This window comes from Physeter macrocephalus, chromosome 1 (genome assembly GCF_002837175.3).
Source record: "Physeter macrocephalus isolate SW-GA chromosome 1, ASM283717v5, whole genome shotgun sequence".
NCBI lineage: Eukaryota > Metazoa > Chordata > Mammalia > Artiodactyla > Physeteridae > Physeter > Physeter macrocephalus.
The window spans coordinates 76,479,433-76,537,584 of NC_041214.2; the positions used below are offsets into that span (position 1 = coordinate 76,479,433).

The following is a 58,152-nucleotide window of genomic DNA, read 5'->3' on the forward strand; positions in this document are numbered from 1 at the left end:
TGGAGCACAGGCTCCGGACGCGCAGGCTCAGCGGCCATGGCTCACGGGCCCAGCTGCTCCGCGGCGTGTGGGATCTTCCCGGACCGGGGCACGAACCCGTGTTCCCTGCATCGGCAGGCGGACTCTCAACCACTGCGCCACCAGGGAAGCCCTGTTCCACTTTTTTTTTTCCCTAAAGATCTTTGGATGTAAGGTAGCTAAAGACTTTGTTAGACTCTGTTGGACTGCCTCTACTTATAAAAACAATTTGTATATTCACAGACTAACCTTTTTCCTAACAGACAGCATGAAATATAGAGGTGAAGTAAGTAAGCTGATATAGATTGAGGGGGTTCTCAGATGTAAAACCAAGGCTTCAGATCTTTTCTTATTGCCAGTTACTACATTTAAAACACCTATAGATTTTAATTCATAAACTGTGGAAAAATAATCTCTATGCCTTAATAAGGGAAGGAATAGTATTAAACGTGTTTTACTGTGAATAAGCAAAAATTGGCTATTGTGAGAAATATTATAGTAAAGAATCTTTTAAATATTTTTCTAACAAAGCTAACTTTTTTGGTGTGTGTGATAAAAAACACATAACATAAAATTTACCATCCTAACCATTTTTAAGTGTACTGTTTAATAGTGTTAAATATATTCACATTGTGTGAAACCGATGTTTATTTTCCCACACCATCTCCACTTTTTCTATAAATTTACTATTAGCGTAGCTCTCAAACCACGTTTTTGGCATTGATTTTGATTATCATTGTTTTGGCATGTGATTAAAATTCAGCATATTGTGAGATAGCATGTTTTTAATTAAAATTCAGCATATTGTGAGATAACATGTCTTTAAAATCTACACTAGTTTGGATATAGCAATATTTAATCTGTTTCTTCATATGTAAAATGAAAATTATGATAAATGGTGCTTACTTCACAGGTTTTACCATTGAAACTATTAAATGCAGTAATCCTTAAGCTTCTCAGCATAGGAAGTGCTTTAAAAATTATTGGCCATTATTATTTATATAGTGTAGTGTTGGTCTGACCCACTTTAAGAAAACTCCCAGTACTTGACAGTCTGAACTTCTTTTATAAATTGGATACAATATTGAGTAACTATTATTACAAAAATTAACGTAATATTTCTTCATATTAGGGCTAGAGTGCAGTTTCTCTTCAAAGTCAGGTGACTTTAGTTAAAAGTAATTGTTTTATAAGAAAGAAATATAAGGACTTCCCTGGTGGCACAGTGGTTAAGAATCTGCCTGCCAATGCAGGGGACACGGGTTTGACTCCTGGTCTGGGAAGAACCCACATGCTGCGGAGCGACTAAACCCATGAGCCACAACTACTGAGCCTGTGCTCTAGAGCCCGCGAGCCACAACTACTGAGCCCGTGCACCACAACTACTGAAGCCCGCACACCTAGAGCCTGTGCTCCGCAACGAAGAGTAGCCCCTGTTTGCCTCAATTAGAGAAAGCCCGCACGCAGCAACGAAGACCCAGTGCAGCCAAAAAAAATAAAATAAATTTTAAAAAAAGAAATATAAAATACTTTACTCCTAGTCTTTTAACAAAGAACAAAAACTGCAGTTTTATTCAATAAAATATACTGATTTTTTTTTAAGTTCTTCCATTTAGGACTGTTAAGAGACTTCGGCTGAGCCTAAGAATGTGAAAGACCAAGGTTCTTAAATGTATTAATTAAGAAAGCTAAACAGCTTTGGGGCTGTTCCAGAACTTTTCTGGGCAAACAGTGTCTTTCCAAGGGGAGAATCATATATTTTTACAAACAGAATCCCCTGTGGTAGACAGAATGGTTTTGGGTCAAATAGAGTTAATAATATCTATCCCCCATATCTTCCATCTGCATAGGATTAGAATAGAGACCAAGGAATATATGTTGTAGAATCAAAAGTCATTTATATTAAAAAGTCATTATATATTATTTATATATTTATTATATATTTATTATAAAGACATGACCAGAATGAAATCAGAGTGCAGCCTATAGGTAATTAGGCTTACATTATAACTAGAGAATTTTCTGATTTTCTTAGTTATTTGATTTACAAAAATACAATTTTACATCCAATTTTTAAGGGAACCAATCCATTTCATACAGTGAAACATCTATATAAGATTATGATATCACTTTTCTTTAGGAGGCCAGTAGGAAAAAAAAATCAAACTATAGTTTTATTGAATTTGCAGACTATTGTAAATATAATAGCAGATATATTTTATGTAAATTTTATATTTTATGTATTATGTGAGGAAGCTGGAAGAATCCTTTATTTTACAACTCTGCCATCACCTTCTGTCCTTTATATTCTGTCTTCCACTTATCTGTTACTGCATGTTAGTACTAATCGCTAGGAATTTCCTTATCTGAACAATATGTATTATTTATACAGGTTCTCATCTTTCTGAGAAGCTACAAACTTTGTAAGAGGAGTGATGTCTCCACTTCTTCAACTGCAGCTCACTCCTCTGACTTCTGCTCCAGTCAGTCTACTGAAACTCCTCTCAATCAGGTCATCAGTGACCTTCTATTTGTTATTTGTTAGCCTCTTTTCAGTCTTTATTCACCTTGATCTCTGTTTAGGATCTGACATTTTTAATTGCTTTAATCTGTCTTGAAAATCTCTTCCATTAGCTTCAGGAGTACAATTTCCCTCATGGTCCTCTTCTCCAGCTACTCATTTTCAATTTGATAGCTCTTTTTCTAGTGTTTGAAATGTTATTCCCTTGGTTAACCTCTCTTCGTCTTGCCTTGATACTTTCCTAGATGATCTCATCTATTCTCATGGTTTTGATTACCATGCTTGCTATTGACTATCACAACTATATCTCCAGCCCAGACTTTTTCATTCGTTCAATCATTCAGCCAATGTTTTTTAAAAAAAATTATATATATATAGTTATACATATATAAAATATATATATTTACTTGAAGATGCATCTTTAAAACAATAACATAGGCAAAATTAACCTCAAAGTTACGAATAATTCTTTCATATTATTTAATATCCAATCCATATTCATATTTCCCCAGTCTTTTCCAAACTGTCCTTTAATGAACCTGGATCCAGTCCAGGACTACTCATTGCATCTGTTTATTTCCATGAAGTCTTTTATTTCAAAACAGTTTCTTTTTCATGATTCTGACTTGTTCATGGTCAAGTTGTCCAGAAAAATATTCCACCTTCTGTATTAGTCTGATTGCTTCCTTATGGTGTCACTTAGCTGCATTTAGCTGTTTCCTGGAAACTGGAAGTTAGCTTCAGCTCGATGGAGACAAGTTAAATATTTTTTATTAGAATTCATCCTAGGTAATGTATATATCACATTGTATCACATTGGGACACACAGCACATCTGGTTGTTCCACCATTAGTGATGGCAAAGATCAGCTCTGGATTAGGGCAGTGACAGTCCCATCCCACCACTGTGCAGTTAGGTTATACTCTTCACATCATCCAATATTTCTTTAGTGTTTATTGTGTGCCACGTATTTTCCAGAGCTCAAGCCATACTGGATAGTCTACCTATATATACCCATGTGTCTCTTAAATGACAGAAAAAACCCCAAGATACATTATATTAGAAATGGAGTGTGATGGCAGGTTTCTAGGAAGAGGATATGGAACATAAGACCATGAAAACCTTGATAATTGGTACTGCCAGTTGTAAACCTTGGGTATGTAAAGAAGAAATAGTGGAGACCAATCACAGAAGGAGTAAAGCTTAGGAATAGTTGTTTTTACTAATATATGTTATACAACTTTAAATATCTGTACTAATGTATAATACTGTTTTTAATAAACACATAGTGCAAGCCCCACGATGTGTCAAGAGTACTGGCTTCAGAATCAGATAGACCTCTGGACTAGAACCTAGCTCTAATAACTAGTTAATTCTGTGATGCTGGGCAAACACTTTAACTTCTCTATGTGTCAGTTTCCTCATCTGTAAAATAAGCATAATACCATCTACCTTGTAAGATTGTTGAGAGGATTAGAACTGTCATATGAAAAATGCATAACCTAGTATTTGACAGAAAAATGCTTAACAAAACTTATTGCTGGTTTCATGAATAATCAAAATACATTTTAAATTTGTGCTATACTTTTATAGAATAGGAAATGTGGTTTAAGAGACAGAAATGCTTGCTATCAAATGGTTTATTTTAAGTATAAATTGTTCATACCTATGGAAAAATATCTGCCACATCCGTTAAACAATAGAGATAGCTAAGATTTAATAAGTTCATCACTTTGAGTTTGGAATTGGTTAATTAAGTACTTGTCTCTTCTAATACTTTCTACTACCTCTTGTCTGATAATCAGTTACTATATAATGAAAATAGGAACCTGATTGCCATAATGAGGACAAGGTTCAAGTTCTTATTGAGTAAATCAGTGAGAAGACTAAGGTTAAGATTTTTTTTAAAGAAATAATATTTTAGAACTCAGTGTTCTGAATTTTTGTTCCAGTCCCTCTTAAAAGAGTGATAATCTACTATATCATCGGATACATGGTTTACCATTTTTATACATGTTAGTTCATTGTTATTTTGAATTCATTTTTACATAAAAGTACTGTATACATGCCTAAGTCTCCCTCTACCTGACCCTTGGTATATCAGTTCTCATCCCAAAGGATATCTCCGTTACCAGTTTTTTTTAACCCTTTTTAGAAATATTCTTTGCATATAGAAGTGTGTGTGTGTGTGTGTGTGTACACATACGTCTCTACTGTTTTTTATGCAGACGGTAGTGTATTTCTCTCACAGTTCCTGCACCTTGTTTTTATCACATAAAAATATCTTGGAGGTTGTTCTATATTAGCACTTATAGGTCTTCATTCTTTTTTTTTTTTTTATTCTTCATTATGGAAAATTTCAAATTCATTCTTTTTAAAGAGATGTATAGTAGTATCACATTTTTGGATACCATAATTTATTTAATCCATCTCTTGGTGATGGACATTTAGGTTGTTTCTAGATTTTTTTCATCGCAAACAGTGCTCAGTGAATATTCTTATACATATGTCTGATAATTTATAGCATAAATTACTAGAAGTGGAATTGCTCAGTCAGAGGATATGTACATTTTAAATTTTGGTAGATATCATAAAAATTGACTTCCAATTTATACTTCATCTAAAAATATGAAAGTCCCTATTTCTTCACTCCTTTCACAGCACAGTGTATTATTAGTTTTTGTAAATCTTTGCTGCTCTGGAAAGTGAAAATTTATATCCCATAATTTTGATTTGCATTTCTTTAATGTGGAACATTGAGCATCTTTTCCTGAGTTTGAAAACCATTTGTAGGTTGTTTTTTTCTGCAGTTCATTGAACTCTAGTGTATCAGAATTCTGATTGCAAGTAATTGAAACCAGCTCACCAGCCTAAGCATTAGAAGGCAGATAGATGTATTTAAAGGGTACAGGAAGTTGTTGTCTTGTAGAACCTAAGGGCAGAAATTCAGCAGGACTTCCAAGAAGACTAGAACAGGCTATGGAAAAGCCATCAGAAACCAAGCTGTGCCCTCTTTAACGCTTGCGTCTGCTTTTCTCTGCATATCTGCATCATTCTCTCTCACTAGTCTGGTTGAATATGACCACTCATGGGATTTGGTTTCTATATTACAAGTTCAGTCACTCAGAGAGACTGAATCTCTCCATCTCATGTGGAGAGATAATCTCTGATTCAGCTAGACAGCCTTCTTTGAACAGTTACCTGTGGCCTTGGGAGCAGTATCATGTAGCAGAAAAGTGATAGCAGAAATGCTTGTCCCATATGTAAGAGCAGACAACCCAGTAGTGGCTATTAATAGTAAGGTATGGGTTTTCTCCTTTGTTCTTTCTTAACTTGAGGCAAAAAGAGGGGGTGGAGTAATTTATGTTAATTGAAGGTAACAAAAAATAATATCCATATTCCCATCTCCGAGAGGTAGCACTGTGGCATTTGGCTTTATTCTTCCCTTTTATTCTCTAGGAATTTATTATTTCTTTTACAAAGTTGTAATCTATTTCATAGTCTGCTGTTATTATTTAATAAATGGTAAACATGTTTTCATGACATGAAATCTACAGTGAACCAGAGTCATCCCACCCACATTTGAACTCTTCCTGATTTTTTACCAGTAAGTGAGATGAACATCTTTGTGGCTATATAAGCACATCTGTGATCAGCCCCTGATAATAAATTCTTATATAATTGCTTATTTTTAAGAGTAAACATTTCGAATCTTTCACTCAGTACAACCATTTCTTTATAGAACCCATTCTGTCTATTCCAGTTTCAGGTGGAAAGCCTTACCACACAAGCTGAAACTGTCCTTACCAAGTTTAGAAAGCCATAAGGTGTATGGCTGGCATAAGCCTCTTAAGGGGTCATTTATATTCGTTTATATTGATGAACCATAATCCAGTGATTCCTCTAGGCTTAGAAACTTTTTTTTTTTTTGATACAGTAAGATCAGACTGTTAGGGGCAGATTTAATGTTAATTATGAGAGACTGATTAAACTCATTTATCTTTTAATTTATATACATGTGTTAGCAATAAGAAGTGGAACTGTCAAACAGACTAGATATTTTAAGTCAGGCTTTCCAGCATATTCTCTTACTATGTGCAGGTTACCAGTTGGGAAGCCAAAGTTTTCAAAAAGGTTTAGAATCCAAACAAAGGGATCTAGTAGATCTTTAGAAGCAGAGTCTTCTCAGCTAGTATGGCTTGAGAAAGTCTCACCCACCATAAAATATTCTTACCAAAAACCCAGTGATGTTCTAGTTAGCTTAGCTAAGGTTTCTCTTTTCCTTTAGACAGTAACTTGAATGGGCACAGAAAATGTTTGCCTCTGTGATTATTATTTACTCTTTCATTCATTTGTTCATTCATTTACTTATTGCTTCTAGGACTGACCAGTCCCCTCTTTTGATATATATTAACTATGTATCAAAAGTTATATATATAACTATATATATATAAAACTATATATAACTATATATATATAACTATATATCTAGTCCTGCAGACTAGAGAGCCATTCGCTCTCTTTATGGCTTAAAGTATCATATCTCTATTTAAGTTCATTTTTTGGTGTGATGACTTGGTTTTCAGGTATTTTTGAGTCGTGGAATGGTAAATAGACTATGTCACTAACACCTCCCCCTTCTCCCTTCCAACTTCCCACTATATGGAAACATTTCCTTTTGTGTTTTTTAAATATATTGTTATTTTTCTTATTAGCCAGGATCACCTTTTGACCCCTTTTTGTTGATGAAAGTTAGTTTGGCAGTTCATCTGTCTCTGGCATGTTTGCATTGATAATAAGTAGGTCTGTTATTTCAGCCAGCAAGTCCTTTATTTCACCTTTTGAGATTTTTAACTGAACCTGGTAATTACTATCCATTTTACTGATTTGGTTTAGAATATTCTGTGGATTTATAATTATTTTATCTTTCATATAAATCAAAGAATGTGACCTTTTAATTTGATCTTTTCTCAAGTTTATGATAAAAGAGTGTGATGACTTTTTAAAAAATATTTACCAATGTAGAAAAAAGATAATTTGCTTGTCACACTTTCCTAGGAACAAATGGTGAGACATAATACTAAAGCAGCAAATATTTGTTAGTTTGTCACAGCAGAAAATCAGAATTTTCATTTTAAAGGGTTAATAAAGTAATATTCACTCTAAAAAATAGATTGCATGGGTATCCAGAATTTTATTCATCCTATACTATCATCTTGGCCGCTTTTTTATTCTAGTCACCGTTATCAGCTGCAGCAACTCATTTCCTTTAAGGCAATCATCTTCCTGCCTGAGATAAATATTTTTCTGAGCTCAAGAAATAAAAATAACTATTTTATTGAGTTAACAGTCTCTAATGAGAACACCAGACTTGTCTCTAATTAAGTTAAAAGCCATTTGGTTGCAAATAAGACCTTCAGTCAAGCAAAACTACTAGTTTGCTGATCCTTTCAGATAATTACACAGACACTAAAATAAGCCCTTATTTAGTGAGACTAAATGTTTTAGCCATTAGCTTTTTGTGCTGTTTTCTCTTCTTGTTCCAAGGTACAAAACAGACAATATATGTTTACTGGGCTAAGAAGTCTTGAAAAAGCAAGCAAGTTAAAGCAAAGGGAAAGTATAAAACAAGTAAAATGCTATAAGGAAAGTATAAAACAAAATTCTGTCAAAATTCTATATAATAATTAACTTGATTTTGTATTAAAACTATTAGGAGTGACTGAACCCCAGTGACAGTATTTAGCAATTTTTGTTTGCTCAATCAGTAAATAAGACTGAGGAATATCACGTGGGTTTGTCTTAGAAGTATTTTAAGTAAGATTTTAGGAAATAATACTTCTATGGAAAGAAAGATAAATTAGTAGTTATACTACTAAGTGTCTGGTGCTATCCACTATTTACTTTTAATATTTTCATTTGGGGATTATTTGGAAAATAGTAAATATTATTGATAGTATTTGAGTCCTTCTGATAATATTTTACTATATTCTAGGTTAGGGTAATATAATTTGCTGGGTTCCTAAAAGTAATTTTTATTGCATCTGTGAACAAAATTCTTTTCTACAATATATATTTCTGATTTTATAATGGAAAAAGTATGCCTGGCATGGACTAGGTGAATGATTGTTAGTTGAAATAGCTGTAAGTGTAGCTAGAATATAGCAGCTCTGTTGAAGGGACATACCGATGTTGCTGTACTTTGTTTTTTTCTAGTGTAATTGTAAAACATCACTCTAAAACTACAAATAAGTGTTCTGATGTCCTTTTCCCCTCCACATTTAAGTAAGAGAAGAGGCATTGTTAGCATTTTTCTTTGTGAGACTTAATATGGTAGCAGTCATAAAATGCAATTACAAGACTTTTTCGTTTCCATGAGCCTTATGAACAAAAAGAAGAGGCTTGGGTAAGCTTTTAGTTTTTCCAGTCAGTATCTTTTTAAACTACAAAGTAAAAGAAGCCAGTAATTAACATAAACTTTGGATTCCCTTAGTGCTCTTAAAAGTTGTCTTTTCTACTCTAAAAGTAGCCCATGCTCATTATCGTTTTGAAAATTTGTGTTGATATAAAGGAGGAAGCCACACAATCCAGAGAAAACCCATCATTAGCACTTTGGTATGCTCTCTCCAGACACATTTACATAATATTGATCAGACCTCTGTACAATTTTTCATCTTGCTTTTTTCCTTTAACATTCTTTGTTATAAACTCTGTTAACATCTTTAGTGACCACCCAACACTTTGAATTGGATTACCTTAATTTACTTGACTTTAGAAAAATTACTTTTAGGGAATTCCCTGGCGGTGCAGTGGTTAGGACTCTGCGCTTTCACTGCCTAGGGCTCAGGTTCAATCCCTCATAGGGGAACTAAGATCCCGCAAGCCATGAGGCACAGCCCAAAAAAAAGTTTATTTTTAAAAATAGTGCCTGAACAAGTACATATACTTCTGTAAAGGGTACTTAGATTGTACTGTGAATGTTTTTTTCGAACTAGCAATCTGATGCAAAAGCTCCATTTTCCTACACTTAGAAGAAGTGCATTATCTTCCCTTGTGTGGTTATACATATCTGAATTGCTGCAAGACTGCATTTGAAAGTCATCCTTGATATTACCAGGGTTCCAATTGAATTAGGTAGGATCTTTGGACCATTTTATAACTTTTAAGGTAAAACTAATAGAAAAAAAATACCCATAGAAATTTTCTGTGGAAAGATGATATCACTGAATCCCTTGTAAATGTTCTCAAAGTAAGTAATTAGTAGGCTGTATTAGTTGGCATATACTGAGAGAATAAACTTAACAGTTTACTTTATAATAGTGTTCTACTTTCTTTATGACAATGCTATGCTTTTAGGGTTTTAAACAATCTTGAGGGTATTTTAATTTATTATTTTTGCATTCTTATAATAATTATTATAGGTCAACTGGCTATTCTGAGGTGATAGTTGTCGTTGGAGGCTGTGAACGAGTTGGAGGATTTAATCTTCCATACACTGAGTGCTATGATCCTGTGACAGGAGAGTGGAAGTCTTTGGCTAAGCTTCCAGAATTTACCAAATCAGAGTATGCAGTCTGTGCTCTAAGGAATGACATTCTTGTTTCAGGTAAATAAAGAATAATTACAGTAGCTACTTTTAATTTAATCACAGCTTGGCCATTTTAAACCATAACAGTAACAGTGTCTCAAAAGAAAACAGTGAAAATAGATATGCCCACCTTAGGCAGATCATATTATACAACAAATAAACTGAAAATGACTTTTTGCTCTTAAAAACAGGCACAAGATGATGCAGAATGATTTACGAAAGATTCTCCAGAAAATGCCTTCAACTATATCATATTTTTAAAATTTATTTTATTGATTTACAATGTTGTGTTAATATCTACTGTATAACAAAGTGATTCAGTTATCATATATAAATTCTTTTTCATATTCTTTTCCATTTTGGTTTATCACAGGATATTGACTGTGTTCCCTGCACTAAACGATAGGCCATATCATATTTTAAATGCTGTCAAATGCATATAGAATATGGTACAATTTTTAAAACTTTTACCTGTTTTCTTTGTTTTAAGGAACACAGTAACGTATGCAAAATGAAAAGTACTCAGTTAATCATCTCTAATCCACCCATGTTTTCTGAAATTCTCCCCAAAGTTTATGAAATAGGATTTTCCTTAAAATTCTTAACTTGAACTTTTATTATAATATGTGATATGTTACGTTTAAAATCAAACAGACAATAAAGTGACAGACTTATATACACAGTATAACTACAGGATCTATAATCTGAAGTTTAATTAAGTTTGTTAATTAATTTGTTAGTTAAATAATTTTACCACCTTTGCAGGTTACTATATTACTACACATTGAACAATATAACAACGCATACTTTATTTTGTACAATGGTATGCTTTTTAAAAAATGGGTGATTTTTAAAAATCTTTCTAGAATAATTCTTTTGTCTGGGTGCTTCTGTTGTCTCACTCTTAAATGAACAGTCTTACACATTTGGTAAATTCACATTCTACATTTTATTATTTGGGGCATATAGTTATTATTTCTCAGGATAACAACTGACAAAGTTAAATCTGCTCTGTAGAACCATTTCCATTTTAAGTTTTAAGAGAGTCCTTGTTTCATTTATTGAACTGAATACTCAAATTCTCGGACTGGATGAATAACTCAATGTTTTCATTATCTATGCATTTGGCAAAGATCACTTGGTGATATACATGTTAGTGTGTGCGCATTGTTTTGCATTTAAAGGTGGAAGAATCAATGGCCGTGATGTCTGGATTTATAACTCACAGTTAAATATTTGGATCAGAGTTGCTTCTCTAAATAAAGGCAGATGGCGTCATAAAATGGCTGTCCTCCTTGGTAAAGTAAGAGAAACCACTTTTTATTATTATTGCTGTTAAATTTCCAGAATAAATACCACAGATGAATCCTTCATTTTACTCACCCTCTGGGTATTTTGGACTCAGATTGTATTTCCTTCCATTTTTAACCTCAATACATAAACTGAAGATATAAACAGTTTGACACTGTACTTTTGAATGGATATTTTGTTCTCCCAACTAGGAATTTGTAGCAGTGCAGCACATTTCTCTTCTCAGGCACCAATGCAGTCTAAATGACTGAGAAGCATTGGAAAATAAAGGAGTTACATCAAGTACAAAAACAAGCCAATGTCTAATCCAAGCATTCTTTTTCCTTTTACTGACTTTGGCATTCAGGCCAAGATATATTTATGTAGAGTGATATTATTTTATCTTTTTTATTTGTACAAATAGAGACAAAACAAATAAGTGTTAAGATAAACTCACCATCATATTTTAAAGCAAACTTATTATTGGCTGCAGCTAATAAATATGAAAAACAAATAATTTGATTCTGTACCATTCACTGTCCTTAGGAACTTGAACTTGAGAATCACTTGTAGACTAGTGGTTTTTTTTTTTTTTTTTTTTTTTGGCGGTACGCGGGCCTCTCACTGTTGTGGCCCCTCCCGTTGCGGAGCACAGGCTCCGGACATGCAGGCCCAGCAGCCATGGCTCACGGGCCTAGCCACTCCGCGGCATGTGGGATCTTCTCGGACCGGGGCACGAACCCGTATCCCCTGTATCGGCAGGTGGACTCTCAACCACTGCGCCACCAGGGAAGCCCCCCGACTAGTGATTTTTGAATCACTAGTAGACTAGTAACTTTTTTGAAGTTAAATCTAATATAAAAAGCTATTACATAAAGGAGATAAAAATACGGCTGTGTATCAAGGGCTAACTTGGACTCTTTAGCCCTTCCCTGCGTCTGTCTCTATCAGCTCCTCCAAAGCCACTTCAGATTAATGAGCAATCTAAATAGAAGCAGCATACTTGCTCGCACTTTTTTTTTGAAGTATAGATGATTTACAATATTGTGTTCAAGTGTACAGCATAGTGATTCGTGTTTTAGGGGTATTGTTTGTTTGCAGCTTATATTCCATTTTAGGTTATCATAAGATACTGAATATACTGCACTTATATTTTTGTCTGGTCCCCTAGTACTCTCTTCTAAAAAGATTGCTGCCTCTTAAGCCCTCTCTTGAAGACATTTTAGAGCCACCAGTGAGAAAGCAGAACTGCTCTAGTTGGAACAGAGATAATTTATGCCAGGAACCCTTTTTACTCAGCCACCCATCAGTTCTCATTCCCTCCCCCTATCTCCCCACAGAAGCGTCTTGAAATTTCTATACTATAGAATACTAGAGCTTCTCAAAGTGCAGTTTGAAAGCTATTGTTAATTCCTAAGGGTATTGATCTACTGTGTTGCTGCTGTCTATAAGACCAGTGAAATAATGAGGACTTTGAGGTAGATGTAATGGAAATAAAATTCTAATAGAGTATTTTCTAAAACCACTGGTTTATTAGTACCTACTATATTATATACAGTTTTGGTAGCTATACCTCAAGGATGACAAAATATTACTGGAAAGGGGCAGCTAAAATAATTACAGGGTTGAAAAGAGATGAGGTCTGACTAAAAACATTATAATTATTTAGTCTGAACATACAGAGGCATATGAAAAAGATTGATGTCTCAAATATCATATATGGATTGATGAACACAAATTTATTTGACAAATATTAGTATATTTGACTGGAAGGTGCCCAAAACTTGGAAGCACTAAATCAAGAAATAAAAGGAATCCTTCCTACCTTATACAGCAAGTATTCAATTCATGGAAAACATTTATCCCAAAAATTACAATATAGGCTGAATTCAAACACAGAAAGTTATTTAAAGTTGTAAATGCACTCTGTTAAGGAAACCTAGGATGATTTGGAATATAGAACCTTAGAGCAAGAAGGCATCTTAGAGAATATTTAATGTAACTTCTTTAGTTTACAAAGAAACTGAATCCAGAGAGATTGAGTCATTTGCCCAAGGTTGCACAGAAAGTGATAAAGCAGGGGCAAAAGCTCAGATTTTCCTAATCTAGAGGCCTTTTTAAAAAATTTTTATTTATTTATTTTTTATTTTTGGCTGTGTTGGGTCTTCGTTTCTGTGCAAGGGCTTTTCTCTAGTTGCGGCAAGTGGGGGCCACTCTTCATCGCAGCGCGCGGGCCTCTCACTATTGCGGCCTCTCGTTGTGGAGCACAGACTCCAGACGTGCAGGCTCAGTAGTTGTGGCTCACGGGCCTAGTTGCTCCGCGGCATGTGGGATCTTCCCAGACCAGGGCTCGAACCCGTGTCCCCTGCATTGGCAGGCAGATTCTCAACCACTGCGCCACTAGGGAAGCCCGAGGCCTTTTATCTTAAGGCGCACAGCATATATTTTTAGTTTATGCAGGTAGGGGAATAGTAATAAAGTTTAATCTTAAAAATTATATTATGTGATAGGTACTATTATTGTCTACATTTTTAAATTGAGGAAATTAAGATGGAGTCTCAGAGAGGATAGGTAAATTTCCCAAGCAAGGTCTTACTTGCAGTGGCAGAGCTAAATGTGGACCTGCCTCTCCTGATTTCAAAGCCCGTACCTTTAAGTACTACATTGTGCCACAGTTTCCATACCCCTTCTAGCTGCATGACCTTGAATAAGTTACTTAACCTCTCTAGGCTGCCTGGTGTTGGGAGAACAAACCCACCAACAGATAATTTTAACATAATGTGAGAAATGCAAGATTGAAATAGCATTGGCTGCTGAGGAAATTTGGAAGAGTACAGAAAGGTAGATTTGTGGACACACTTGAATGACAATGTATAAAGTTTGGCCTTGACCCTTAGGCCCATTGTTAAACTAGTAAAAGGAGTTGATGAGGTGTTTTAGGAGGATTAATCTGTGGTTTAGAGAGTACAAGAGTGAAGACCAGGAGAGTGAGAGGTATGAAATGATATGGACCCCGAGGATGGTGGCAGTGGGAAACAAAAGGAAGGGACAGATGTGAGAGATGCTGTGAAAGAACGCTCGATAGAACTTAATAGTTAATTAGATATGGATGCAGAAAAGAGTTGATGACTGCTCATTAAAAGAATTATAGATGTTAAACAGGAGAGCTTTTTTTTTTCTTTTTTAGGAGATCTTCTATAGGTTAAAAGTTTCTTGTATATCTCGTGATGCTTAATGGATTATTCTGCATGTAACTGATTTAATTAATGGCTTGTTGATTAGTTCATCTGCCCTACCTTCCTCATATTTGTGAAAAGAAAATGTACATGAAAGCCCTTTGAAATACACATTCTAGAGTTCATAATGTATCTGGTACTTTTCTAGGTACTGCAGGGACTAAATTAAAGAACAAGATAGGCCCTGCTTTCAAAGATCTCACAGTCTAGTAATCCTTATTAATACTTGAGTTTCATAGCTTTTATTACTTTATAATATTCACATATTTTCACCATCCATGAGTATGAGCATTTATGCTAAATCCTGTAATTCTCAATGCAAGCAGTATTGCTCCTAAGGGGATGAAGATTGGTTCTTGGGCGGGTGAAAAAAATCATACTGTTTTGTGTATAAAGTACAGATACAATATATAAACAGATATACAATATATCTGTGGTATTAAAAATTTCGTTGGAGGGGGCTACTATGAAAAAAATGTCTAAAAAGGCTCCTTGGTGGTGGTGAGAGAATGATAATTTTTTTTAAAGGTCCAGAAACTGAGCTAAATATATTGCAATTACAGTTACCAAGGGCTTTTAAAGGGGAGAGATCCCTTAATTCTTTAGCCAACTAGTTAAAAATTCAAACTTTTGAAAATTAAGATTTCTCCATGTATTTTACATATAGGTATATGTTGTTGGAGGCTATGATGGGCAAAACAGACTTAGCAGCGTAGAATGTTATGATTCCTTTTCAAATCGATGGACTGAAGTTGCCCCCCTTAAGGAAGCAGTGAGTTCTCCTGCCGTGACTAGCTGTATAGGCAAATTGTTTGTGATTGGTGGAGGACCTGATGATAATACTTGTTCTGATAAGGTAAGCCATGCTTTCTCTCTCTTTTTTTTTTTAATAGAAATTACCAATGATATACACAAGAAGAGAAATATGGAAGGCCTATCAAGTAGGTAGGTTGGTCCCTTAGTGTGAGGGGGCTTTTAAAAATTGTCTGGTACTTTATACTTTGGGAGGAAAACATTGAATTTCAAGTTACTAAAGTGAGATCATAATATATCCCACAATTTTCTGTTAAAAGTGTGATCCAGTCTTTTTGAGATGAGACTGATCTCAGCATTATACTATAAACCATTTTAAAACTTTTTACTGGTATAGTTTACAAAATCAAAAAATTATTCACATAAAACAGTTGAGAAGTGAATTAGCAAAGGGTAAGACACTGCACTGCTTCCAACTGGGTCATTTTCTGCATACTTTGAAAATATTCTTAGAACAAAGAAAAGAAAACCTCTCTAATGTAAATATAGGATGGCTCAAAGCTGCTGCAGTTCATTTAATTCCTGAGACAAAAGAACATGTGCCGTCCTGACATCTCAGAAAATACCCCGTTTATTCTGCAAACAAGTTTCTAATGCCTAATTCATTTAGCAATAGTTTACTGAACTTTGTCAATCAATATTCCTTTTCTAAATTAAATTTTAATATAATGTCAAATGTTACATATTTAGAATTCATTAATTCAGAATTTGTGATAATTCAAAGTATACTGAATTGAGGTTCGCTGGTGTTCTTCTGAGGAAAGGACTCCCTAAACATGTAAAGAAATTATATTCAAATTGAGGCATACTTATCCTGTATAACAGAATTTTGTTAAAATCTAAGACTGTTAATTTTAATGGAAAAAAAAGCAAACCTGCTAGCCATTCATCTTGGAAACGGTCTGTGTTTGTTTGTTACTCTATTCTGCTTGATGTAATAAATTTGTATTTCTTTTGAGAATTTCATAATTCAGATATTTTACTCTCAAGCCAACCTCCCTTAATTCTGTGAATTAATGGGATTTTATTTTTAATCATGTTTCTGTATATTGGCAGACTTTTTATTACATAAATTTGCATTTTTGTTGAGAAATTTTAATTAAGTACTTCTATATATTATTAGGTTCAATCTTATGATCCAGAAACCAATTCTTGGCTACTTCGTGCAGCTATCCCAATTGCCAAGAGGTGTATAACAGCCGTATCCTTAAACAACCTGATATATGTTGCTGGTGGACTGACCAAGGCAATATACTGTTATGATCCAGTTGAAGATTACTGGATGCATGTACAGAATACATTCAGCCGACAGGTAATAACATAAAACAATCCAAAAGAAAAATCAATGTAGGAGAGACCAAGTATAGGACCAGTATGAATATACAGTAACTTCACTATTTATGTGTTTCATGTATGCTTGGATTATTTCCAAAAAAAATTTTTTTTTTTTTAATAAATAAATTTATTTATTTATTTTTGTCTGCATCGGGTCTTCGTTGCTGCCCACAGGCTTTCCCTAGTGCGGACAGCGGGGGCTACTCTTCGTTGCAGTGCGCGGGCTTCTCATTGCGGTGGCTTCTCTTGTTGTGGAGCGCGGGCTCTAGGCGCGCAGGCTTTAGTAGTCGTGGCTCGCGGGCTCCAGAGTGCAGGCTTAGTAGTCGTGGCGTATGGGCTTAGTTGCTTTGCGTCACATGCGATCTTCCTGGACCAGGGCTCAAACCCATGTCCCCTGCATTGGCAGACGGTTTCTTAACCACTGAGCCACCAGGGAAGTCCCACTTCCCTGAAAAATTGTTTAAACTCCACATAAAGCATATGGTATTCTTGTTTTGAACTCCTTCCAGGGAATTTATTGAAATAACTTACTTTTGTTTTTAATTTTTAAATTAATTTTTATTGGAGTATGGTTGGTTTGCAATGCTGTGTTAGCCTCCACTGCACAACAGAATGAATCAGCCATACACATACAGGTATCCCCTCCCTTTTGGACTTCCCTCCCTGAAATAACTTACTTTTTACCATCCCATGGTAAAGTAGGTATTGCTCTTGGGCTGTTGGGTTTTTTTCCCCTTGACCTTTTTGAGACTCCTACTCCAGTTCTTATCCCTCTCTCTAGCACATTTTCAAAAGAGAAGAAATTCTCTCAAACTGGTTTCTTTCCTTCTGCAGTTAGAAGCTAGGTAATTTGTTGTTTTTGTTATAAAGAAAATGGCTGTACTTGGGTCTCTTTCATCCACACTGCATTTGTACCCTTATATGGCCTCTACCCCTGCCCCATAAAGGCCTTCCCTTGGCCTTTTGTTTCATGGCTCTACCCTCTTTCCTTCCACCATCAAAATGCTTGATGGCTCTGATGCTGGAAATCTGGCTCTACCTATAACACTCTAGAGATATTGTACTCCCAAAGGTCATTAATAATCTCCTGAGTCTCATTGATGTTCTCTTGTTTTTTTTCTACCCAACCCTTAAATATGGGTATTCCTTGAGCCTCTTTTCCCTGCCCTTTTTCCAGTTTATACTCCATTCCTGAGTGATCACATTTACTGCTCAGTACTGATGACTTCAAATCTTATTCTCCATTAAAGCCTCTCTCCTGTGCTCCAGACTCAAATTTCCAACTGCCTATTTGATGTTTTCTGTGGCGTTCCAAGACTTCAGACTTAAAACAGAATTCACCTTCTTCCCCAAGTTTACTTTTTCTGTTTCCAAACAACCTAGTGAATGGAAAAACTCTGTTTCTCCCTGACAACACTTCTGACACCAGATATGTGGGTTTATTCCCACACCAACCAATCTCTGTCTTCAGCTGGTGTCTTACAATTCAATTCAGTTCTGACATGACCTGAAATTTGCTTCAGGTTCCACAGGTTAAGGACTCAGTCCCACAAGACTGCCACCACTTCACATGCCAGTCACAAGTCTCAGGTTTTTACCAGTACTTCTGACAAATCAGCTATAAATCAAGGTTTCCACAGCCCCCTCCTTGGGTTCAGTAATTTGCTCAGGAAAACACTTACTTATGTTTACAAGTTTGTTATATGATAAAGTATATTACAAAGGACATAGGTGAACAGCCAGATAAAGAAGTACCTAAGGTCATGTCTGGAGGGGTCCTAAGCAGAGAACCTTCTGTCCTCATGGATTTGAGGTGCACCACCCTCCTGTGAAACGGATGTGTTTACCAACCTAGAAGCTCTCCAAATCCTGTACTTTTGGGATTCTTATGGAGGCTTTATCATATAGACATGATCAGCTATAATTCAGTTTCCAGCCCTGCTCGCCTCTCCAGAGAAGGGAGGGTGGGGTGAAACTTACAAGCTTCTAATTATGGCTTGGTTTCTCTGGTGACCAACCCCCATCTAGGAGCCCAGCAACAGTCCATCCTTAGAACAAAAGACACTCTCATCAACCAGGAAATTGCAAGGGATTTAGGAGCTCTGTGTCAGGAACTGGGGGCAGAGGCCGATATGCATTTTCTATTATTTCACACCTAGAAACTTAATTTTTAAAATTTTTCTTGCTTTCTCTTAAATTGAATCAATCCATCATATCAGTTCTGTGTCCTCAAGAGTTTCTCCTATTCTTTTCCATTCCTGTGGTTCCTGCTTTTGTTCAGGTTCTCATCAGTTCTTACCTAAACTAAAACAGTATTTTCTAAGTAGTGTTCCTTCCTCTAACGTCTTGCTTTTCTAACCCATTTTACCACCAGTTATTTTTCAGCAAATCTAATTATGTCTCTTCTCTGGAAATGTACTGAATAAAATCTAAAAGTTTTCCACTTCATTCTAGGTCTTCTGTTGTCTGACCTCTCCTTGCCTTTTCAGCTTCACTTTCTTCACCTTTACCCAAATTACATTAAGTATCTGTTGCTTGCATTTGCTATCCAGATGGTATGTGTTCTTGCTTTGATTCATGTTGTCCTCTTAGCCTTTAATGCCTTTTCTACCTTCTCTATTTGTAATTCTACTCATCTTTCAAGTACCACTTCACAGTTACAACAAACTGAGGTTGCCCTGTTCAGAATTAATCTCGTTTTTCTGATCTGTCACTACACTTACACCTCTATTATGCAAGTGATAAATTTCCTTATAGTTATAAATGTTCATTTCTATACTGGAATTCAGTCTTCTTAAGGATACTGTGTTTTCTAACTCATCTCATGTATCTTGCATTGATTGGTGCTCGGTAAATTTTTTTTTTTTTTTTTTTTTTTTTTTTTGGCTGCATTGGGTCTTCATTGCTGTGCTCGGGCTTTCTCTAGTTGTGGAGAGCAGGGGCCAGTCTTCGTTGTGGTGTGCGGGCTTCTCATTGTGGTGGCTTCTCCTGTTGCAGAGCACAGGCTCTAGGCACGTGGGCTTTAGTAGTTGTGGCATGTGGGCTCAGTAGTTGTGGCTCATAGGCTCTAGAGCACAGGCTCAGTAGTTGTGGCGCACGGGCTTAGTTGCTCTCCGGCATGTGAGATCTTCCCGGACCAGGGCTTGAACCCATGTCCCCTGCAATGGCAGGCGGATTCTTAACCACTGCGCCACCAGGGAAGCCCAGGATGTTGTTTTTTATTGTGTTCAGAACTTTCAGAATTTATAGAAAGAGCTCATTGTGCTTTAGATGGAAAATGTTATAGTCTGGCACATAATTGGTACAATTCATGGGTGGTATTCTACATAAAAGTTTGTCATTCACTGATGGTAATGGGCCCCAAGTCAATATGGGTGTATATAAACTCTAATGTAGGCATTTTAAAATACTCACTAATTCTTCTAGACCCAAAGATACTATCCTCTATTACAGAAATCCACCAAGATTTAATTTTTTCTACAAGAGTGAAATTTATGTATAGCAAATCTGATCAAGTAAAAATGTTTATTGTACTCACTGGTAGAACCCATCTCGTTGGTTATGTGGAAACAGGATAATAATATGCAATAACTTTCTGAATTACAGTGACATAAATGGAAGAATAATTGACCTGCAGCATAACCAGATTCATGCAATAGTGAGACAATTTTAGTGTAATTTCTTTCTTTGAAGAATCACTCTTATCCTTGCAAGAGTATTTGTTTTATATAGTAACTGTATTATTTACAGAGAAGAGTAAAATTTAGCTAAGAGTCTCATTGCATGGAAAGTTAACTATAAAATGTTATCTGGGGAGTTTCTGTGCCCCATCCAAGGCCCCTAATAACAGTGCTTCTTTAATTTGGTTATAACTCATTCATTCATTCAACTTGTGGGTAATCCGATATAATAAATAATGTTCCTACCCCTTGATCATGTAATAGCCACTTTCTATAATAAAGGACCTTCCTGTAATAGGAGAAGCAACTCTTCAAGGATGTTTTTGTTCAACTACCATTAAGTTAACTAAAACCCTTCTCTCAGTCCACCCCCCACCACTTCACCTCCCATATCTTGACCCTAATTAGTGACATATATTCTATCTTAACACTCCCTTCACCCATGCAAATTTACCTAGTATTCACACATAGAGCAGGAGTTGGGCAAAAGGGAGCTTATTATTTCATGTCTCCTTTTTTGACTGTGTTAAAGCATGTCTTATTTTACTTTTCAGTTTGCTACCAAATCCCTTACTGTCAACAGTTAACTTTTTTTTTTTTAATTTGGTTGAACAGGAAAACTGTGGTATGTCTGTATGTAATGGTAAAATATATATCCTGGGTGGAAGACGGGAAAATGGAGAAGCCACAGACACTATTCTCTGTTACGATCCTGCAACAAGTATCATCACAGGGGTAGCTGCAATGCCCAGGCCAGTGTCCTATCATGGATGTGTGACTATTCATAGATACAATGAGAAATGCTTTAAGCTCTAAAACCAGGATACCTCACCCAAGAAGCCACAGCAATCCAAGATGAGAGGTTTTAAAAACTCCAGAGTGGGAACTTGACATATCTCCTTTTTGCAATATGCACAGAAAAGTAAAAATAATAATTGTCGTGACTTTCTACCCAAAATATCAATCTTTCAAACTGTAATAAAGCCTTTTCTGTAATTGGGGAAAAAAATTCGTTGTTGTTGAAGGTAATAGTGGTCTTTGCTTGGGCTTTGAGAGTGTACCTTTGTGAGTATTTGTAAGAAACCTATGTGGAGTAGGAAATAATGTCTGTCTGCATACCTTTTAGGAATTTGTGAATGGTCTCTTCATTTTTGTATGTTTATCCGTAAGACTGTATATTCCTTATTTTGTCACATATGTGTGTGTGTGTGTATATATATATATATATACACACACATATATATATAAAATTGCATGGCAAGTTTTCATTCAGTTTGACTCATATAATGCTTAGAATACTTAGAATCATTCTAAGGTGGAAAAACCAGTTTTAAAAATCTGTCACTAAAAAAGTACATCCAAATTGATTAATTTTCTTGTGGGTTTTTTTTTCTGTAATTGATAAAAACGTAATGACGACAATCTGAGTATCATAAAATACTGAATTGAATTATTATGACTTCATTCTTAGAATTATTTTCTTATATTAAAGGTATTTTGGGGGGAGGAGATACAAAAGCAAGTGCCCCTAAAAAGGAGATTAAAATTACATGTTAGTTCCTAAGAAAAAATCATCTAAGACCATTGAAGGGAAAATGACCCCCTGTGGCTTTCAAAAGTATTTATATATCATCTCTAAATCCTCTAAGGGATGCGCCTTTTCTTGAACATGGCAGAAGAGTTGAAATCCACTTTGCAATATTATCTTGTGAAAAACAGGGACATATTTTCTCCTTAGCCCAGTAGGGTTTGACCTCATTACTATGGTGCTTTGGGTGAGGACCTCTTCCTGGTTATCCTACTTTCTTGTGAACAGCTAAAAATCCTGGGAGTCTCTAATGTTAAGCTGCCCTTAAAGGATAAAGCAGGGACCACCTGTCTCAGTGGGTCCATATTTCTTTTAAAATGAGCTATTTGAAGAAACTAACAGCAGTAGTTGCAGTCTTCTAAGATAAATCTTTCATTTGGTACCCATTGTGTAAAATATTGATCAATATTCTCAAGCTTCTCTATATCAAATTGCCTTTGTCTAGATGTTTCAACTCCAGTTTATAAAGCTTACTGGTTTTCAGAGAAGAGTGTAAAACTTTTTCTAAGGCAAATGGAATGGCAGGAACTATAGCGTAAGTGATTATTGATATTCCTGGGTGGACAGATATAATTTAAAACATTTTAGGGATGTTCTGGTAGCCTGCTGTATTTCAACTTCCCCAGGCACTATTGTTGTCTCACATCATAATTATATACTTGCCATAGGAGAAATGATGCAAATATGTGATTATAGTGTCACCAGATTTCTGTTAAAACCAAGGTAGTAATCAAAAACCTAACATTGATAAACTACTCTTTCTTCCTCATTTTAGAATGATGCAAAGATTTCAAATAAACCTATACAGCATCAACTTTTAATGCCTAGCTGGAATCTGAATTCTGAGGAAAACTCTAAAAAACTTAACAAATCTTTAAGGAATTTTAATTTTTCAGATCATAATTTGAAATGATGTATACCTTTTTGTGATAATTATCAAAGCAATTCAGAAACCAGTTTTCTACCATTTTAGTTGAAAGACAATAGTAGATACAATTGGGATACTTGTTTTAATTTTAGAGTAAACTTCTACTTCTGCATCATACCTTTTGTAGATAATGGAACCTATGTAGTTCAGAAATTCTTTGTGGTATGTGAGAAAAGTGTTTTGTAAATGCTGAGAATTATACAAATGATACTTGTTATTTTCATGTGTATTTGTGAGATCATGCCCATCCATAAATAGACACTTCACATAAAGAAGACTTTCTCACCATAACCTGTATTTTAGTACTTTCATCTATTATAAAAGTATTAACTATTTACTTGTATTTTGTTATACATTTATTTTTAATGTTCAGGTGTCTGTTGTAGTAAATTTGAAATGAAATCCTATAAAACAGAATTTGTATAAACATGGACCTCATGCCAATATTGTTTAATTTTTTTCTCTACATAATTTAAAACTACATAAAGTAGGCCACCAAGAACTTAGCTTGAATCCTATGAAATTAAAGTAATTTAAAGTTACCCAACTGATAATTTAATTTTCTTTAATTATTTATCTTCCTTTACTGATTTTTGATAAATAATGATGTTAGCATTGATAAAGTAATAAAGAATTTTAGGGTATAATTAGTATATCAAAAAGGACTTAGCGACCAAAATGGTGTCAGATTATATTCATATTGTCATCACATAGTTGACAGATTTTCTTTTGGTGGGTGATGCTCGTATAAGCCTTTGGGTTAGTATGTATGTATATATTCAATACATGTGTGTATATATGTAGATAGATGGTATGTTCATCTACACACATACATACAGACATCAAGAATTTTATCAGTTTCTGATCAGAAAAAGGCACATAAAGTAAAAATTAGTTGACCTTATTAAATTCAACTCCAGAAGTATATTTTTTTAATTTGGGCATTTCTAGAATACTTTGCTACATATGAAAGTACATGATGAATATTAGTATGATGACTCATATACAGTCAGAATCTGTATAATGCATACAGTTTTACAAGATCAGAAAACAAATTGACGGGAGATACAAGTTTGCTAAACCTAGCCATTGATATACCTCAGTGGGGAAGGAATTCAAAAGTATTTTTTGTGGGTCAACAGAAATGTTCAGTTTTTTTTTTCTCCAGGAACTTTAATCATTTTTCATGTGTTCCTATATGTGAGTGAGCTATAAAGTGGTCTTAATTTTTACAACAAAAGGCCTTCTTCCTTTTCTACTCTAATCTTCCCACTGACTTTACTGCATAGGTATGAAATGGTAGCCTATTGTATCTTCAGTAATCTTTTTTTTCCCTAGATGACTGAAATATAGATATTTACTCCATTTAAACCAGGTGTTAACAAGAAAATGATGTAAATACTCAGGGAGGGTATTAACTTGTCATTTTTGCCTAATTGGATTGTTTAAAGTGCCATATCCAAGTAACTTTCAGTTTATGATTCTAGAGTAAATTCAGTTTGGTAAAGGGGCTTCACACGTGGTGGTTAAACATTCATTTTTTTATATTTAGAAAGATGAAAATGTTTTGTGGACTGATACATTTTCTCTTAGTGAATATGAATTGTTTATGTATCTCTACTGTCATACCCTTTTTGAAATGAAACTCAGGAAAATTCAGAGGTTCAATTATACTACTTTTGTCAGTGTACAAACCAGGTGTGTTTTGTTTTGTTTTTTTCCTGTTGTCTGGATATGGCAATAGATTTTTTTTAAAAAGAAATGCTGTGAGAACCCATACATGAAAAGAGAGGGTTGAATCATCAGTGTGTGCCTTTTGTTTCTTGATATTTGTATGGGGAAAAGACATCTTCTACTCCAGACTGTATTTTCAAAGAGAGGAGATTGCTGTTTATGTGGTGCCAAGTGATAAGATAACGTCTCTTAAAGGCTTCCTGTGGACTGCCTTTATTTTCCTAAACTCAAGACACCAGTTAACCTCAACATAATTTTGGCCTTTCTTAGAATTTCTTGTGCATTATATTGAAAACCAGGTTTACATCACCTCACCCCATTATTCCTTTTAGTTAAATAAATTCACCATACCAAGAAACCAGAATGGGGCAATTTGGTTGGCCTTTAAGGCAGTAGGTTTGACTAGCTAGCTATACTTACTGTCACATCTAATGCTAGTCATCGGAAGCCGCTTGAGCCAGGAGTGTGAATTGATAATTCCAGAGACAGTTTCAACATACTTCAGACTTTTTAAAAATGTTTTTTATGAATGTTTTACATTTGTGTGATTGCCTTAGATATTAAATTTTTGTAGTGCTAAAGATCATCATTAAAAAATGTTTTGAATACCAGTAGTTATAACTTATTTTATATATTGTCCCAAAGAAAAGAATTTGTTATTTTTTTAAGAATTCGTTTTAATGTTTTCAAAATAACTGCATCTGAATTTGTTTATGTGCCTTAAGTTCTCTAGTGCTATTTCAACTTTTTTTTCAATCTAAATAAAGCTTACCTTAGATAAGTTTCTTACTTGTTTCCTATAGAGTAAATTTCCCTTCTTGAATTTTTTAATGAGCACCAGCCTTGTGGTTGCTTGGCAGAAAGAAAATGTTAAGAAAGGTTGTTGGGTGTTTGGAGTTTTATTATATTGGGGGACTTTTTTGTTTGATGCCAAGGTGCTTTTTAAGATATTAAGAAAAACATCTATCTATCTTACGTCGATTAAACCCTTGTAAACATCATTTGCAATATCTGCATCTAAAGTCAAAATAGTAAATCTACTTATTTTTGTTTCATTCTTGTGTACTGGTTTGTTTGTTTTGTTTTTTCCTCTACAGGCTCTTTCATTTATCTTTCCTGAAAAAGTTCTTAGTCTTTCTTTCCCCAACACCCCTCCCCATGGTTTCTTAATTTAAATTTTGTTGAGTTTCTGGAGCTATCGAAGACAACACAATTATAGAGTTGAACAAAAGCATAATGTGCTTTACAGCTTGTACAGACCTGTGGCAGCCAAGTGTCTTTTGCTTTCAGATGCTCCAGAGTCTTCACAGTGGGGAAAAAAAAAAAAAAAAAGCTTTGTATTTCTTTGTTTTCAATTTAGTTGCAGCACACTAATACTTATATGTCTTGTTTAAATATACTTTGTGCATAGTTGTCTTTAATTTTTAAAAAGTTGTATCTAATAAAAAATGTCTTTTAACCATTATTACTTGACTATGGTTGTATTAAATTTTATTTACCAAAAACTCATTGTTTTGTCTTACCTTAAATATATTCAAGTGGTTGTTTGGAAAAGCAGTGGGGGAAATTACAATTTAATATACGTATTTACTAGTGTGTTCACAAAGTAACTAGAAGGCTAAACAAAAAACTAAAAACATTGGTGTATATGAGGAAATGGTGGCTTAGGGACAAGTAAAAAGGCAACTTCACTGCATACTCCTATAGAATTGTGTGTAATTATATATAAATATGCATATAATCAATTTTTTAGTGTGAACCACATGTGTTACTATTCAGAATTTTTTTATTATTATTTTAATTTTTAATTATGAAAGTGATCCATAACATTTGCACTGTAGTGTTCTTTTGATTTGGCTCTCAAAAATACCCTTATAGTAATATCAAGAGTAAAGAACTTAAGAAATTTTATTGCAGGTGTCAAAGAGGGCACATTGTTTACTGCAGAGGCAATGTCTGATTTTACATTAGCAAAAGTAAAATCTTGAAAAGAGATGTTACAGAAGCGCAAGCAATGCTTAGCTTGTTATGCTTAGTTTTTATATTGTGCCATCAAAATAAAATGGCAAGTTAGAGTGTGTCTTAAATAATAAATGTTAAAGCTGTTTTCATTTCACTTAATTCCTCTGTAGCCACACCTGGAAAGTGGATAGGCTTCATCGGATCTGATTCCAACCTGTGCTCTGCCATAAAGCCATTTAACCTCTCTGAGCCATACTTTCCCTATTCTAGGAAAAGCAGTCATAATAGTCACTTTACAGGCTTGTTGGATAATGGGATGTATGTTGAAGAGTGAACAGAGTTCTGGCACAGAAGAGGAGAATATAAATGTTGATTCCTTTTCTATACATTTGTCTTCAGGACAAAAATGCCGTATGCAAAGTCAGGGAAGGAGTTGAAAGAATTAAAAGCATTTGTTAGCTTATATTTGGAAAACCATGGGCAATGGGTAGAGAATAGAAGCCTCTCATAATTTAAATTTTCTCTTCAAAAAATAACCTGTACTCTTAACAGAATGAGGTGGAAAAATGGGCTAAACTTGCCTTTTGCCTCTCTGCTATTCATTAACTGTTAATGGAGACAGAAAATCAAAAGGCATGATTTCCTCCTAATTATGTTGGGGTCTTTTATATTTTTTATATGATGTTTTGACATCTTTCCTTGCTGGCTGGGGAGAGACTGCTCCTCCCAGGACTGGCTAATTCCTAGAGGCAGTAAACAGCTTGTCAGTGAGCCCAGCTTTCATTTATAAACCAACCAATCTCCTATCCAAAACTCCAGCCGCCTCCTTTAACTCTCACACACCAGACCAACATTTCCCATGCCCTAAATCACCCTAGGGCCAGGTACCAGACTGCTAAGAACCACCCCTTGTGTCACCAAACCAGCTGGGATTATTCAAACTAGCCAACCCTAAACTGTTTAGCCTGCTATGCCTTGACTTAACCCATGGAAACCCCAGTAAAGGCTCTGTCCTATGCTTCCCCCTCATTTCTTTCTGCCTCCTGACCGACACGTGCTTCCCCTGTGGCCCTGTGTGACACACTGTGCCTCTTGTTTCTAGGAGAACTGTGAGTAAGTAATACTAAACTTTTCTTTCAATGGCACTGACTGCTCCATGTTATCACCCAGTCACCTTTATAAATTAAGACTCATAAGTCACATGTTCATTTTTATGTTTGAATAGCATGTTCAGCACAGAGGTGCTTAATGTTTTAGTGAATAAAACCACCAATTCTGTTTTTTATACAAGAGCCTGTATATACCTTAAAACAGGAATTTTGAGTCACAGTTTGATAAACATAATAATACATATGTAGTACAACCAAAGTGCCCATCAGTCCAAAGAGTCAAGGCTTTGAATACTCATATCTTTTTATTTAGAGAAAAAATGTTGTGTGATAAAGGAGGAAAGAATTTTTAAAAGATCATATTTACTTAACACACTCCTGCTGAGATGTGGTGGATGATACCAAAGATAGTAAGGCTTTATAGGAATTCAGTGTCTGCAGGTGAGTAAACAGAGGAGGTGAAACAAAACAGAAAGCAATACTCCAAGAAGCTTTCTAGCATGGTGTGACGGCTATGGAAATGGGCCTGACTAGCCTCCAACCACAGGGAGCATAACTGACCAAATGATGCCCCAGCTGCTGGCTTTGAAATCCATCTTGCATTTGTGCTGAGCCCACACCTCCTACCAGCTGCTTTCAGCCAGTGACTTGTAACAGGGATACTAAGGCACTCATGTTCCTTCTGATGGTGGATTTGGGCTCCAGGAGTCCCCTTCTGCTTTGTCCAACCTTCATTAGACTACATGGCAATGTAAGATGCTTCTATCCAACCTTCTTTCCCTCTCTCCTTCACTTGCTTCTGGGGTCTAATGGCTCTCCCAGCCTTCTCTCTCTGTCTCCCTCCCTCCCTCCACGTTTTCCCTCACAGGGCATTTTCTTGCATGTTTTAATTAAAATCCTTGCACATTTGATCTCATCTTAGCATCTGCTTCTCACAGGACTAGCATACGTGGCAAGTGGAAGAAAAATCCCTTGGGAATCATTGCCTTAATGATAAAATTAGCACTGTGGAGGGATCCACTAAACCTGGTTTTCTGATAAGTCCTAGTTGTTACACTTAGACTAGCCTTGGTGGCAACATAATGTGAAAATAGGCTTTGAAGTCAGAGCTGTATTCAAATGCCAGCTTTAACATTTACTGCTTGTGTGTCTTTGGGTAAGATGCTCAAACTTTCTGGGGCTGCAGTTTCCCCTCTTCCTACTTAGGCTTGTTGTGAGGATTAAATTAGAATATAAAAGCAAGTAATGTCTCAGCAAGCAGCCCTTCCCTGATTGCTATGTATTTCCTCACTTGACAGAAAGCTTCTGGAGGGCAGGGCCTGTTTTATTAGATTAATTCCACAGCATCTTACCCAGTGCTTAGCATCAGCGGGAAAGAAGAAACCAAAGCCCCGTACTTGGCAGTGGTGCTTAATCAGGAATGGTAGTTCTTAACAGCTGAGAGATTCATTCGTTTATGTATTCATTTATTTATTTGACAAACACTGGCATCCTTAATGTGGATCAGACAGAATGTTTCCTCTGGGATTACAGTAATGAATGTGACAGTCCTGTTCTCAAAGTTTATAGAATGATGGGAGAAGCAGACATGAATAGATCAATTCTATATATAGTATGATAGAGGAACTTATAGGATTCCAGGGACTGAGAGCTCTGTAAATGGGAATAAAGAATCAGCACTTTCTAGAGTAAAGAGATTGTATGGTCTCTTCTTTCCAATTGCTGCCAAGAACTGGGTAAGGTGCTGTGGGATTAATAAGACAGGCCCTGCCCTCCAGAGCTTTCTGTCAAGTGAGGAAATACATAGCAATCAGGGAAGGGCTGCTTACTGAGACATGGAAATAACATTACACTAATGTCCTAGTTTGTTGCATTTTCGGCTTCTCAACTTGTGGTTTCCATACACCTACCATTCATGAAATTGTTTGTTAGCAAATTTTGACCTCTGACTCATAGCCTTACTGTTTAATTTTGATTTCTGCCATTATCCTGGGTCATTTAAGCATATAGGACCCATCCCTTTGCTCTAGCCTCACATTGTTTTGACATCTAGTCAACAGACCTTCACTCCCACTCACTCCAAGTAACACAGAAGGCCATTCCTCGGATCATTTCATCACCCAGAATTATTCAATTATTCTTCTGATGAAACAAACTCCAAAGCCTTTTTGTCTTTTGCCACAGTTCCTTTCCTTCCATCTCTCTCATTCTGTGATTTTCCTTGTGAGCTTATCTAGATCTCCAGTCTTCTAACACCTCTTCATGCAGGCCCCTGGGTTACCCATTATCCCTTCCCAGCCTGCATTCCATCATCACAGTGTCATTCCAACACTCACCAGCACTCAAAATTTGCTCACCCTTTTGATTTCCCATTCCACTTATTCTCCTACTGCCTCCATATGTATCATTCCAGTGGCTGGCCTCCTCTGCTCCTACTCCCAAGCTATTGAACACAGGTAGAGAAAATCAGCTAATTTATACCTCTAAAATTGTGTGATCTCCAACTTCAATTGGGCAAGATACTCTTGGCAAGGCTTCAACTCACTCGCCACTCTCCTGGCGTACTCCACTCTCTACTCAGCAGTTGATCTTGCTTTCTCCTTCAGAGACTTAAAGGACATGAAGTAGAATCTCTCCTCCTATACTTCTTTCCTATCCTCCTCTCTCTTCTTCAGGATTTAGGTGTTCCTCCTCCACCTGAGCTCTCAATCCCACTCAACCAGCATCTTAGGGACTTCCCCCTACATCCTTCTCTGACTTTCAACCTCTCTATGAGCCCTTTCCCATAGCATTTAAACATACTCTAGCCTCTCCCATCTTTAAAACCCTTTCTGCAGCCCCAAGTTCCTTTCTGACTCTACTCTCTTTTTTTTTTTTTTTTTTTTTTTTTGCGGTACGCGGGCCTCTCACTGTTGTGGCCTCTCCCTTTGCGGAGCACAGGCTCCGGACTCGCAGGCCCAGCGGCCATGGCTCACGGGCCCAGCCGCTCCGCGGCACGTGGGATCTTCCCGGACCGGGGCACGAACCCGCGCCTCCTGCATCGGCAGGCGGACTCTCAACCACTGCGCCACTAGGGAAGCCCTACTCTCTTTTTTAAAAGTCTCTCCTTTGCCTCACTTCTTCATACACCGCAATCTGGCTCACATACTCACACCACTACAGAAATCACATTTGCCAAGAGCTCCAATTACATCTTTGTTGTTAAATTCTAAGTCCCTGTCTTAATTAACAAATTGGTGCTCCTGATGACATTTTCCTGTCTTGTCTATAGCCATACTTTTCCTTTTCCTTCTCTTTCATGGGCTCTTCCTCTGCCTCTGCCCTAAATCCTCCATCATCAGGCTTTCTCTTACCTTGCAGATAATTATCCTGGGTAATTTTATCCACCACTATGGCCCCAGTTATGACTATATTTGATGGATCCTAAATCTAAATGTTCAGACAAGATACTTATATCCAAATGTCTTCTAGAAATTTCTGTATGAGTCCTTAATATGGGACTGCTAGAACCTGAAACTCAAAAGCAGCTCTCTCCAAAAAGATTCATCTTGTATTTTCCTTTCTGGTTAATAGCAACAAAATTGACTGAAACCTAAGAGTAATTTTTCCTATGATTCAATCATGCATTCAAATATTGAGTACATACCTTGTGCCAGGAACTCTTCCTCTTTATATCTAAATCAATCTATCTATCTATCCATCCATCTAACTTTCCATCCTCCCTACCAATGCCTTAGTTCAGGCCTTCATTATCTCTATGGAAGAGGCTTCTAAGTGGTTTGCCTAAGATCAAAATTCCTTGTTGGCATGTGACTGAAACAACACTATCTGAATAGGAAATTTATTGGAAGGTAGCAGAGGCTCACAGAGTTGATGAGGCAGCCAAGTATCCTACCTAGAAAATAGGCATAAACTGGGGCAGCTCTAGAGAGCTATGAAGCAGGACACGCACAATTATCTTTAAGCAAAAATAATCTGGATAGAACATCCCTACCCATCTACCATGCTAATAAATTTATCTTTACCTCACTGACTCCTTGACTGAAATCTGTGGTGGAAACACTCAGCTGACACCAGTTCATGTACCTGACTGGCTGCTAAGGGCTAGTGGAGAGAGAGAGGGAGAAAGATCTGAATTCCTTAGGGAGAGGGAAGCTTTGTTTCTTGTCAAAATCAATACAATATGGAATTCCCCAAATCTTGGGTGGGGTGGGGGAGAGAGGAGGAACGCTTCCTGGGCTTACCCATCTCTGTGCCTTGGTTTCCTTCTCCTGGAATGCTTGGCCTCCAGCTATCTCCCCTACATTCTCTGAAAGAGCTAGGATTCATTTCCTCAGGGGAGCTTCCTTGATCACCCTCTTCCCATCCTGTAACCAAGCAGAGCCCTATGGGGCCTTCCCAGAACAGGATCCCCTCCCTCATATCCTTCGCCTGACTTTTGTCTATAGATAAACTTTAGTCAAAGAATAAATTTAATCAGAGAAGTGAGAAAATGCAGAAAGGAAAACAGTCAAGCAAGACAAAATAATAGTTTAGCCGTTAAACAAAGTCAAGGACCTTTGGTTCCTTCTCAAGGGCTAAGGATAATATTCTGAGCCATGTCCTCTGAGCTGTTTTGCAGATCCTGAAACCCCCACCAGGTGGAAGAAGTTAACTGTATGCTGCCCACAACACGTAGACCCTAGACCGGTGGGAACCGGGTTGATGATGTTGACTTCTGATCATCACCACCAACCAATCAGAAGAACGTCCACGAGCTGATCACACACCTCACCCTATCTTTAAAAACCTTTTCCTGAAACCATTTGGGGAATTCTGGTCTTTCAAGCACTGGCTTCCCTGGACTCCTTGCTTGGCCCTGCAATGAACGCTGTACTACTATCCTTCACCACCATCAGGTGTCAGTAGAGTGGCTTTACTGCATGCAGGCAAGTGGACCCAAGTTTGGTTTGTCAATAAGCCCAGTCTGAGTTAGATGGGCTCTTGTGTGCCCCCATTACCTCCTTGATATACCTCTGTGAGAGTACTGTTTACTTGACTCTTTACCTCCCTCTCCCAGATTATGGACTCTTCAAAATTAGAAACCATCTCTTATTTGGTGAGGTCCAACAATCTAGCCAAGGATCCAGACCAGAGGAGAGGACCAGCTGGGGTAAGATGCCTTAGTAGGTAGTTTTGGAAAGCCCAAGGTCACTTGAAAGTGAAAGGAGAAAGTGGCTAGAATGTAGAGTGCCAATGACAAATGGCCTGTTTTGAATTTGCCTAGAACTGAAAATTTTCATCAATATGTGTTAAATCGTATTTTTAATGATTTCCTGGCATCTTACATAACAGTGACTTTCCCTGATCTTATCATTAGCTTTTGTGTTTCTGTCTAAATCTAGGTTCAGCAATAACTCTCTCCTTGCTTCTGAGTCCAGATCAAATGCTACCTCATCTACGATGCCTTTCCTGATTCCCCAAACGGATTTATTTTTCACTCCTTGAGGGCAAGGACCAAGTCTGTCTTGTTAACCTAACTCTATCCCTAGGACCAGGCAAAGTGCCAGGCACAGAGTAGGTGATGAATATTTATTTGACTGATTATCATTGTGGGAGGCAGAAGGGATATATTGAAAAATAGAGGAATGGGGAAGTTATAAAGCCTCCAAATTTCTTTAGTGATTCCTGGTTTTGTTCACACCTACTGCTTCTCTCTTGTTCGCTAACTGGAAGTCCTGATGGGTTGTTACCCAATCAATCTTTTATTCCTGACTTACTCTGCTACTGCTATCCCTAACCCCACCCCTACCCCTACCTCCACAACAGCTATGATCCCATTTTTTATCCAAAGTATATAAATTACTTCTGGAATAGTGGTGTGAAGAGTTTCACAGACCCCCACCTCAGCCAAACAACTGTAATTGGTGAAAATTATTTTAAAAATAACAACATTTAAAGTCTCTAGAAATTATCCTAAGGGTGTATAATAAGTAAAGAAACATTTATTCAAAAAAATCTGCTGAAACTTAGTAAGAACAGAGTCTGTAGCACTTAAGCCACTATGCACGCTCTACCTCACTTTCCCTCCCAACTCAATATGACAGAAGCTATGCTCCAAGTGGATGTGGTCAAGAAGATGGGACTCCCCTGCTCCCAGGCAAAGAGGTCTCCGTGGGAGGGGCAGGCCACCAGCATTTCGCATCCCCCCACGGCTCCATGTTGCCTAGGCTAATTTCCAGGTGAGTATCGCTGAGAGGTAGAGGCACACTTCCTCTAGTCAGCCCCTACTTGGATGGCAGAAGTTCCACACCAAAAAAGGCAGGTCAAGAAGACCAGAGACTACGACCCCAGCATAGCACCCTGCTTGTAAAGCTGACTGACTTTATTTCTAACAGAGTGTGGAGATGTTCAAACTGTCCACCACAATGGTGGTAGACAGTTAAGAGAAGGCTGGTAGCTCCAAGAGGTCAACAAACACAGGCCAGCTAGTTTACCAGTGAGAACTAGGGAAAGAAACCGCTAAGAAGACCCCTCCTGGGATCAGAATAAATCTCAAAGGCTGGCCTCAAAAACTAACCCTGCAGAGGAGTCAAAATTAAATTGAACTTCATAAAAGTTTAAAACTTCTGTGCTTCAAAGGATACCATCGAGAAACTGAAAAGACAATCCACAGAATGGGAGAAAATATTTGCAAATCACATTATCTGTTAAGGGACTTATATCTAGAATATATAGTGTACTAGTTTCCTGAGACTGCCATAACAAAGTATCACAGGCTGGTTGGCTTAAACAAGAGAAATTTATTGTTTCACAGTTTTGGAAGATATAAGTCTGAGATCAAGGTATGTCGATTTTTTCTGGGGACTGCAAGGAAGAAAATGTTCCATGCCGCTCATCTAGTTTCTTGGTATTTTCTGTCAATCTCTGGCATTCCTTAGCTTCTGCTACATCACCCTGTTCTCTGCCTTCATCTTCACATGATGTTCTACTTGTATGCATGTCTCTCTGTGTCCCAATTTTCCCCTTTTTATAAGGACACCCACCATATTAGATTAACCCCACCATAAAACCTCATTTTAACTTCGTTACATCTGTAAAGACCCTATCTCCAAATAAAGTCATATTCTGAGGTATTGAGGGCAAGGACTCCAACATATCTTTTGGAGGAGACACACTCAACCCACAACATATAGAGAACTCTTACCACTCAATAAAATAAAATAAAATAAAACAATTTCAAAATGGGCAAAAGATCAGAGAAGACATTTCTTCAAAGAAGATATACAAATGACCAATAAGCAAGGATGCTCAGTATCATTAGTTATTAGGGAAATGCAAATCAAAACCACAATGAGCTACCCCTTCATACCCACTAAAATGACTATAATAAAAAAGACAGGCTTTGGGGTTTGTTTTTTTTTAGTTTAAATAAATTGAATTTTTTAAAAAGACAGATAATAACAAATGTTGACACGGCTGTAGGAAAAATGAAATCCTCATACACTGCTGCTAAGTGTGTAAAATGGTACAGCCACCTTGGAAAACAGTCTTGCTGCTCCTCAGAAAGCCAAACATAGAGTTACCACATAACCCGGCTCCTAGGTGAGTACCCAAGAGAAATAAAAACATATATCCGGGCTTCCCTGGTGGCGCAGTGGTTGGGAGTCCGCCTGCCGATGCAGGGGGCGCGGGTTCGTGCCCCGGTCTGGGAGGATCCCACATGTCGCGAAGCGGCTGGGCCCACGTGTCGCGAAGCGGCGGGGCCCGTGAGCCATGGCCGCTGAGCCTGCGCGTCTGGAGCCTGTGCTCCGCAAAGGGAGAGGCCACGTCAGTGAGAGGCCCGCGTACGGCAAAACAACAACAACAACATATATCCACGCCAAAACTTAAACAGTGCTTATAACAGCATTATTTGTAACAGCCAAAAGGTGGAAGCAACTCAGAGGTCTATCAACTGATGAATGGATAAATAAAAAGTGGGATTTCATTCATCAATAAAAAGGAAAAGAGAACTGATACATGCTACAGCATGACTGAATTTTAAAAGCATTATGCTAAGTGGAAGAAGCCAGTCACGAAGGGCAACCTATTGTACAATTCCATTCATATGAAACACCCAGAACAGGCAAATCTATAGAGACAGAGGTTGGTTGGTGGTTGCCTAGAGATGGAGGGTCTGGAGGAAATGGAGAGTGACTGCTAATTGGCATGTGGTTTGTTTTGGGGTAGTGATTGTGCAATTCTGTGAATATATTTACTACAAACCATTGAATTGTATACTTTGAGTTAATTATATGATTTATGAATTATATCTCAATAAAGCTGCTATATTTTTAAAATTTGTATAAACTCTTCCAGGAACCTCATCCTACCCAAAGTTGCTATTAGAACTGTAGTTGACAGTGAGAAAGAACAAAGGTTCTTCCTTGTTTCCAGTGCAGTTTTCTTCCTTGATTTCTAGAGACAATGGGACTTTGCCTCGCTCAGCATCTCCTTACATGGACAGGGAGCCGACTTATGGATAGATAATTACAATACTATGTGTGAAGACCAGTAATAGGCAGATGATGGGTATAGTATGGAGAGCAAGCACAGATTTTTGAAGCCTGACAGCCCTGGGTTTGAATGCCAGCTCTGCTACTACCAGCCTCTGTTTCCTCTTTTTAAATTGTGGACAATAATAACAAGCCATGGGAATGCTGGAGGAACTAAAGGAAATACTGTCATCAGAGCATCTATCACAATGTCTGTCACAAGGCCCTGCACAGCAGTGCTTCTCACACTTCAGCTGGCGTGGGAATCATCTGGGGATCCTGTTAAATTGCAGATTCTGATTCAGTAGGTCTGGGGTGGAGCCTGAAACTCTGCTTTTCTAACAAGCTCCCAGGTGATGGCCCTAGTGTTGGTTGAGGACCACCAGTTAAGTAGCAAGACTCTAAAGTAACCTGTGTATGAAGTGCCAAAAGAGTGTAGAGGAGGAAGCAGTAACTTAATTCTTCAGAAGGGAAGCCGGAGCTGGACTTTCCTTGAAGAACTGGTAGGGAGTTTGCCAGGAATGAGAAGGGGGGTGTGCATTCCAGACAAGGGGAAGAGAATGATTGAGACCTTGACATAAGAGTGGCAGGTCACCTCAGAAATAACTTACGGGGACTTCCCTGGTGGATCAGTTGTTAAGACTCCATGTTTCCACTGTAGGGGGAAAAGGTTCGATTCCCGGTCGGGGAAATAAGATCCTGCATGCTGTGCGGCCAAAAAAAAACCCAAAAAAACTTATGGAACGTGGTGAGCAGCGGCCAGAAACTGGGAAGGTAGGTTGTAAATGATTTAAACCTGACGTTAAAGAGTTTTAATTTTAGCCTAGACCAGTGGTTCTCAAAATGTGGTCACTGATCAGCACCATCCTCAAACTTGTTAGGAATATACATTTTAGGACCCACCCCAGACCTACTGAATCAGAAACTCTGGAGGAGTGGCCCAGCAATCTATGTTTAAATGAGTCCTTCAGGTAATGCAGATGCACAGTAAAATTTGAGAACCACTGGCCCTAGGTAATGGGGCCAGGGCACTGAGGTGTTTTAAATAGTAAAGTGATCAGATGTGTTCTAGAAAGTTGACCCCAGCGGTTGAAACACACTAGATGGGGAGAGTAGGCAGGCAGCACAACCAATTAGGAGGAGAGGGTAGAAGTCCAGGTGGAGAGAGTGGGGCACCTGGACCAGGGCAATGGTGAGGGAATAAAGGAGAGAGCTGCCCTAGAAGAATTTAAGAGATGGATTCAGTAACACCTGGAGACTAACTGGATGTGACGTGTGAAGGTAAACAAGGAGTGGATGATTCCAAAGTTTCTATCTCAGATAACTGAGTGGGTGGTGAAACTAATCAAAGTATTAAGAGAAAGGAGAAAAGTAAGCCTTGGATGGGGAAAAAATGAGTTTAATTATGGATAGGCTGAATTTGCTTCAGGGCCATACAAAGGGAAATGTCTTAAATGCACTTGAGAATAATGGTCCAGGTTCAGGTTGGAGGCCAAAATTCATGATCTAGATTTGGAACTTGCTGGTATGTAAGGGGCAGTTGAAGCTGTGCCCATGGAGAAAATTATTCAAGAAATGAGAATAGAACAAGGATAGAAGACAGAGAAATCTCAGTATTCAGGCATAGGCAGAGAAAGAGCAGCTGGGGGTGGAGACTGAGAAAGAGCTATCTGAGAAGTTGAGAATAGGAAAGAAGCACATTGAAGAAATCTCGTGTCATAAAGGAATGTGGTTGGCTGAAAATAACAGCAATTCTGGCCACAAGTTGTTTAAACAAACAAATGATGTTTTTCTTACATAGCAAGTTGGCAGTCCAGCCTGGTACCATCATAAAAGACCCAGGCTCCAGCTTTCCTTCTGTTCCGTTTTTAAGGTGTTGGCTTGAAACTCCATGGTTGAAAGATGGCTGCTGTACTTTCAGGCATCACATCCAAACTTAAGGCAGGAAGAAGCGGACAGAGAGGCTGAGGCAGGACTAGCTACAACTCTCCCCTTTCTTTGGGAGTCTCTCTTTTTTATTCACTGAACTTGCGGTTTCATCTTCTTGGCTACAACTGAGTCACATGGTCACTCCTGGCTTCAAGGGAGGGTAGGAAATTGAGTGTTTAACTTTCTGGCTTCTACAGAAGAAGGCAAGGGAGAAAGGGTTGGGAGTGGATGTGACATCTGCCAAGCTGTCGTGTATGCCACATCTAAAAGGAGAGTTCCAAGGAGAGAGACACGGTGACGAAGGGGGGCAAGGAGAGGCACAGCTTCTCAGCCCTATGCTGTTGCATAAATAAATCTTTTACACAAAATATAAATGTCAACACTGTACAAGCAGTATAAAATTGAGTCAAAAAACAAAACAAAACAAAACAAAAAACAGCTTTCCCAGCTATCATTCCCAATACTATGATTTTTTTTTTTTTAACTTTACAACAGACTGCCTGCATTTTGGGCTATGAAGATCCAAACTCATTCTATACACAAACTCTGACTACTGAAATTCTCCAGTTGGTGTTATCTATAGTGAATAGCATACAAAGCAGCTCAGAAAACTCTCTGACAGTTTCCCCTCCTTTTGTTCCTTTTATAATGTGAACAATTCTTCTCTAGGCACATTTATGACTGTTCTGACATTATCTGCTGCTCAGCTGGGGACACCAAACCTGGATGAGTTTACTCTGAACATATGAATAAGGCATTTTGTAAGCATAGAAGGAGAAACATAATGGCCATATAAAGTATAAGAGTTTAGAGATGTTTGGAGAGTAAAAGTTATTATGCAGGTGGTATGTCTCACTGCCAAGGTCAATTTATAGAAGATTACTCTTCCCAACTAAAATCCCCTGTTCACTTGTATCGGAAGAATCCGAGATCTGACTACAGGGGCAACATCCCACAATCTGCCATTGGGTGCCCCATGGTAAAGGCCAAATAAGCCTCCCAATATCGGGGTCAACAGGATAGCACTCTGGGCAGTAACTGATTTTCGAAACCTGATGTATATGCAATATTATTTGTTTTGGCTTCATCTAGGCCACCAGAGACCTCTTATTATACTTGGGAATGAGGGCTGTTTACAGCCAGGACTATACCTCTTGACTGAGGGCATTTGCAGAGCATTTCTAGAACAGATGAGCCATAAAATAGGAAGCCAGGAAAAGATCATGTTAAAAGCTACCAGAGGATAAGTAAATACCATCAAGAAAATTAAAGTATATAAAAAATTCTGTCAACAAATTAATAAGCTTAGCACTAGTGTCATTATCTTTAATAACAGAGAGCTGTAGTGTAGAAAACCACTTTAAAAACAATAAACAATAAATGAAAATATCACAGTATTGTATTAACTAGACACCTAACAGCTGATGAAAGATATAAGGAAATGTAACCAAATTAAAATTAGAAGTCTTCAGTCTTTAAAGCTTGACCCAGAAGTTTAAGCAGGACTATTTTTGTACATTCCCCTTTTTACATTGTCTAGATTCCACCACAATCAAATCATATTACAGCTGAAATTGTATATTTATGTTAACTTTACAAGTAATTTTCAGATATTTTTAGCCTGTGCCCAGAAATGACTTCTTTTTTTTTTTTTAAACAACCTTATTGAGATACATGCTTTTGCTATGAACATTCCTGTACAAATTCAGTGTGGACATATGCTTTCATTTCTCCTGGGTATTTGCCTAGGAGTGTAACTCCAGGAACACATGATAACTCTGTGTTTAACATTTTGAGAAACTGCCAAGCTGTTTGCCAAAGCGGCTGCACCCTTTTACATTCGCATCAGCAATGTATGAGAGTTCCACGTTCTCCTCATCTTCATTTTCATATGAAACAAATACAGAGAACCCAACCACTTCCAACGATAGAAAGTTTCCTTTCAGGGCAAATACCCATTTTTTTTTTTTCCGCACCAGTGAAAATGTTTTGCATCATCTTCCCCATTCACCGAGTCTGCACTTGTGGTGACTGCCCAATCCACACAGAGGAGAATCACAATGCATGGTTTCCTTGTGGGTTAGGATGGGGTCCAGTAAGATCTTCAAGAGCGGGATATAGTTTTGTCAAAATCCAAAAAGGCCAACCAGACGTTTGGTTTCTTGTTTGGACCTGGTTGTGGACAATCATTTATTTTTAACAACCCGAGTGTAATTCCCAGGCACTAACTACTTTAACAGTTTGCTTGGCACTGTACGTGTGAGGTTCTCATTTTAGAAGTCTAATTAGTGACTGCATCCTGGTAGGGGAAGCTCATGACCACAAGGGCTCCAGGGGTCCCTGTTAATCTTAGGAAGGGTGGTTGGTCTTCCCAGGGTGGAGGCCAGGAGGATACTTCCAGCCTGGGGATCTCTGGGGCAGAGCTTAGCAAAATTGTCCATCTGAGCCAGATTCCCCTCCCACTCTGAGACAGAGTCTGAGCCTCACCACCCTTCCCAGGCTTTCCTTGGTTATCTGATTGCTGCTTTCAGTCTGCCCCACCCCTCCTCTCCAGTGGAGCCCTGCAAGAAGCTGGGGGCTACAGCTCCCAGAGTGAGCCTCCCTTCCAAATACCAGCTCCTTCTTCTGGGTCAGTGCCATCATTCCTAGAACCTTCTTGACTAACTTTAATAATTGTTGCTTTTCCTTTCATTAATACTGTACGTTTAACATTCACCCCCACCTCCCTCCTCTCACACTTTTACTAAGGAAGGGACTGGTGAGCGATCGAAGTCACCCCACCCCCTCTTCCACTTGAGAGACTGTAAGATCCCAAACTGACATAAACTGTATTTTTCCCCAAAGACTTGAAACTAAGTTTAAGCATACTGTCAAAGTCTCCCAAGACCTCAGTCTCAGATCAACCTTATCTAAATAAAACTGTCTGAAATTGAAAAGTTAGTTATTTAACATTTTGTTGCCTTCACTTTGTGTTATTTTCATTTTTTATACTTGGGAATGATAGATCCCAAGTATATATCAGAAGCGTGATTGTTTCAGAAGCACGGAAACATAGTTATGAGTTTCTCATACAAATTTAACCTAAATACTAACCTGTTTTTATCAATTCTATCTGACCAGATAACATACAAACAGAAATTTCACAAATAAATAATTTTAAAATTCTTACCCATGGAAGTTAGATGCCTTTAATGTTTTTAATATTCTACTTGGTATAGATAAATAATTCTCCAATATCAGAAAACAGCAGTGCAAATAAAACAATAAATGGCAACTGATGCTCAGACTGGGATGGGGTTTGGGGGGGACAGGAAAACAATAGGAAGTGGTGGGACCATGCCCTGCAGGCAACAGGGCTTTTCTAAATGGGATTGCAGCTTCCCAGCTGCACCCAAGGTGTCTAAGCCCTCAGACCCTGGTGCCAGATAGCCTGGGTCTGCAACCCAGCTCCGCCACTTCTTAGCTGTCTGATAAGTTACTCAACCTTTCTGTGCTTCAGTTTTCTCTTCCTTAAAGTATGAACCATAAAAATCAAGTTGTTACTTAGATTAAATTTGTGAAGTGCCTGGAACACTGCCTGGTTCATAGTGTTAGCTAGTATCTAATTATAGCAATGTGGGTCCAGGTTACCACAGCTTGATTTTTCTTTTTTGTTTTTTAAAATTTTATTTATTTATTTATTTATTTATTTTTGGCTGCGTTGGGTCTTTGTTGCCGCGCGCGGGCTTTCTCTAGTTGTGGCGAACGCGGGCTACTCTTCGTTGTGGTGCACGGGCTTCTCATTGCGGTGGCTTCTCTGGTTGCGGAGCACGGGCTCTAGGCACGCGAGCTTCAGTAATTGTGTTGCACGGGCTCTAGAGCACAGGCTCGGTAGTTGTGGCGCGCGGGCTTAGTTGCTCCGCGGCATGTGGGATCTTCCCGGACCACGGCTCGAACCCGTGTCCCCTGTACTGGCAGGTGGATTCTTAATCACTGTGCCATCAGGGAAGTCCCTTGATTTTTCATAGAAGGGGAAATCCAGGTTACTATGTGATATTTCTCGACATTTGGAATGTTGTCTTGTATAAAGCAAAGTGACATTATGGGCTGTGACTGTGCAACCCCTCTGAACTGTGCTGTCTTTTCTCCAATCTCATCAGCCCTCAGAACTACCTGTTGACAAGGGTATGTTGACAGCGCTACCCACCAGTTCTCTGAGCCCCAGAATTGTGTGCACAGATGCCTGTTTAATGTCTTCAGGTAGATGTCTTAAATTTAAAATGTCCCAAGAATTCTTGATTCACTCACCACTACCCCCAACATAGAAAATCTGTTCTCCCTTCAGTCTCTCTCCTCTCAGTAAATGGCATCACCATCCAACTGCCAACTCCAGAAACCAGTCCCCCTCGGTTCTTCTCCTAATCTTCTCCTTCCGGGCCCCCCTCCAGTGCAGGAGGCCTGGCCAAGGAGGGGCCTGAAATCCAATCTCCAGCTGTGGGCCCCATTGCAGGGCACCATCTGCTTGAAGGTTGGGGCTGCTTTTTCTCACTTCCCTGGTCTTCTCCCAGTTCATTACCAAGTCTCTTGGTATTTTCTCCACAATTCTTGAATCTTTCTGCTTCCCTCCATCTCTACTGCCCACTGTAAGGTACCCTGCTTTGTCACCTGGATGATCAAATTGCTTTCCAACTGTGTGGCTGCTTCTTTGTTCACACACCCCTCCAGTCATTCCCCACCCATTTGCTAGGTCGAATATATTACCATAAAAGGGCAAATCGAGTACATTACTCCCCTGCTTAAAACACTTTGATGACTTCCTGTTGTTCTTAAGGTAAAGATAAAAATCTTAACACCATCTACCTGCACGATCTTGTTCTTGCCTGACTCAGCCCCCAAACCCAGCCACTCTGCTCTTGCTTAAGTTACCCTGAACTTCTCTCACTTCGTCTTAGGCTTTATCGTGACCTGACAGCTCCTACTGCTTTCAGTTGCACTTAATATTTTTTCAGGGAGGCTTTTCCTACCTCCATATTAAATTTGGTCCCCCTGTGCTGTGCTCTCTTAGCACCCTGCCCATTTGCTTCATAGAGCTTATTTCTGTTACTGAAATGTACACACTGTGTGCGTATGTATACAAATCTGGAGCTGTTATTTCTCTTTCAATGATGAAAACTTTCTTGTGGGTTTTCATTCCTGTTGGGGAGTGGGCTAAATTTAAACTTGCCATACTACTCAGTCATAAAATTTCACTCAGCCATGAAATTTTGCCATTTGCAGCAACATGGACAGACTTGGAGGGCATTATGCTAAGTAAGAAAGTCACACAGAGAAAGGCAAATACTGTATGATATCATTTATATGTGGAATCTTAAAAATACAACAAACTAGTGAATAAAACAAGAAAGAAGCAGACTCACATATATAGAGAACAAACCTAGTGGTTACCAGTGGGGAGAGGGAAGGTGGGGAGGCAATATAGGGGTAGGGGGGAAAAAGGGTTATTATGGAATTACATGAAATCACGTGTGTGAAACTTTTGAAAATCGTAAAGCACTATGGCATTTAAAGAACCTTTCATTCGATTAAAAAAAAATACTCTGGAAAAACAAACAAAAAAAACTTGCCAGTGAAAGTTATATGGTCCTAAACCATGTAACTCATTTTGGGTAAATATTCAGTCAATTGAAAGTTGTAGTCTTATCAGAACTTACCCCTCCCCACTCTTGACTTCCCAAGATGGCCTGTGGGATCGAAGGGAAGCTTCGAGGGAGTGGCCAGAGGGGTCTCAGATCTGTGTGCAGAGCTGTGAGCCATAGCCTGGGTCCTCACTGGCCTTTGCAGCCATGTGCCTAGTCACACCTGGTCACCAGGGCCCTACTGGCATCAATTGCTGAGGTTGTTGGCTGTCAAGCTCATGATCTGTTGCTTCAGCACCTTGAGAGTCTGACGTCTCACCTTCCCACTCCAAGGAGGAGGATCCCTGATCCTCTCACCAGCTGACCTGGGAGCACTTCAGCTCTTGCTGGGGTTTTTAGCTCTGCCCATCCTTGGGGTCTTAGCCACATCATTACCTGCCAATTAATCCACCATAAGGCCTCTGGTTTAGGATCACCTGGCCCCTGGCACAGTGCCCATTGGCCTGTCCATGGCTCTCACCCATGCTACTTTCTGCTTGCCTGGCAGAAGGCATAAGAGAAGTCTGGGTTTCTGGCACACCATCTGCAAATTGTGGACACCCAGCAGCACTATCTCAGATTCCTCTTTCTCACTAATGCTGCTGTCTGCTCCTAAGTCCTGATCAATGTGAGACTTCTGCCAGAATTGGGCAGCCTTCCAAGCTGGGCCAGGAGAAGTGGGCTTCTAGCCTCCTCCACACTCAGCTGGATATTTCTAAGCCCCTGCCTCACGGTTAGACCCCCGAAGTAGGAGAATACAGACATGCCCATGCTGACCACTTACCCTACCTCTTTCTCCAGGAAATTTATTTTTATCTCCCCGATTCCCATTCTTTGGGTTTTAGCTTAAGGCTAAGAGAGTCCTTTCCTGGCCTTTCAGATTAGATTGACGGTAAATTTCACAAGGGCAGAAACTGTTTTGTTCATTTCTGATCCTCAGTATCTAACATAGTGCTGGGCACACAGTACCAGGACATAGAATAGAAACACACAAAAAATTTGTTGAACAAATATTGTTAATCTGCCTTTACCCTTAATAGACATTAAGGTCAGGAGGCCAACAGTGACATTTTATAAATCCCTCTATTCCCTTATCATGCAGGGCTTTGGAGTAAGTTCCTGGCCCTACTATTCATTTATTCAACAAATACTTTTTGAGTGCATACTATGTGCAATGCACTGGGCTTGCAATTGGAGATATACGAGTAAATCCTTTAAAATATTTTTATTAAACACATCCAAAAAATTGATAACATATACGTAAAGTGAAAAAAAAATTATAAAGTGAACCCCCTCTAAACCTTGGTGATTCCAATGGTAAATCTTTACGTAGTGAGGAAAACAGATTGGAGGGGGACAGAAATAGATACCTGGAGACCACATGGGAGGCTACAGTGGCCTTGGGCAGAGAGATGATGGGGTCTACTGTAGGGTGGTACAGGGAGAAGGAAAGGGAAGGTTGGGCTCAAGAGATATTTAGGTGGAAAACAGTACTTGATGGATTGTTACTCACTAGTTGTATGACCTAGATAACCTTTCCGAGCCTCAATTTCTGCATCTGTAAAATAGGTTAGCAATAACTATAGTTATTTGTATCCCTAGCACAGAGCACAAAGCTTGGTACAAGATGACACATACAAAAATCATAGCTACTGTCGTCCTTGCTGTAGAAGCTTCATAAATGCCGACAGAATGAATATTCTGTCTTTGGGCTGGAACTCGCCATCTTTCTCTAAGGAGGAAAATAATATATGATGGTGTCTTTACCGGAACCGGCGTCCATGCTCCCCAGGTAGCGGGTCAGGGCTGGGCAATGCGGGGCAGCGCGCCCCGGCCCGGGGTGAGAGTCTAGGACAGCCTCAACCCCGCCCCGGCCCCGCCCACAACCTTGCGAACTCCGCCCCCGGAACCGCGCGCGTTGCCACCGCCCTTGCTGGTGACGTCCGGGCCAGACGGGTCGGGCGGGCTCTGCCGAGCGGTGTTCTTCCGCGGGCTCCAGGGTCGCTGGGGCCTCGTGGCGGGGCGGCTCCACGGGGCTTGGCCCGCTGCCTCCCCTCCCCCGTGCCCTCTTGCGGCGCCCGGCGGGGCCTGCGCTTCAGCCGGAGACCCGGAAAAACGGTGAGTGTTGGCGGGAGCGGGATGGGACCGCCGGGCGCGCGCTCCGTTCTCCCGGGCATTGTCTGGGCGGGGGCGGCGCGGGCACGTGCGCACCCTTCCCCCACCCCGCCGGACGCGCTGGCACCCTGACTGAGGGGAGGGAGGGAGGGGCCTGGTGACTGACGAGAGGAGAGGATCCGAAGGAGGAGGCTGGGTCCGGGGTGAGTGTGTGTGCCGGGGGAGTCTCCGCAGCGGGAACCCGGAATTTGGGTGTGTGAGGGGTGTCCTTTTTTAAGGGGCACCGCGCTCTCTGAGGGGATGGGGGTCCCCTGGACCCCACTGGCGGGAGCTTTTAGCACGTTAAACCTGGTGGCCTGCGATGGGATTGGAGACGAGATTTGGCCCCAGCACCGGCAAGTTGTGGATTTATCAGCAAGAATTCTGGAATCTTTCTCCAACCTGTCGGCTTCCCTACCGTCTCCTTCCACGGTGAAGGATGAGTAGGACTTAGAAAGGTTGGAGGATACTCTAGAGATGGTGCCCGAGTTAAAAGCACCAGAGGTGTGAGACAGTGCGGGGTGGGAGTGAAAGGCTGCTTTGGTGGGTTGCGGCCAGATTGCAGAAGACAATGAGGTTTATCTCATAACCTTTTTTTTTTTCTCTTGTGAATGTAATTATGTTGAAAAATAGAAAGTAGAGGGAAAATATCACCGGTAATTCTACAGCCCTGACACCTCATTCTTAGAATTTTGGTATTTGTTTGCTACTGTTTTCTTCTAAGCTTGTAACAGTTACGGAGTTGTAACAATTTTCCATTCCCTTTTCACCTTAACATGTAAGAATAATATTATGTAGTATTGAGCAATATAATTTCCTTTTTCTTAATAAGCAAGTAGTAGGTATTCATCATAGAAAAATTTAAAAATACAAGAAAAATGAGGAAAAGTACCCATAGTTTTACTGTCTAGAGATATCATCATGGAGTGTATATTTTTGGTTTTGTATGTTCTTTCAAAGATAGGAGCAGGTGAAGCCGTTCTTAGGAATTTAGTTTTTATGAGAACCCTTTTGAAGGCTGTAAGAAGGAAAGTAGCATAATCTGCTGGGCGGAGGAAGAGGGCAAGAGCGGAAGCTAGAAGATCAGTTAGTTTACAGTACCTTGGACTAGGTCCATGATTGTGGAGATGGAGAAGAGTAGAAAGATTAACAAATATTTTGGAGGTAGAATGAACAAGACTTGGAAATGGATTGGTGAAAGGGAGAACTCTTTGCTTTTTGATACTTGTTTTGAGCAACTTCGAGTAGATGGCTGCATTCGCTGAGAAGAATGGAAGAGAGAAATTTGAGGTGGGAGAAATCATGAGTTCTGTTTTGGATGTATTAAATTTGAAATGTATATTAGATATGAAGTTGGTATGTTGAGGAAGCAGTTGGATGTACAGGTTTGGAGCTTCCAGAAGAGAACCTAGAGCTGGAGATAAAAATTTGGGAGTACTCAGTATATAGATGATATTCAAAGTTATAGGACTACCTGAGATCACTTAGGGAAAGAGTGTAGATAGAGAAGTGAAAATTGAGTGAGCCTCAGGCACTGTAATGCTTGGAGATCTTACAGAGGAAAAAGATTGAGCACAGGACAGAAGAAACAGCCAGCGAGGTAAGAGAAAAAGCAGGAGACTGGTGTCATGGAAACCACTAGAGAGAAGTTTCTGGATGATGGAGGCTTGGTCCGTCAGTGCTTCTGAGATATTTAATGAGTTGCTCACTTGGATTTGGCAACGCAGAGGTTATTAGCTTGGTCATTGGTATTATTATCCAGAGTACTAGAAGTAGGAGATAGAAACAGATGGGAGTAATTGAATGGGAGTGGGGAAGTGAAGACAACGAGTGTGAATTAGAAACAAGTGCCCCTTGTTCAAGACACGTTATTTTCATCTCCCCCCAAACTAAATTTAATAGATGAAAAATTGTGTCTTTGATGTTTCATTCCTTGATTACTAGTATGTTTGAACATTTTTTCACATTTATTGGCCATTTGTGAATTTCTGTTCCTGTCCTTTGTGTGTCTTGTTATCTGTTTGTCTTTTCCTGATTGACTTTCTAATTGTCAAGAATTATCTAGATACTAAAAATATGTAGCCTGTTAACAGAGTTTACAGAATTTTCCCCCTTATGTGTGTCGCCATTCCCCACCCCCTGGGAATAAATGAGTTTATTACCTCCATCAGGAAGGACATGGTTAATTATGGAAAAAGCATACTTACCATTTAACTCCTATGTAAACTTTTTTTCAGGTGTAGTAAAATACACATAATGTGAAATTTACCCCTGTAACCTTTTTTTTTTTTTTTTTTTTTTTTTGTGGTATGCGGGCCTCCCTCTGCTGTGGCCTCTCCCGTTGCGGAGCACAGGCTCCGGACGCGCAGGCCCAGCGGCCATGGCTCACGGGCCCACCCGCTCCGTGGCACGTGGGATCCTCCCAGACCGGGGCGCGAACCCGGTTCCCCTGCATCGGCAGGCAGACTCGCAACCACTGCACCACCAGGGACGCCCCCCCGTAACCATTTTTAAGTGTACAGTTCAGTGGTATTAAATACATTTATATCATTGTGCAGCCATCACTAGGATCCGTCTCCACAACTCTTTTTCATCTTGTAAAATAAACTCTAAACTTCTCATTTTCCCTTACCCACAGCTATTGGCAATCACCATTCTGCTTTCTGTCTCTATGATTTTGACTAGTTTGAGTACCTCATATAAGTGGATTCAGGCAGCAGTTGTCTTTTTGTGACTGGCTTATTTTACTTAGCATAATGTATTGAAGGTTCATCCATGTTGTAGCATATGTCTCAATTTCCTTCCTTTTTAAAGGCTGGATAATATTCCAGTGTATGTATATATCACATTTTATTTTTTCATTCATCTGTTGATGAACAATTGGGTTGCTTCCATCTTTTGGCTCTTGTGAATAATGCTTCTAGGAATGTGGGTGCCCAGATACCCGTTTGAGTCTCTACTTTCAGTTCTTTGGGGGTATTTACACAGAAGTGGAATTGCTGGATCATACAGTAATTCTATTTTTAATTTTTTGAGGAAATGCCACACTGTTTTCCATAGTGGCTGCCCCATTTTATATTCCCACCACCAATGCACGAGGGTTCCAGTTTCTTCATGTCCTTGCTAACACTCTTCTGCTTTTTGTTTTATTTTTCTAAAGTAGCCATGCTAATGGCTGTGAGGTGATATCATTGTGTTTTTGATTTGCACTTCCCTAATATTAGTGATGTTGAATATCTTTTCATGTGCTTATTGACCATTTGTATATCTTTGGAGAAATATCAATTCAAATCCTTTGCCATTTTGAATCGAGTTCTAAGTTTTGTGTTTAGGTCTTTGATCCATTTTGAGTTAATTTTTGTACCTGGCATTAGTTAAGGGTCCAAATTCAGTTTTTTGCACATAGATATCCAGTTTTCCTAGCACTATTTGTTGAAAAGACTGTTTTTTCCCCATTAAGTGGTCTTGGCACCCTTGTCAAAGATCATTTGAGCATATATGCAAGAGTTTATTTTTGGGCTATTTTATTCCATTGGTCTATATATCTGTGCTATGCCAGTACCATGCTGTTTTGATTACTGTAGCTTCTAGTAAGTTTTGAAATCAGGAAGTGTGAGTCCTCCAATTTTGTTCTTTTTCAAGATTGTTTTGGTTATTCAGGGTCCCTTGAGATTCCATATGAATTTTGGGATGGGTTTTTCTACTTCTGCAAAAAATGTCATTGAGATTTCAGTAGGTATTGCATTGACTTTGTAGATGCCTTCAGGTAGTATTGACTTTTTAACAGTATTAGGTCTTCCAGTCCATGAAAATGGGATGTGTTACCATTTATTTGTCTTCTTTAATTTCTTTCAGCAATATTTTATAGTTTTCATTGTATATATCTTTTACCTTCTTGGTTAGTTCCTAAGTATTTTATTCTTTTTGATGCTATTATTAATGGAAATATTTTTGTAATTTCCTTTTCAGATTGTTCATTGTTTGTGTATAGAAATATAACTGATGTTTATGTGATGACTTGGTATCCTGCTACTTTGCTGAATTAATTTATTCTACCAGTTTTTTGGTGGAATCTTTAGGGTTTTCTACATATCCCCCCATATTAAAATTCCTTGATAGTCATTCAGTGGCTACACTGTAATTTGCTATGGACTATTTCCAGTTTTTTATTATGAAGTTTTTAATTCTAAATATATAGTAAGTGGAGAACTAATATTTAAGTTGTAGATCTGTTAAGTACAGCCCATGTATGATGTATATCACCAGTCTTGAGAGTATTTCCTTAGGATAGATTCCAAGAAATACTTGATCTTCCTCTCTTCTCATTCACTCATAGAGAACAGAATTCTTCATTGCCATCTCCTTAAATTGGCCCCCACCTCCTTGCTTTTAACTAAACCTGTCCCCCTTTCAGTCTGTTTTCTACACTGCCACTGAATGGAGGGTGAGGGTCAGCATTGGATGCACTTTTCCCTCATAGAAAACAAGACTTATGAAGCAGATTGTTTCTATAGCATCTGTTCTGTGGGAGTTAGAAAAAAAATTTTTGAAGGCTGGGGTGCACTTCATGGATGAATTGGAATTTATTTTGATTCTTTTTTTTAAATTTTTAAAATTTTGATTCTTGAAGGATGAATAGCATTTCAGTAAGCAGAAGTTAGGGATGAAATGTGAACCCATTGGAAGGTAATTAGGAGAAGTTCAAGCATGTGAACTTTGATGACTGTAGGCAGGGAGAGGTAGAAGAACTAGTTCTCCTAACCAAGGATTGTTTATTCTGTTTATCTGAAGAGTGAGCTTGGGGTAAGTGTGGGGAGAGACCTGTTATGTGGTGGTAATGAAGGCTGGCGATGACCAGAATGCCAAGGGGCAGGAGCTTCAACTTTATTCATAATGTTTTTATTTACAGAGTTGTGGATGTGTTGGTGATTGTTATTTATTTTGTTTTTTTAAACTAATTTAGTTTATTTGAGTGTATACTTATTCATTGAGATATAATTCACATAAGATAGAATTCACCATTTTACAGTGTATAATTCAGTTTTTTTTTAGTATATTCACAAGGTTGTACAACCATTACTACCATCTAATTCCATAACATTTTCCTGATTCCAGAAAGGAACCCCATACATATTTGCGGTCAGTCCCAGTTCCTTCCTCCCCTCATCCCCTGGCAACCACTTTCTGTGTCTATGGATTTGCCTGTTTCTGGACATTTCATAGACATATATTCATGTAACATGTGGCCTTTTGTGTCTGGCTTCTTTCACTTAATTAGCATGATATATTCAAAGTTGATCTGTGTTGTAGCATGTGTTGGTACTTTATTCTTTTTTATTGCTTAATAATACGTTGTATGATTATATCACATTTTGTTTATCCAATCATCAATTGACATTTGAGTTGCTTCCATTTTTTTCACTATTGTGAATAATGTTGTTATGAACATTCACATACATAGAAGTTTTTATGTGGACATATGTTTTTAGTTCTTTTGAATGTATACCTAGGTGTGGAATTGCTAGGTCACATAGTAATTCTGTGTTTAACTTTTTGAGGAACTGCCAAACTGTTTTCCACAGCAGTTGCACCATTTTACATTTCCACCAACAATGTATGAGGGTTCCCATTGTGTATTCATTTTTTATTTTTAAATTTATTTTATTTATTTATTTTTGGCTGCATTGGGTCTTCGTTGCTGCACGCGGGCTTTCTCTTGTTGGGACGAGCAGGGGCTACTCTTCGTTGTGGTGCCTGGGCTTCTCATTGTGGTGGCTTCTCTTGTTGTGGAGCAAGGGCTCTAGGCCTACAGGCTCAGTAGTTGTGGCTCGCGGTCTCCGGAGCACAGGCTCAGTAGTTGTGGCTCACTGGCTTAGTTGCTCCGCGGCATGTGGGAGCTTCCCGGATGAGGGCTCAAACCCATGTGCCCTGCATTGGCAGGCGGATTCTTAACCACTGCGCCACCAGGGAAGCCCATCATTGTGTATTCTTTATACATTTTTTGACAGTCTGTATTTAATAGCTGTGTGTGTGTGTTTAAATTGCTTCATTGAGGTACAATTGGCATACCACAATCTGCACATATATAAAGTGTATAATTTGATAAGTTTTGACATATTTATGTATCTGTGAAAACATCACCACAATCAAGATAGTAAACATATGCATCATCCCCCCAATTTTTCTAATGCCCCTTTGTGATCCTTCTCTCTCCCTTCACCATCATTGCCCCATACCACAACAACCACTGATCAGGTTTCTGTCACTATAGACTAGTTTGCATTTTGTATAAATGTTACCATTGTAGTATATACTTTTTTCTTAAGCTGGCTTCTTTCACTCAGCATCATTTTGAAATTAATTCATGTTGCTGCATGTATTGGTTAATTCTTTTTTATTTTATTTTCTAAGTTTATTTATTTATTTATGGCAGCCTTGGGTCTTTGTTGCTGTGTGCGGGCTTTCTCCAATTGCGTTTAGCGGGGGCTCCTCTTCGCTGCGGTGCGTGGGCTTCTTATTGCGGTAGCTTTTCTTGTTGTGGAACACGGGCTTCAGTAGTTGTGGCACGTGGGCTCAGTAGTTGTGGCACACAGGCTTCAGTAGTTGTGGCTCGCAGGCTCTAGAGCACAGGCTCAGTAGTTGTGGCTCACGGGCTTTGTTACTCTGCGGCATGTGGGATCTTCCCACACCAGGGCTTGAACCCATCTCCCCTGCATTGGCAGGCAGATTCTTAACCACTGTGCCACCAGGGAAGTCCCTGGTTAATTATTTTTTATTGAAGAGTATGTTCTATTGTATGGATATATCACAATTTGTTTATCCATTCACCTACTAATGGACATTTGGGTGGTTTTTAGTTTTTGACTATTACAAATAACATTGCTGTGAACATCTGTGTTTTTGTATGGACATAGGCTTTTATTTCTCTTGGGTAATACCTAGGAGTGGAATGGCTGGGTCATATGGTAGGGAATTTTTAATATTTTTTTAAGAAACTGCCAAGCTGTTTTCCAAAGTGGTTGTACCATTTTGCATTCCCACCACCAATGCATGAAAGTTCCAGTTGTTTCACATTCTCTGTAGTTGTGTCTTTTAAACATATAGAGAAGTGAGAAGAAAACAGAAAGAGACATAAACCCTTTTGGCATTTTCCTTCCCCAAATAATGCATGTACATGGTTAGAAAATTCAAACATTGTAGTCAGGAATAAAATGAAAAGCAAAACCACTACCCAGAGGCAACTTTTGTTAAATCATTTTTTATCCTTTCTTCCAGAAAAACCTACACAGGCATCTACCAGCATATTTTTGGGTTTCTCTGCTCTTGCCCCTAGTTTACACAGAAAGAATCAAAGTATACACACCATCTGCACCTTGGCTTTTTTTCACTTTACAATTTATTTTAGAGGTATTTCCGTATCAATACTTTTTTTTTTTTTTTTTTTTTTTTTTTTTTTGCGTTACGCGGGCCTCTCACTGTTGTGGCCTCTCCCGTTGTGGAGCACAGGCTCCGGACGCGCAGGCTCAGCGACCACGGCTCACGGGCACAGCCGCTCCGCGGCATGTGGGATCTTCCCGGACCGGGGCACGAACCCGTGTCCCCTGCATCGGCAGGCGTACTCTCAACCACTGCGCCACCAGGGAAGCCCCAATACATTCTTTTTAATGGCTACATTGCAGAACATTTTTGCTATATGAAAACATGAATATGTTCCAGTGCAGTCGATATAATAGGGAACTTTTTTGAGTATAGCGTGAATTTCACATTCCCTCATGCGTAATTTCATCTGCAAGAAATGCTAGGTGAATGCAGAAAACTGCACCTGCTGAATTGAGCCATGGCAAAAATACACAAGCCACATGCAGGCACACACCTCAGTCATCCTCCAGCAACCTCAGTTTGCTGTGTTATGAGCCACACCCATCCATATCTGGTGTTACACTTTTCTGTTGATTTCAGATTAGCCTCCTTACCACTTCAAGGTAACTCAACAAGCTGTAACTTTTCAATGCCCACTTCCACAAGCAAACTTGAGGTCTTTTTCAAGGCACACTGCCAAGTTTATTGTAGCACTTAGGTATTTCTTAACCATTTAATGTGTAAAACTGTGCTGCCATTTTTACAATATTAGATTACTTTTTTTATTTGATTCCCTTGTTTTCTTAATGTCACTGATAAAATTTTTGAGTGTTGGGCCCAAACCCATTTTTCCCATAAGCCTTGTGGTTTTTGTTATGCAATTTTATACAGCCTGGTGATTTTTAGGAATGCGTATGTCACATTATAGTGGAACTGATTTATTCCATAGTATGAATGTACATAATTTCTTTTAATTTAAGTTTTGTTTTTAAAAAGTATGAAATACATCATATGTATATCAAAGAGCACATATAATAAGGAGGTACGTTTTAAAGAATAATAATAAAGTAACAAATATCTACTTAGCTATCACCCAGCTTAAGAAATAAATCAGTGGGACTTCCCTGGTGGCACAGTGGTTAAGAATCCGCCTGCCAATGCAGGGGACATGGGTTTGAGCCGTGGTCTGGGAAGATCCCACATGCTGCAGAGGAACTAAGCCCATGCATCACAATGAAGAGTAGCCCCTGCTCTCCACAACTAGAGAAAGCCCGCGCACAGCAACGAAGAGGCAACACAGCCATAAATAAATAAATAAATAAAATTGGGGAAAAAAAAGGGGATCACTAATACTTTTGAACCTCCTTGTGTTCCTCTGATCTTTTTATTTTATTTTTTTGTGGTACACGGGCCTCTCATTGTTGTGGCCTCTCCCGTTTCGGAGCACAGGCTCAGCGGCCATGGCTCACGGGCCCAGCCGCTCCTCGGCATGTGGGATCTTCCCAGACCGGGGCACGAACCCGCGTCCCCTGCATCGGCAGGCGGACTCGCAACCACTGCGCCACCCGGGAAGCCCTCACTGATCATTTTATACCTTTTTTGAATATCTGAATATTTGATTAAAAAATTAAATTGGAAAGTGTTAACAGTCTGTGCCTCTGGTCTTCCTAATGTTGATTAGGAACTGGTCTTCCTAAGGTTGATTCCCCAGGTGACTGCCTTGCCCTCCTGCAAATGTACACATAGCATGTACATGCATACATGGGGAAGAATAATCTGTAAATAGATTTCTGTTTAAGGTTAATGTATAGTGGGTTTGTCATTGTTATTATTTATAATGCCTTTATTGAGTTCTAATTCACATACCGTAAAATTCACTCCTTTAAGCTCATGCAGCTCAATATCAAAAAAACAAACAACCCAATCCAAAAATGGGCAGAAGACCTAAACAGACATTTCTCCAAAGAAGATATACAGATTGCCAACAAACACGAAAGGATGCTCAATATCACTAATCATTAGAGAAATGCAAATCAAAACTACAATGAGGTATCACCTCACACCAGTCAGAATGGCCATCATCAAAAAATCTACAAACAATAAATGCTGGAGAGGGTGTGGAGAAAAGGGAACCCTCCCGCACTGTTGGTGGGAATGTAAATTGATACAGCCACTATGATGTGGCACATATATACAATGGAATATTACTCAGCCATAAAAAGAAACGAAATTGAGTTATTTGTAGTGAGGTGCATGGAGCTAAAGTCTGTCATAAGAGTGAAATAAGTCAGAAAGAGAAAAACAAATACCGTATGCTAACACATATGGAATCTAAAAAAGAAAAAAGAAAGGTTCTGCAGAACCTAGGGGCAGGACAGGTATAAAGACACAGATGTAGAGAATGGACTTGAGGACATGGGGAAGGGGAAGAGGAAGCTGGGACGAAGTGAGAGAGTGGCATAGACATATATACACTACCAAATGTAAAATAGATAGTGGGAAGCAGCTGCATAGCACGTGGAGATCAGCTCAGTGCTTTGTGACCACCTAGAGGGATGGGATAGGGAGGGTGGAAGGGAGACGCAAGAGGGAGGAGATATGGGGATATATGTATATGTATAGTTGATTCACTTTGTTATGAAGCAGAAACTAACACACCATTGTAAAGCAATTATACTCCAATAAAGATGTTAAAAATAGAGTAAACAATGTAAAAAAACAGTTCACTCCTTTAAAGTGTAATACTTGGGGGTTTTTTTTGTTTTTGTTTTTTTAGTATATTTACAAAGTTACACAACTATCACTGTATCTAGTTCCAGAAAAATTTCATCAATAGGTAGGTATTTGTAAATAGGTAGATTTTCTAGATTAGGCAGTGTTGCTAAAGAAAAACCAATTTTCTGAAAAACGTCTTATGTTTTAAGGTACTTGTTTTCTTTCTAGAATCTCAGCTCTTGATAGAAAGGCATGAGACTTATCCCCATAGGATTGACTGTCAGTTTGAAAGCTCCAGTGGAAAAACATCCCTATTTAGTGAAGTGTGCAAAATTTGGCTTAATTTATATATTCTCAGTGACTGTGGCCAAGAATTTGACACAATCTTGATCTGTTCCAGTTCCTTTCTTTCCTTTTCAGCCCTTATTTGTAGACAAGTCTTTTTTTTTTTTTTCCCCTCTTTTTGCTTCTCTTGGAAAGAAAACTTTGATGGCTTCACAACTGAAACAACAAGATTGTCATATGAGTCAGAATTATCACTTTAGATAATTCCAGAGATTTTTGTCTGAAAGTGGCTCCAAGGAAGTTACTGGAATGTTATATGGCCTACCTTCTGTCAACTTAAGAAGAATTTACTGTAAATATATCAAAACCTGTAAACTTCCCAGATAGCTCAGTCTGTCTACAAAGAGTATGTTTAAGAGGTCGGGTAAAGGAAGGGTAAACCTACCTAAAGCCAGCTCTCCAGTTGTTGCATTAATGGATGGAAGCAGGGCATTCATAATTTAGAATAGCTGTTTGATCCTAAACTCTTTTTCTTGTTACTTTGTAAGACTGGAGACAGAATACTGTCCTGAATGGATCCTGGGACAGACCTTATATAGCAACTTCTGTAGTCTTAAGCAGTTTTATTTATAATAGGAAAGTAGGTGTTTTTGACCTGGAAATATGTAATACTTAAATAATGAAACAGTTCTTTTGAGCTCAGCTGTCTAACTGTCCCATTTTGCTCACCTCTTTATATGTCACACTGGGGATGACCACATCAACCGAGTGGATCACATCAGTTTGATGCAAATGACCAATGTCTATCAGCTTCTCACCATTCTGGTCCAGTGTAAAATTGTGGCTATTTTTATTTAAAAGACCTATTTTTTTCCCATACCAGGTGAGTTGAAGAAACAGTGATTGTGTTGGCCGACACAGGGCTCAAACCTGTGTCCCCTGCTTTGGCAGGCAGATTCTTAGCCACTGCGCTGCCAGGGAAGTCCCAGCATACAGTATTTGTTTTTCTCTTTCTGACTTATTTCACTCTATGACAGACTCTGGCTCCATGCACCTCACTACAAATAACTCAACTTCGTTTCTTTTTATGGCTGAGTAATATTCCATTGTATATATGTGCCACATCTTCTTTATCCATTCATCTGTCGATGGACTCTTAGGTTGCTTCCATGTCCTGGCTATTGTAAATAGTGCTGCAGTGAACATTGTACATGTCTCTTTTTGAATTACGGTTTTCTCAGGGTATATGCCCAGTAGTGGGATTGCTGGGTCATATGGTAGTTCTATTTTTAGTTTTTTAAGGAACCTCCATACTGTTCTCCATAATGGTTGTATCAATTTACATTCCCACCAACAGTGCAAGAGGGTTCTCTTCTCCACACCCTCTCTAGCATTTATTGTTTGTAAATTTTTTGATGATGGCCATTTTCTGACCTGTGAGAGGTGATACCTCATTGTAGTTTTGATTTGCATTTCTCTAATGATTAGTGATGTTGAGCATCTTTTCATGTGTTTGTTGGCAATCTGTGTATCTTCTTGGGGGAAATGTCTATTTAGGTCTTCTCCCCATTTTTGGATTGGGTTGTTTGTTTTTTTTAGTATTGAGCTGCATGAGCTGTTTATATATTTTGGAGATTAATCCTTTGTCTGTTGACTCGTTTGCAAATATTTTCTCCCATTCTGAGGGTTGTCTTTTCGTCTTGTTTATGGTTTCCTTTGCTGTGCAAAAGCTTTGAAG

The 58,152-nt window shown here is 38.6% G+C and overlaps 2 protein-coding genes across 8 annotated transcripts in view; both read left to right on the forward strand.

Moving 5' to 3' along the window:
• Positions 1–2,435: 2,435 nt before the first annotated feature.
• KLHL24 (kelch like family member 24) lies at positions 2,436–25,641 on the forward strand. The gene is made up of 6 exons (XM_028491589.2): positions 2,436–2,530; positions 9,961–10,145; positions 11,312–11,430; positions 15,321–15,509; positions 16,590–16,778; positions 21,097–25,641. Exons 1-6 carry the CDS (start codon positions 2,454–2,456, stop codon positions 21,295–21,297), a joined length of 960 nt encoding a protein of 319 aa, XP_028347390.1. The 5' UTR covers positions 2,436–2,453; the 3' UTR covers positions 21,298–25,641.
• A 20,203-nt stretch (positions 25,642–45,844) lies between these two features.
• YEATS2 (YEATS domain containing 2) overlaps positions 45,845–58,152 on the forward strand; it is a 121,129-nt gene continuing 108,821 nt past the window's right edge. For 5 of the 7 annotated variants that reach the window (XR_008617040.1, XM_024124400.2, XM_024124403.2 and 2 more), the window contains exon 1: positions 45,845–46,019. The gene's annotated coding sequence lies outside the window, so the exon portion shown is untranslated. Of the gene's footprint in view, positions 46,020–46,180; positions 46,220–58,152 lie in introns of those variants that run through there. The other 2 variants (XM_055084056.1, XM_007112619.4) reach the window with 2 other exon arrangements.

Bases quoted from the DNA above. Each gene is read 5' to 3' on its own strand.
- KLHL24 (XM_028491589.2), top strand. From the start codon at position 2,454: ATGTCTCCACTTCTTCAACTGCAGCTCACTCCTCTGACTTCTGCTCCA. The intron at 15,510-16,589 runs GTAAGCCATGCT...ATATATTATTAG, and splicing joins ATAATACTTGTTCTGATAAG to GTTCAATCTTATGATCCAGA. The intron at 16,779-21,096 runs GTAATAACATAA...TTGGTTGAACAG, and splicing joins AGAATACATTCAGCCGACAG to GAAAACTGTGGTATGTCTGT.